This window comes from Nicotiana tomentosiformis, chromosome 2, assembly GCF_000390325.3.
Source record: "Nicotiana tomentosiformis chromosome 2, ASM39032v3, whole genome shotgun sequence".
Taxonomy (NCBI): Eukaryota; Viridiplantae; Streptophyta; class Magnoliopsida; order Solanales; family Solanaceae; genus Nicotiana; species Nicotiana tomentosiformis.
The window spans coordinates 101,687,191-101,759,279 of NC_090813.1; positions in this window are offsets into that span (position 1 = coordinate 101,687,191).

A 72,089-nucleotide genomic window follows, 5' to 3' on the forward strand; every position below is an offset into this window, starting at 1 on the left:
CGTTGTTTTGCATTTTACTTCCAAAAAACTAGAATTTCGCCCGATTCCCATATTTTCGTGTGCTATAGACCATGCCTTCCGAGTGGGTCCGGGCCCCTGACCCCGATCGCCTAAAATTATTCTGGGCCATCAAATACACCCTAAGGAACCATAGTCAAGCCCCTGCCATGGCCGTTCCTCATTGTTTTGCATTTTACGGCCAAAGAACTAGAATTCCGCCCGATTCCCATATATTCGTGTGCTATAGCCCACGCCTTCCGAGTGGGACCGGGCCCCCGGACCCCGATCGCCTAAACTTTTTTCGAGCCATCAAATACAACCTAAAGAACCATAGTCACCGCCCGACCGTGGCCGTTCCTCATTATTTTTTCATTTTACGGCCAAAAAACTAGAATTTCGCCCGATTCCCATATTTTCGTGTGCTATAGCCCACGCTTTCCGAATGGGTCCGGGCCCCTGACCCCGATCGCCTAAAATTATTTCGGACCATCCAATACGACCTAAGGAACCGTAGTCACTGCCCCGCCATGGCCGTTCCTCATTGTTTTGTATTTTACGGCCAAAAAACTAGAATTCTGCCCGATTCCCATATTTTCGTGTGATATAGCCCACGCCTTCCAAGTGGGTCTGGGCCCCCGGACCCCGATCGCCTAAAAATTTTTCAGGCCATCAACTACGACCTAAGGAACCATAGTAACCGCCCCACCATGACCGTTACTCGTTGTTTTCCTGTTTACATCCAAAAAAACTAGAATTTCCAGCGATTGCCATATTTTCGTGAGCTATAGCACATGCCTTCCGAGTGGGTCCGGGTCCCCCGGAACCGGATTGCCTTATATTTTTTCAGGCCATCAAATACCACCTAAGGAACCATAGTCACCGACCCTCCATGGCCGTTCCTCGTTGTTTTGCGTTTTACGGACAAAAAACTAGAATTCCGCCTGATTCCCATATTTTCGTGTGCTCTAGCCCACGCCTTCCGAGTGGGCCCGGGTCCCCCGAAACCGGATTGCCTAACATTTTTTCTGGCCATCAAATACAACCTAGGGAACCATAGTCACTGCCCCGCCATGACCGTTCCTCATTGTTTTGCGTTTTATGGCCAAAAAATTAGAATTCTACCCGATTCCCATATATTCGTGTGCTATATATAGCCCACGCCTTCCTAGTGTGTCCGGTCCCCCGGATCCCGATCGCCTAAAATTATTCCGGGCCATCAAATATGACCTAAGGAACCATAGTCACCTCCCCGCCGTGGCCGTTCCTCGTTGTTTTGCATTTTACGACCAAAAAACTAGAATTTTTCCCGATTCCCATATTTTCGTGTGCTATAAAGCCCATGCCTTCCGAGTGGGTTCTGGCCCCAGGACCCCGATTGTCTAAAATTATTCGGGGCCATCAAATTTGACCTAAGGAACCACAGTCACCGCCCCGCCATGGCCGTTCCTCGTTGTTTTGCATTTTACGGCCAAAAAACTAGAATTCTGCCCGATTCCCATATATTCGTGTGTTATAGCCCAAGCCTTGCGAGTGGGACCGGTCCCCCCGGACCTCGATCACCTAATCTTTTTCGAAGCCATCAAATACGACCTAAGGAACCATAGTCACCACCCTGTCATGGCCGTTCCTCGTTGTTTTCCATTTTATGGGCAAAAAACTAGAATTTCGCCCGATTCTCATATTTTCGTGTGCTCTAGCGCACGTTTCCGAGTGTGCACGGTCCCTCGGACCCCGATCGCCTAAACTTTTTCCGAGCCATCGAATACGACCTATGGAACCATAGGCACCGCCCAACCATGGTCGTTCCTCATTGTTTTGTATTTTACGGCCAAAAAACTAGAATTTCGCCTGATTCCCATATTTTCATGTGCTATAGCCAATGCCTTCCGAGTGGGTCCGGGCCCCAGGACCCCGATCGCCTAAAATTATTCGGGGCAATTAAATACGACCTAAGGAACCATAGTAACCGCCCCGCCATGACTGTTCCTCGTTGTTTTGCTTTTTACGACCAAAAAACTAGAATTTCGCACGATTGCCATATTTTCGTGAGCGATAGCCCATGCCTTCCGAGTGGGTCTGGGCCCCCCGGACCCCGATCGCCAAAATTTTATTTGGGCCATCAAATACGACCTAAGTAACCATAGCTACCGCCCCGCCATTACCGTTCCTCGTTGTTTTGCTTTTTACGACCCAAAAACTTGAATTTCGCCCGATTCGCATATTTTCGTGTGCTATAGCCCAAGCCTTCCTATCGGGTCCGGCCCCCCCGGACCCTGATCGCCTAAAAATTTTTCGGGCTATCAAATACGACCTAAGGAATCATAGCCATCGCTCTGCCATGACCGTTCATCGTTGTTTTGCTTTATACGGTCAAATTTTTGTGTGCTATAACCCACGCCTTACAAGGGGGTTCCGGCCCCCACACCCCGATCGCCTAAGATTTTTTCGAGCCATTAAATACGATCTAAGGAACCATAGTCACCGCCCCGCCGTGGCCGTTCCTCATTGTTTTACATTTTACGGCAAAAAACTAGAATTTCTCCCGATTCCAATATTTTCGTGTGCTATAGCCCATGCCTTCCGATTGGGTCCGGGCCCCCGGACCCCGATCGCCTAAAATTATTCGGGGCAATCAAATACGACCTAAGGAACCATAGTCACCGCCCTCCCATGGTCTTTCCTCGTTGTTTTGCATTTTACGGCCAAAATACTAGAATTCCGCCCGATTTTCATATATTCATGTGCTATAGCCCACGCCTTCCGAGTAGGACCGGGCCCCTAGACCTCGTTCGCCTAAACTTTTTTCGACCCATCAAATACGACCTAAGGAACCATAGTCACCCCCGACCGTGGCCGTTCCTCATTATTTTTGCAATTTACGGCGAAAAAACTAGAATTTCGCCCGATTCCCATATTTTCGTGTGCTATAGCCCATGCCTTCCGAATGGGTCCAGGCCCCCTAACCCCGATCGCCTAAAATTATTCCAGGCCATTAAATACGATATTAGGAACCATAGTCACCGCCCCGCCATGGACGTTCCTCGTTGTTTTGCGTTTTACGGCCAAAAAACTAGAATTCCGCCCGATTCCAATATTTTCATGTGACATAGCCCACACCTTCCAAGTGGGTCCGGGCCCCCGGACCCTGATTGCCTAAAAATATTTCGGGCAATCAACTACGACCTAAGGAACCGTAGTCACTGCCCCCACCATGACCGTTCCTCGTTTTTTTCCTTTTAAAGTCCAAAAAACTAGAATTTCGCGCGATTGCTATATTTTCGTGAGCTATAGCCCACGCTTTCCGAGTGTGCCCGGGTCCCCGGAAACAGAATTGCCTAACATTTTTCCAGGCCATCAAATACGACCTAAGGAACCATAGTCACCGCCCCTCCATGGCCGTTCCTCGTTGTTTTATCGTTTACGGCCAAAAAATTAGAATTTCGCCCGATTCCCATATATTCGTGTGCTATATATGGCCACGCCTTCCGAGTAGGACCGGGGACCCCGGACCCTGATCGCCTAAACTTTTTCCGAGACAGCAAATATGACCTAAGGAACCATAGTCACCGCCACGCCATGGCCGTTCCTCGTTGTTTTGCATTTTACTTCCAAAAAACTAGAATTTCGCCTGATTCCCATATTTTCGTGTGCTATAGCCTATGCCTTCCGAGTGGGTCCGGGCCCCTGACCTCGATCGCCTAAAATTATTCTGGGCCATCAAATACACCCTAAGGAACCATAGTCAAGCCCCCGCCATGGCCGTTCCTCGTTGTTTTGCATTTTACGGCCAAAGAACTAGAATTCCGCCCGATTCCCATATATTCGTGTGCTATAGCCCACGCCTTCCGAGTGGGACCGGGCCCCCGGACCCCGATCGCCTAAACTTTTTTCGAGCCATCAAATACAACCTAAGGAAACATAGTCACCGCCCGACCGTGGCCGTTCCTCGTTGTTTTTGCATTTTACGGCCAAAAAACTAGAATTTCACCCGATTCCCATATTTTCGTGTGCGATAGCCCACGCCTTCCGAATGGGTCCGGGCCCCTGACCCCGATCGCCTAAAATTATTCCGGAACATCCAATACGACCTAAGGAACCATAGTCACCGCCCCGCCATGGCTGTTCCTCGTTGTTTTGTATTTTACGGCCAAAAAACTAGAATTCTGCCCGATTCCCATATTTTCGTGTGATATAGCCCACGCCTTCCAAGTGGGTCCGGGCCCCCGGACCCCGATCGCCAAAAATATTTTCAGGCTATCAACTACGACCTAAGGAACCATAGTAACCGCCTCACCATGACCGTTACTCGTTGTTTTCCTGTTTACATCCAAAAAACTAGAATTTCCCGCGATTGCCATATTTTCGTGAGCTATAGCACATGCCTTCCGAGTGGGTCCGGGTCCCCCGGAACCGGATTGCCTTATATTTTTTCAGGCCATCAAATACCACCTAAGGAACCATAGTCACCGACCCTCCATGGCCGTTCCTCGTTGTTTTGCGTTTTACGGACAAAAAACTAGAATTCCGCCTGATTCCCATATTTTCGTGTGCTCTAGCCCACGCCTTCCGAGTGGGCTCGGGTCCCCCAAAACCGGATTGCCTAACATTTTTCCAGGCCATCAAATACAACCTAGGGAACCATAGTCACCGCCCCGCCATGGCCGTTCCTCATTGTTTTGCGTTTTACGGCCAAAAAATTAGAATTCTACCCGATTCCCATATATTCGTGTGCTATATATAGCCCACGCCTTCCTAGTGTGTCCGGTCCCCCGGATCTCGATCGCCTAAAATTATTCTGGGCCATCAAATACGACCTAAGGAACCATAGTCACCTCCCCGCCGTGGCCGTTCCTCATTTTGCATTTTACGGCCAAAAAACTAGAATTTTGCCCGATTCCCATATTTTCGTGTGCTATAAAGCCCATGCCTTCCGAGTGGGTTCGGGCCCCAGGACCCCGATCGTCTAAAATTATTCGGGGCTATCAAATTCGACCTAAGGAACCACAGTCACCGCCCCGCCATGGCCGTTCCTCGTTGTTTTGCATTTTACGGCCAAAAAACTAGAATTCTGCCCGATTCCCATATATTCGTGTGCTATAGCCCAAGCCTTCCGAGTGGGACCGGTCCCCCCGGACCTCGATCACCTAATCTTTTTCGAAGCCATCAAATACGACCTAAGGAACCATAGTCACCACCCCGTCATGGCCGTTCCTCGTTGTTTTCCATTTTATGGCCAAAAAACTAGAATTTCGCCCGATTCTCATATTTTCGTGTGCTCTAGCGCTCGTTTTCCGAGTGTGCACGGGTCCCCCAGACCAGATTGCCTAACATTTTTCCAGGCATTCAAATACGACCTAAGGAACCATAGTCACCGCCCTTCCATGACCGTTCCTCATTGTTTTGCGTTTTACGGCCAAAAAACTAGAATTCCGCCCGATTCCCATATATTCGTGTGCTATAGCCCACGCCTTCCTAGTGGGTACGGGCCCCCCAGACCCTGATCGCCTAAAATTTTTCCGGGCTATCAAATTCGGCCTAAGATACCATTGTAACCACCCCACCATGACTGTTCCTCGTTGTTTTGCTTTTTACGACCAAAAAACTAGAATTTCGCCCGATTCCCATATTTTCGTGTTCTCTAGCCCACGCCTTCTGAGTGGGCCCGGATACCCCATAACCGGATTGCCTAACATTTTTCCAGGCCATCAAATACGACCTAAGGAACCATAGTCAGTGCCCCGCCATGTCCGTTCCTCATTATTTTACGTTTTATGGCCAAAAAATTAGAATTCTGCCCGATTCCCATATATTCGTGTGCTATAGCCCAAGCCTTCCGAGTGGGACCGGTCCCCCCGGACCTCGATCACCTAATCTTTTTCGAAGCCATCAAATACGACCTAAGGAACCATAGTCACCACCCCGTCATGGACGTTCCTCGTTGTTTTGCATTTTACGACCAAAAAACTAGAATTTTGCCCGATTCCCATATTTTCGTGTGCTATAAAGCCCATGCCTTCCGAGTGGGTTCTGGCCCCAGGACCCCGATCGTCTAAAATTATTTGGGGCCATCAAATTCAACCTAAGGAACCATAGTCACCGCCCCGCCATGGCCGTTCCTTGTTGTTTTGCATTTTAATTCCAAAAAACTAGAATTTCGCCCGATTCCCATATTTTCGTGTGCTATAGCCCATGCCTTCCGAGTGCTTCCGGGCCCCTGACCCCGATCGCCTAAAATTATTCTGGGCCATCAAATACACCCTAAGGAACCATCGTCAAGCCCCCGCCATGGCCGTTCCTCATTGTTTTGCATTTTACGGCCAAAGAACTAGAATTCCGCCCGATTCCCATATATTCGTGTGCTATAGCCCACGCCTTTCGAGTGGGACCGGGCCCCCAGACCCCGATCGCCTAAACTTTTTTCGAGCCATCAAATACAACCTAAGGAACCATAGTCACCGCCCGACCGTGGCCGTTCCTCGTTGTTTTTGCATTTTACGGCCAAAAAACTAGAATTTCACCCCGATCGCCTAAAATTATTCCGGACCATCCAATACGACCTAAGGAACCATAGTCACCGCCCTGCCATGGCCGTTCCTCGTTGTTTTGTATTTTACGGCCAAAAAACTAGAATTCTGCCCGATTCCCATATTTTCGTGTGATATAGCCCACGCCTTCCAAGTGGGTCTGGGCCCCCGGACCCCGATCGCCTAAAAAATTTTTAGGCCATCAACTACGACCTAAGGAACCATAGTAACCGCCCCACCATGACCGTTACTCGTTGTTTTCCTGTTTACATCCAAAAAACTAGAATTTCCCGCGATTGCCATATTTTCGTGAGCTATAGCACATGCCTTCCGAGTGGGTCCGGGTCCCCCGGAACCGGATTGCCTTATATTTTTTCAGGCCATCAAATACCACCTAAGGAACCATAGTCACCGACCCTCCATGGCCGTTCCTCGTTGTTTTGCGTTTTACGGACAAAAAACTAGAATTCCGCCTGATTCCCATATTTTCGTGTGCTCTAGCCCACGCCTTCCGAGTGGGCTCGGGTCCCCCAAAACCGGATTGCCTAACATTTTTCCAGGCCATCAAATACAACCTAGGGAACCATAGTCACCGCCCCGCCATGGCCGTTCGTCATTGTTTTGCGTTTTACGGCCAAAAAATTAGAATTCTACCCGATTCCCATATATTCGTGTGCTATATATAGCCCACGCCTTCCTAGTGTGTCCGGTCCCCCGGATCCGGATCGCCTAAAATTATTCCGGGCCATCAAATACAACCTAAGGAACCATAGTCACCTCCCCGCCGTGGCCGTTCCTCGTTGTTTTGCATTTTACGACCAAAAAACTAGAATTTTTCCCGATTCCCATATTTTCGTGTGCTATAAAGCCCATGCCTTCCGAGTGGGTTCTGGCCCCAGGACCCCGATCGTCTAAAATTATTCGGGGCCATCAAATTCGACCTAAGGAACCATAGTCACCGCCCCGCCATGGCCGTTCCTCGTTGTTTTGCATTTTACGGCCAAAAAACTAGAATTCTGCCCGATTCCCATATATTCGTGTGCTATAGCCCAAGCCTTCCGAGTGGGATCGGTCCCCCCGGACCTCGATCACCTAATCTTTTTCGAAGCCATCAAATACGACCTAAGGAACCATAGTCACCACCCTGTCATGGCCGTTCCTCGTTGTTTTCCATTTTATGGCCAAAGAACTAGAATTTCGCCTGATTCTCATATTTTCGTGTGCTCTAGCGCACGTTTTCCGAGTGTGCACGGTCCCCCGGACCCCGATCGCCTAAACTTTTTCCGAGCCATCGAATACGACCTATGGAACCATAGGCACCGCCCAACCATGGTCGTTCCTCGTTGTTTTGTATTTTACGGACAAAAAACTAGAATTTCGCGTGATTCCCATATTTTCATGTGCTATAGCCAATGCCTTCCGAGTGGGTCCGGGCCCCTGGACCCCGATCGCCTAAAATTATTCGGGGCAATCAAATACGACCTAAGGAACCATAGTAACCGCCCCGCCATGACTGTTCCTCGTTGTTTTGCTTTTTACGACCAAAAAACTAGAATTTCGCACGATTGCCATATTTTCGTGAGCGATAGCCCATGCCTTCCGAGTGGGTCTGGGCCCCCCGGACCTCGATCGCCAAAATTTTATTTGGGCCATCAAATACGACCTAAGTAACCATAGCTACCGCCCCGCCATTACCGTTCCTCGTTGTTTTGCTTTTTACGACCCAAAAACTTGAATTTCGCCCGATTCGCATATTTTCGTGTGCTATAGCCCACGCCTTCCTACCGGGTCCGGCCCCCCCGGACCCTGATCGCCTAAAAATTTTCCGGGCTATCAAATACGACCTAAGGAATCATAGCCATCGCTCTGCCATGACCGTTCATCGTTGTTTTGCTTTATACGGTCAAATTTTCGTGTGCTATAGCCCACGCCTTACAAGGGGGTTCCGGCCCCCACACCCCGATCGCCTAAGATTTTTTCGAGCCATTAAATATGATCTAAGGAACCATAGTCACCGCCCTGCCATGGCCGTTCCTTATTGTTTTACATTTTACGGCAAAAAACTAGAATTTCTCCCGATTTCCATATTTTCGTGTGCTATAGCACATGCCTACCGATTGGGTCCGGGCCCCCGGACCCCGATCGCCTAAAATTATTCGGGGCAATCAAATACGACCTAAGGAACCATAGTCACCGCCCTCCCATGGTCTTTCCTCGTTGTTTTGCATTTTACGGCCAAAAAACTAGAATTCCGCCCGATTTTCATATATTCGTGTGCTATAGCCCACGCCTTCCGAGTAGGACCGGGCCCCTAGACCTCGTTCGCCTAAACTTTTTCCGACCCATCAAATACGACCTAAGGAACCATAGTCACCCCCGACCGTGGCCGTTCCTCGTTATTTTTGCATTTTACGGCCCATGCCTTCCGAATGGGTCCAGGCCCCCTAACCCCGATCGCCTAAAATTATTCCAGGCCATCAAATACGATATTAGGAACCATAGTCACCGCCCCGCCATGGATGTTCCTCGTTGTTTTGCGTTTTACGGCCAAAAAACTAGAATTCCGCCCGATTCCAATATTTTCATGTGATATAGCCCACACCTTCCAAGTGGGTCCGGGCCCCCGGACCCTGATTGCCTAAAAAGATTTTGGGCAATCAAATACGACCTAAGGAACCGTAGTCACTGCCCCACAATGACCGTTCCTCGTTTTTTTCCTTTTAAAGTCCAAAAAACTAGAATTTCACGCGATTGCTATATTTTCGTGATCTATAGCCCACGCTTTCCGAGTGTGCCCGGGTCCCCGGAAACTGAATTGCTTAACATTTTTCCAGGCCATCAAATACGACCTAAGGAACCATAGTCACCGCCCCTCCATGGCCGTTCCTCGTTGTTTTATCGTTTACGGCCAAAAAACTAGAATTCCGCCCGATTCTCATATATTCGTGTGCTATAGCCTACGCCTTCCTAGTGGGTCCGGGCCTCACGGACCCCGATTGCCTAAATTTTTTCCGGGCTATCAAATACGACCTAAGGAACCATAGTCACCGCCCCGCCATGGACGTTCCTCGTTTTTTTGCATTTTACGGCCAAAAAATTAGAATTTCGCCCGATTCCCATATATTCGTGTGCTATATATGGCCACGCCTTCCGAGTAGGACCGGGGACCCCGGACCCAGATCGCCTAAACTTTTTCCGAGACATCAAATATGACCTAAGGAACCATAGTCACCGCCATGCCATGGCCGTTCCTCGTTGTTTTGCATTTTACTTCCAAAAAACTAGAATTTCGCCCGATTCCCATATTTTCGTGTGCTATAGCCTATGCCTTCCGAGTGGGTCAGGGCCCCTGACCCCGATCGCCTAAAATTATTCTGGGCCATCAAATACACCCTAAGGAACCATAGTCAAGCCCCCGCCATGGCCGTTCCTCGTTGTTTTGCATTTTACGGCCAAAGAACTAGAATTCTGCCCGATTCCCATATATTCGTGTGCTATAGCCCACGCCTTCCGAGTGGGACCGGGCCCCCGGACCCCGATCGCCTAAACTTTTTTCGAGCCATCAAATACAACCTAAGAAAACATAGTCACCGCCCGAACGTGGCCGTTCCTCGTTGTTTTTGCATTTTACGGCCAAAAAACTAGAATTTCACCCGATTCCCATATTTTCGTGTGCGATAGCCCACGCCTTCCGAATGGGTCCGGGCCCCTGACCCCGATCGCCTAAAATTATTCCGGTCCATCGAATACGACCTAAGGAACCATAGTCACCGCCCCGCCATGGCCGTTCCTCGTTGTTTTGTATTTTATGGCCAAAAAACTAGAATTCTGCCCGATTCTCATATTTTCGTGTGATATAGCCCACGCCTTCCAAGTGGGTCCGGGCCCCCGGACCCCGATCACCTTAAAATTTTTCAGGCCATCAACTACGACCTAAGGAACCATAGTAACCGCCCCACCATGACCGTTACTCGTTGTTTTCCTTTTTAAATCCAAAAAACTAGAATTTCCCACGATTGCCATCTTTTCGTGAGCTATAGCACATGCCTTCCGAGTGGGTCCGGGTCCCCCGGAACCGGATTGCCTTATATTTTTCCAGGCCATCAAATACCACCTAAGGAACCATAGTCAAGCCCCCGCCATGGCCGTTCCTCGTTGTTTTGCATTTTACGGCCAAAGAACTAGAATTCCGCCCGATTCCCATATATTCGTGTGCTATAGCCCACGCCTTCCGAGTGGGACCGGGCCCCCGGACCCCGATCGCCTAAACTTTTTCCGAGCCATCAAATACAACCTAAGAAAACATAGTCACCGCCCGATCATGGCCGTTCCTCGTTGTTTTTGCATTTTACGGCCAAAAAACTAGAATTTCACCCGATTCCCATATTTTCGTGTGCGATAGCCCACGCCTTCCGAATGGGTCCGGGCCCCTGACCCCGATCGCCTAAAATTATTCCGGTCCATCGAATACGACCTAAGGAACCATAGTCACCGCCCCGCCATGGCCGTTCCTCGTTGTTTTGTATTTTATGGCCAAAAAACTAGAATTTTGCCCGATTCCCATATTTTCGTGTGATATAGCCCACGCCTTCCAAGTGGGTCCGGGCCCCCGGACCCCGATCGCCTTAAAATTTTTCAGGCCATCAACTACGACCTAAGGAACCATAGTAACCGCCCCACCATGACCGTTACTCGTTGTTTTCCTTTTTACATCCAAAAAACTAGAATTTCCCACGATTGCCATATTTTCGTGAGCTATAGCACATGCCTTCCGAGTGGGTCCGGGTCCCCCGGAACCGGATTGCCTTATATTTTTCCAGGCCATCAAATACCACCTAAGGAACCATAGTCACCGACCCTCCATGGCCGTTCCTCGTTGTTTTACGTTTTACGGACAAAAAACTAGAATTTCGCCCGATTCCCATATTTTTGTGTGCTCTAGCCCGCGCCTTCCGAGTGGACCCGGGTCCCCCGAAACCGGATTGCCTAACATTTTTCCAGGCCATCAAATACAACCTAGGGAACCATAGTCACCGCCCCGCCATGGCCGTTCCTCATTGTTTTGCGTTTTACGGCCAAAAAATTAGAATTCTACCTGATTCCCATATATTCGTGTACTATATATAGCCCACGCCTTCCTAGTGTGTCCGGTCCCCCGGATCCGGATCGCCTAAAATTATTCCGGGCCATCAAATACGACCTAAGGAACCATAGTCACCTCCCCGCCGTGGCCGTTCCTCGTTGTTTTGCATTTTACGGCCAAAAAACTAGAATTTTGCCCGATTCCCATATTTTCGTGTGCTATAAAGCCCATGCCTTCCGAGTGGGTCCGGGCCCCTGACCCCGATCGCCTAAAATTATTCTGGGCCATCAAATACACCCAAAGGAACCATAGTCAAGCCCCCGCCATGGCCGTTCCTCATTGTTTTGCATTTTACGGCCAAAGAACTAGAATTCCGCCCGATTCCCATATATTCATGTGCTATAGCCCACGCCTTCCGAGTGGGACCGGGCCCCCGGACCCCGATCGCCTAAACTTTTTTCGAGCCATCAAATACAACCTAAGGAACCATAGTCACCGCCCGACCGTGGCCGTTCCTCGTTGTTTTTGCATTTTACGGCCCAAAAACTAGAATTTCACCCGATTCCCATATTTTCGTGTGCGATAGCCCACGCCTTCCGAATGGGTCCGGGCCCCTGACCCCGATCGCCTAAAATTATTCCGGTCCATCGAATACGACCTAAGGAACCATAGTCACCGCCCCGCCATGGCCGTTCCTCGTTGTTTTGTATTTTACGGCCAAAAAACTAGAATTCTGCCCGATTCCCATATTTTCGTGTGATATAGCCCACGCGTTCCAAGTGGGTCCGGGCCCCCGGACCCCGATCGCCTTAAAATTTTTCAGGCCATCAACTACGACCTAAGGAACCATAGTAACCGCCCCACCATGACCGTTACTCGTTGTTTTCCTTTTTACATCCAAAAAACTAGAATTTCCCACGATTGCCATCTTTTCGTGAGCTATAGCACATGCCTTCCGAGTGGGTCCGGGTCCCCCGGAACCGGATTGCCTTATATTTTTCCAGGCCATCAAATACCACCTAAGGAACCATAGTCACCGACCCTCCATGGCCGTTCCTCGTTGTTTTGCGTTTTACGGACAAAAAACTAGAATTTCGCCCGATTCCCATATTTTCGTGTGCTCTAGCCCGCGCCTTCCGAGTGGACCCGGGTCCCCCGAAACCGGATTGCCTAACATTTTTCCAGGCCATCAAATACAACCTAGGGAACCATAGTCACCGCCCCGCCATGGCCGTTCCTCATTGTTTTGCATTTTACGGCCAAAAAATTAGAATTCTACCCGATTCCCATATATTCGTGTGCTATATATAGCCCACGTCTTCCTAGTGTGTCCGGTCCCCCGGATCTAGATCGCCTAAAATTATTCTGGGCCATCAAATACGACCTAAGGAACCATAGTCACCTCCCCGCCGTGGCCGTTCCTCGTTGTTTTGCATTTTACGGCCAAAAAACTAGAATTTTGCCCGATTCCCATATTTTCGTGTGCTATAAAGCCCATGCCTTCCGAGTGGGTTCGGGCCCCAGGACCCCGATCATCTAAAATTATTCGGGGCCATCAAATTCGACCTAAGGAACCACAGTCACCGCCCCGCCATGGCCGTTCCTCGTTGTTTTGCGTTTTACGGCCAAAAAACTAGAATTCTGCCCGACCCCATATATTCGTGTGCTATAGCCCAAGCCTTCCGAGTGGGACCGGTCCCCCCGGACCTCGATCACCTAATCTTTTTCGAAGCCATCAAATACGACCTAAGGAACCATAGTCACAACCCCGTCATGGCCGTTCCTCGTTATTTTCCATTTTATGGCCAAAAAACTAGAATTTCGCCCGATTCTCATATTTTCGTGTGCTCTAGCGCTCGTTTTCCGAGTGTGCACGGGTCCCCCAGACCAGATTGCCTAACATTTTTCCAGGCCATCAAATACGACCTAAGGAACCATAGTCACCGCCCTTCCATGACCGTTCCTCGTTGTTTTGCGTTTTACGGCCAAAAAACAAGAATTCCGCCCGATTCCCATATATTCGTGTGCTATAGCCCACGCCTTCCTAGTGGGTCCGGGCCCCCCGGACCCTGATCGCCTAAAATTTTTCCGGGCTATCAAATACGGCCTAAGGAACCATAGTAACCACCTCGCCATGAGTGTTCCTCGTTGTTTTGCTTTTTACGACCAAAAAACTAGAATTCCGCCCGATTCCCATATTTTCGTGTTCTCTAGCCCACGCCTTCTGAGTGGGCCCGGATACCCCATAACCGGATTGCCTAACATTTTTCCAGGCCATCAAATACGACCTAAGGAACCATAGTCCGTGCCCCGCCATGGCCGTTCCTCATTGTTTTACTTTTTATGGCCAAAAAATTAGAATTCTGCCCGATTCCCATATATTAGTGTGCTGTATATAGCCCACGCCTTCCGAGTATGTCCGGTCCCCCGGATCATGATCGCCTAAAATTATTCCAGGCCATCAAATACGACCTAAGGAACCATAGTCACCTCTCCGCCGTGGCCGTTCCTCGTTGTTTTGCATTTTACGGCAAAAAAACTAGAATTTTGCCTGATTGCCATATTTTTCGTGTGCTATACAGCCCATGCCTTCCGAGTGGGTCTAGGCCCCCGGACCCCGATTGCCTAAACTTATTTGGGGCCATCAAATTCGACCTAAGGAACCATAGTCACCGCCCCGCCATGGCCGTTCCTCGTTATTTTGCGTTTTACGGCTAAAAAACTAGAATTCTGCCCGATTCCCATATATTCGTGTGCTATAGCCCACGCTTTCCGAGTGGGACCGTGCCCCCCGGACCTTGACCGCCTAAATTTTTTTTGAGCCATCAAATAGGACCTAAGGAACCATAGTCACCGCCCAGCTGTGGCCATTCCTTGTTGTTTTGCATTTTACGGCCAAAAAACTAGAATTTCGCCTGATTCCCATATTTTCGTGTGCTCTAGCCCACGCTTTCCGAGTGTGCCCGGGTCCCCCGGACCCCGATCGCCTAAAATTTTTCCAGGCCATCAAATACGACCTAAGGAACCATAGTCACCGCCCCGCCATGGCCATTCCTGTTGTTTTGCATTTTACGGCCAAAAAACTAGAATTCCGCGTGATTGCCATATATTCGTGTACTATAGCCCACGCCTTCCTAGTAAGTCCGGGCCCCCCGGACCCCGATCGCCTAAAATTTTTCCGGGCTATCAAATACGACCTAAGGAACCATAGTCACCGCCCCGCCATGACCGTTCCTCGTTGTTGTGCTTTTTATGACAAAAAAACTAGAATTTCGCCCAATTCCTATATTTTCGTGTGCTCTAGCCCACGCCTTCCGAGTGGGCCCGGGTCCCCCGAAACCGGATTGCCTAACATTTTTACAGACCATCAAATATGACCTAAGGAACCATAATCACCCCCACGCCATGGCCATTCCTCGTTGTTTTGCGTTTTACAGCCAAAAAATTAGAATTTCGCTTGATTCCCATATATTCGTGTGCTATATATAGCCCACGCCTTCTGAGTGGGTCTGGTCCCCCCGGATCCCGATCGCCTAAAATTATTCCGGGCCATCAAATACGACCTAAGGAACCATAGTCACCGCCCTGCCGTGACCGTTCCTCGTTGTTTTGCATTTTACGGCCAAAAAACTTGAATTTCGCCCGATTCCCATATTTTCGTGTGCTATATAGCCCATGCCTTCCGAGTGGGTCCGGGCGCTTGGACCCCGATCGCCTAAAATTATTCGGGGCCATCATATTTGACCTAAGGAACCATAGTCACCGCCCTTCCATGCCCATTCCTCGTTGTTTTGCGTTTTACGGCCAAACAACTAGAATTCCTCCTGATTTCCATATATTCATGTGCTATAGCCCACGCCTTCCGAGTGGGACCGGTCCCCCCGGACCCCGATCGCCTAAACTTTTTCCGAGCCATCAAATATGACCTAAGGAACCATAGTCACCTCCCCGCTATGGCTGTTTCTCGTTGTTTGCATTTTACGGCAAAAAACTAGAATTTCGCCCGATTCCCATATTTTCGTGTGTTGTAGCCCACGCTTTCCGAGTGTGCCCGGGTCCCCCGGACCAGATTGCCTAACATTTTCCAGGCCATCAAATACGACCTAAGGAACCATAGTCACCGATCCGCCATGGCCGTTCCTCGTTGTTTTGCATTTTACGGCCAAGAAACTAGAATTCCGCCCGATTCCCATATATTCGTGTGCTATATAGCCCACGCCTTCCTACTGGGTCCAGGCTCCCCGGACTCCGATCGCCTAAAATTTTTCCAGGCAATCAAATACGACCTAAGGAACCATAATCACTGCCCCGCCATGACCGTTCCTCGTTGTTTTACTTTTTACGACCACAAAACTAGAATTCTGCCCGATTCCCATATTTTCGTGTGCTCTAGCTTACGCCTTCCGAGTGGGCCTGGGTCCCCCGAAACCGAATTGCTGAACATTTTTCCAGGCCATCAAATACGACCTAAGGAACCATATTCACCACCCCGCCATGGACGTTCCTCGTTGTTTTGCATTTTACGGCCAAAAAATTAGAATTCCAACCGATTCCCATATATTCGTGTGTTATATAGCCCATGCCTTCCGAGTGGGTCCGGGCCCCCGGACCCCGATCGCCTAAAATTATTTAGGGCCATCAAATTTGACCTAAGGAACCATAGTCACCTCCCCGCCATGGCCGTTCCTCATTGTTTTGCGTTTTACGGCTAAAAAACTAGAATTCCGCCCGATTCCCATATATTCGTGTGCTATAGCCCACGCCTTCCTAGTGTGTCCGGGCCCCCCGGACCCCGATCGCCTAAAATTTTTCCGGGCTATCAAATACGAGTTAAGGAACCATAGTCCCCCCCCCCCGCCATGATCGTTCCTCGTTGTTTTGCTTTTTATGACCAAAAAACTAGAATTCCGCTCGATTCCCATATTTTCGTGTGCTCTAGCCCACGCCTTCCGAGTGAGCTCGGGTCCCCCTAAACCGGATTGCCTAACATTTTTCCAGGCCATCAAATTCGACCTAAGGCACAATAGTCACCGCCCCTCCATGGCCGTTCCTTGTTGTTTTGCCTTTTACGACCAAAAAATTAGAATTCCGCCTGATTCCCATATATTCATGTGTTATATATAGCCCACGCCTTCCGAGTGGTTCCGGTCCCCCGGATCCCGATCGCCTAAAATTATTCCGGGCCATTAAATACGACCTAAGGAACCATAGTCACTGCCCCGCTGTGGCCGGTCCTCTTTGTCTTGCATTTTACGGCCAAAAAACTAGAATTTTGCCCGATTCCCATATTTTCGTGTGCTATATAACCCATGCCTTCCGAGTGGGTCCGGGGCCCCGAATCCCAATCGCCTAAAACTATTCAGGGCTATCATATTCGACCTAAGGAACCATAGTCACCGCCCAGCCATGGCCATTCCTCGTTGTTTTGCGTTTTACGGCCAAAAAACTAGAATTCCGCCCGATTCCCATATATTCGTGTGCTATAGCCGAAGCCTTCCGAGTGGGACCGGGCCCCCCGAACCCAGATCGCCTAAGCTTTTTCCGAGCCATCAAATATGACCTAAGGAACCATAGTCACCGCCCCGCAGTGGCCGTTCCTCGTTGTTTTGCATTTTACGGCCAAAAAACTAGAATTTTGCTTGATTCCCATATTTTCGTGTGCTCTAGTCCACGCTTTTCGAGTGTTCCCGGGTCCCCCAAAACTGGATTGCCTAACATTTTTCCACGCCATCAAATACGACCTAAGGAACCATAATCACCGCCCCGCCATGGCCATTCCTCATTGTTTTGCGTTTTACGGCCAAAAAATTAGAATTCCGCCCGATTCTCATGTATTCGTGTGCTATATATAGCCCACGCCTTCCGAGTGGGTCCGGTCCCCCCGGATCCCGATCGCCTAAAATTATTCTAGGCCATCAAATATGACCTAAGGAACCATAGTCATCACCCCGCCGTGGCCGTTCCTCGTTGTTTTGCATTTTACGGCCAAAAACTAGACTTTTGCTTGATTTCCATATTTTCGTTTGCTATATAGCCCATGCCTTCCGAGTGGGTCCAGACACCCGGACCCCGATCGCCAAAAATTATTCGGGGCCATCAAATTCGACCTAAGGAACCATAGTCACTGCCCTGCCATGGCCGTTCCTCGTTGTTTTGCATTTTACGGCAAAAAAACTAGAATTCCGCCCGATTCCCATATATTCGTGTGCTATTGCCCATGCCTTCCGAGTGAGACCGAGCCCCCCGAACTCCAATTGCCTAAAATTTTTTCGAGCCATCAAATACGACCTAAGGAACCATAATCACCACCCCGCCATGGCCGTTCCTCGCTGTTTTGCATTTTACGGCCAAAAAACTAGAATTTTGCTCGATTCCCATATTTTCGTGTACTCTAGCCCACGCTTTCCGAGTGTGCGCGGGTTCCCCGAAACGGGATTGGCTAACATTTTTCCAGGCCATCAAATATGACCTAAGGAACCATAGTCACCGCCCCGCAATGGCCGTTCCTCGTTGTTTTGTGTTTTACGGCCAAAAAACTAGAATTCTGCCAGATTCCCATATATTCGTGTGCTATGGCCCACGCCTTCCTAGTGTGTCCGGGCCCCCTGGACCCCGATCGCCTAAAATATATTTGGGCCATCAAATACGACCTAAGGAACCATAGTCACCGTCCCCCGATGACCGTTCCACGTTGTTTTGGTTTTTATGACCAAAAAACTAGAATTCCGACCGATTCCCATATTTTCGTGTGCTCTAGCCCACGCCTTCCGAGTGGGCCCGGATCCCCCAAAACAGGATTGCCTCAAAATTTTCCAGGACATCAAATACGACCTAAGGAACCATAGTTACCGCCCTGCCATGGCCGTTCCTCGTAGTTTTGCGTTTTACGGCCAAAAAACTAGAATTCGCCCGATTCTCATATTTTCGTGTGCTATAGCCCACACCTTCCAAGTGGGTTCGTTCCCCCCAGACCCTGATCGCCTAAAATTTGTTTGGGCCATCAAATATGACTGAAGGATCCATAGTCACCGCCCCGCCATGACCGTTCCTCATTTTTTTGCTTTTTACATCCAAAAAACTTGAATTTCACGCGATTGCCATATTTTCGCGAGCTATAGCTCATGCCTTTAGAGTGGGTCAGGGCCCCCCGGACCCCGATCATCTAAAATTTATTTGGGCCATCAAATACGACCTAAGGAACCATAGTCAACATCCCCCGATGACCGTTCCACATTGTTTTGCTTTTTACGACCAAAAAACTAGAATTCCGACTGATTCCCATATTTTTCGTGTGCTCTAGCCCATGCCTTCCGAGTGGGCCCGGATCCCCCGAAACAGGATTGCCTAAAATTTTTCCAGGACATCAAATACGACCTAAGGAACCATAGTCACCACCCCGCCATGGCCGTTTCTCGTAGTTTTGCGTTTAACGGCCAAAAAACTAGGATTCCACCCGATTCCCATATATTCGTGTGCTCCCACGCCTTCCGAGTGGGTCCGGGCCCCCCGGACCCCGATCGCGTAAAATATTTCCGGGCTAAGGAACCATAGTCACCGCCCCGCCATGACCGTTCATCGTTTTTTTGCTTTATACGGCCAAAAAATTAGAATTTCCCCCGATTGCCATATTTTCTTGTGCTATAGCCCACGCTTTCCAAGTGGCTCCTGGCCTCGGACCCCGATCGCCTAAAATTTTTCTGAGCCATCAAATATGACCTAAGGAACCATAGTCACCGCCTCGCCTTGGCCGTTCCTCGTTATTTTGCGTTTTACGGCCAAAAACTAGAATTCTGTCCGATTCCCATATTTTTGTGTGCTATAGCCCATGCCTTCCAAGTGGGTCCGGACCCCCATATCCCGATCGCCTAAAACATTTTCGGGCCATCAACTTCGACCCCAGGAACCATAGTCACCGCAGTGGGTCCGGGCCCCGGACCTTGATCGGCAAATTTTTTTTCGAACCATCAAATTCGACCTAAGGAACCATAGTCACCGGCCCCGCCGTGGCCGTTCCTCTTAGTTTTACCTTTTACGGCCAAAAAATTAGAATTTCTCCCGATTCCCATATTTTCGTGTGTTATATAGCCCATGCCTTCCGAGTGGGTCCGGGCCCCCGGACCCCGATCACCTAAAATTATTCGGGGCCATCAAATATAACTTAAGGAACCATAGTCACCTCCGCGCCATTGTCGTTTCTCAGTTTTTTGCGTTTTACGGCCAAAAAACTAGAATTCTGCCCGATTCCCATATATTCGTGTGCTATAGCCCACGCCTTCCGAGTGGGTCTGGGACCCTAGACCCCGATCGCCTAAAATTACTCCGGGCCATCAAATACGACCTAAGGAACCATAGTCACCGCCACGCCTAGGCCGTTCCTCTTTGTTTTGCGTTTTACGGCAAAAAAACTTGAATTCCGCCCGATTCCCATATTTTCGTGTGCTAGCCCACGCCTTCCAAGTGGGTTCGGGCCCCCGAACCCTAATCGTCTAAAATTTTTCGGGCCATCAACTTCGACCTAAGGAACCATAGTCACCGCTCCGCCATGACCGTTCCTCATTTTTTTGCTTTGTACGTCCAAAAAACTAGAATTTCACGCGATTGCCATATTTTCGTGAGCTATATATCCCACGCCTTCCATGTAGGTTTGGGCCCCAGGACCCCGATCGCCTAAAATGTATTTGGGCCATCAAATACGACATAAGAAACCATAGTCACCGCCCTTCCATGACCGTTCCTCGTTGTTTTGCTTTTTACAACCAAAAAACTAGAATTCCGCCCGATTCCCATATTTTCGTGTGCTCTAGCCCATGCATTCCGAGTGGGACCGAGCCCCCCGGACCCCAATTGCCTAAAATTTTTTCAAGCCATCAAATACGACCTAAGGAACCATAATCACCACCCCGCCATGGCCGTTCCTCGCTGTTTTGCATTTTACGGCCAAAAAACTAGAATTTTGCTCGATTCCCATTTTTTCGTGTGCTTTAGCCCACGCTTTCCGAGTGTGCGCGGGTCCCCCGAAACGGGATTGGCTAACATTTTTCCAGGCCATCAAATACGACCTAAGGAACCATAGTCACCGCCCCGCCATGGTCGTTCCTCGTTGTTTTGCCTTTTACGGCCAAAAAACTAGAATTCTGCCAGATTCCCATATATTCGTGTGCTATAGCCCACGCCTTCCTAGTGTGTCCGGGCCCCCCGGACCCCGATCGCCTAAACTTTTTCCGAGCCATTAAATACGACCTAAGGAACCATAGTCACCGCCCCGCCGTGGCCGTTCCTCTTTGTTTAGCATTTTACGGCCAAAAAACTACAATTTCGCCCGATTCCAATATTTTCGTGTGCTATATAGCCCATGCCTTCCGAGTGGTCCCGGGTCCCCCGAAACTGGATTGCTCAAAAATTTTCCAGGACTTCAAATACGACCAAAGGAACTATAGTCACCGCCCCGCCATGGCCGTTCCTCATAGTTTTGCGTTTTACGGCCAAAAAATTAGAATTTCGCCCGATTCTCATATTTTCGTGTGCTATAGCCCACCCCTTCCAAGTGGGTTCGGTCCCCCCAGGCCCTGATCACCTAAAATTTATTTGGGCCATCAAATACGACTGAAGGATCCATAGTCGCCGCCCCGCCATGACCGTTCCTCATTTTTTTACTTTTTACATCCAAAAAACTTGAATTTCACGCGATTGCCATATTTTCGCGAGCTATAGCTCATGCCTTTAAAGTGGGTCAAGCCCCCCCGGACCCCGATCGCCTAAAATTTATTTGGGCCATCAAATAAGACCTAAGGAACCATAGTCACTGTCCCCCGATGAACGTTCCACGTTGTTTTGGTTTTTACGACCAAAAAACTAGAATTCCGACCGATTCCCATATTTTCGTGTGCTCTAGCCCACGCCTTCCGAGTGGGCCCGGATCCCCCGAAACAGGATTGCCTCAAAATTTTCCAAGACATCAAAATACGACCTAAGGAACCATAGTCACCGCCCTGCCATGGCCGTTCCTCGTAGTTTTGCATTTTACGGCCAAAAAACTAGAATTTCACCCGATTCTCATATTTTCGTGTGCCATAGCCCACACCTTCCAAGTGGGTTTGGTCCCCCCGGACCCTGATCGTCTAAAATTTTTTTGGGCCATCAAATACGACTGAAGGATCCATAGTCACCGCCCCGCCATGACCGTTCCTCATTTTTTTGCTTTTTACATCCAAAAAACTTGAATTTCACGCGATTGCCATATTTTCGCGAGCTATAGCTCATGCCTTTAGAATGGGTCAGGGCCCCCCGGACCCCGATCGCCTAAAATTTATTTGGGCCATCAAATACGACCTAAGGAACCATAGTCATCATCACCCGATGACCGTTCCACATTGTTTTGCTTTTTACGACCAAAAAACTAGAATTCCGACCGATTCCCATATTTTCGTGTGCTCTAGCCCAAGCCTTCCGAGTGGGCCCGGATCCCCAGAAATAGGATTGCCTAAAATTTTTCCAGGACATTAAATACGACCTAAGGAACCATAGTCACCACCCTACCATGGCCGTTCCTCGTAGTTTTGCCTTTAACGGCCAAAAAACTAAGATTCCACCCGATTCCCATATATTCGTGTGCTCCCACGCCTTCCGAGTGGGTCCGGGCCCCCCGGACCCCGATCGCGTAAAATCTTTCCGGGCTATCAAATACGACCTAAGGAACCATAGTCACCACCCCGCCATGACCGTTCATCGTTGATTTGCTTTATACGGCCAAAAAACTAGAATTTCCCCCGATTGCCATATTTTCTTGTGCTATAGCCCACGCCTTCCAAGTGGCTCCGGGCCTCGGACCCCGATCGCCTAAAATTTTTCTGAGGCATCAAATATGACCTAAGGAACCATAGACACCGCCCCGCCTTGGCCGTTCCTCGTTATTTTGCGTTTCACGGCCAAAAACTAGAATTCCGCCCGATTTTCTATATTTTCGTGTGCAATAGCCCATGCCATCCAAGTGGGACCGGACGCCCGGATCCCGATCGCCTAAAAAATTTTCGGGCCATCAACTTCGACCCAAAGAACCATAGTCACCGCAGTGGGTCCGGGCCCCGGACCCTGATCGCCAAAATTTTTTTTGAACCATCAAATTCGACCTAAGGAACCATAGTCAACGCCCCCGCCGTGGCCGTTCCTCTTAGTTTTACCTTTTACGGCCAAAAAACTAGAATTTCTCCCGATTCCCATATTTTCGTGTGTTATATAGCCCATGCCTTCCGAGTGGGTCCGGGCCCCCGGACCCCGATCGCCTAAAATTATTCGGGGCCATCAAATATAACCTAAGGAACCATAGTCACCTCCCCGCCATGGCCGTTTCTCGTTGTTTTGCGTTTTACGGCCAAAAAACTAGAATTTTGCCCGATTCCCATATATTCGTGTGCTATAGCCCACGCCTTCCGAGTGGGTCTGGGACCCTAGACCCCGATCGCCTAAAATTATTCCGGGCCATCAAATACGACCTAAGGAACCATAGTCACCGCCACGCCTAGGCCGTTCCTCTTTTTTTTGCGTTTTACGGCAAAAAAACTTGAATTCCGCCCGATTCCCATATTTTCGTGTGCTAGCCCACGCCTTCCAAGTGGGTTCGGGCCCCCGAACCCTGATCGTCTAAAGTTTTTCGAGCCATCAACTTCGACCTAAGGAACCATAGTCACCGCGCCGCCATGACCGTTCCTCATTTTTTTGCTTTGTACGTCCAAAAAACTAGAATTTCACGCGATTGCCATATTTTCATGAGCTATATCCCACGCCTTCCAAGTGGGTCTGGGGCCCAGGACCCCGATCGCCTAAAATGTATTTGGGCCATCAAATACGATATAAGAAACCATAGTCACCGCCCTTCCATGACTGTTCCTCGTTGTTTTGCTTTTTACAACCAAAAAAACTAGAATTCCGCCCGATTCCCATATTTTCGTGTGCTCTAGCCCATGCCTTCCGAGTGGGACCGAGCCCCCCGAACCCCAATTGCCTAAAAAATTTTCGAGCCATCAAATACGACCTAAGGAGCCATAATCACCACCCCGCCGTGGCCGTTCCTCGCTGTTTTGCATTTTACGGCCAAAAAACTAGAATTTTGCTCGATTCCCATATTTTCGTGAGCTCTAGCCCACGCTTTCCGAGTGTGCGCGGGTCCCCCGAAACGGGATTGGCTAACATTTTTCCAGGCCATCAAATACGACTTAAGGAACCATAGTCACCGCCCCGCCATGGCCGTTCCTCGTTGTTTTGCGTTTTACGGCCAAAAAAATAGAATTCTGCCAGATTCCCATATATTCGTGTGCTATAGCCCACGCCTTCCTAGTGTGTCCGGGCCCCCCGGACCCCGATCGCCTAAACTTTTTTTGAGCCATCAAATACAACCTAAGGAACCATAGTCATCGCCCCGCCATGGCCGTTCCTCTTTGTTTTGCATTTTACGGCCAAAAAACTAGAATTTCGCCCGATTCCAATATTTTCGTGTGCTATATAGCCCATGCCTTCCGAGTGGGCCCGGGTCCCCCGAAACTGGATTGCTCAAAAATTTTCCAGGACATCAAATACGACCAAAGGAACTATAGTCACCGCCCCGCCATGGCCGTTCCTCGTAGTTTTGCGTTTTACGGCCAAAAAACTAGAATTTCGCCCGATTCTCATATTTTCGTGTGCTAGCCCACACCTTCCAAGTGGGTTCGGTCCCCCCGGACCCTGATCATCTAAAATTTGTTTGGGCCATCAAATACGACTGAAGGATCCATAGTCACTGCCCCGCCGTGACCGTTCCTTATTTTTTTACTTTTTACATCCAAAAAACTTGAATTTCACGCGATTGCCATATTTTCGCGAGCTATAGCTCATGCCTTTAGAGTGGGTCAGGGCCCCCCGGACCCCGATCGCCTAAAATTTATTTGGGCCATCAAATACGACCTAAGGAACCATAGTCACCGTCCCCCGATGACCGTTCCACGTTGTTTTGGTTTTTACGACCAAAAAACTAGAATTCCGACCGATTCCCATATTTTCGTGTGCTCTAGCCCACGCCTTCCGAGTGGGCCCGGATCCCCCGAAACAGGATTGCCTAAAAATTTTCCAGGGCATCAAATACGACCTAAGGAACCATAGTCACCGCCCTGCCATGGCCATTCCTCGTAGTTTTGCGTTTTACGGCCAAAAAACTAGAATTTCGCCCGTTTCTCATATTTTCGTGTGCTATAGCCCACACCTTCCAAGTGGGTTCGGTCCCCCCGGACCCTGATCGCCTAAAATTTGTTTGGGCCATCAAATACAACTGAAGGATCCATATTCACCACCCCGCCATGACCGTTCCTCATTTTTTTGCTTTTTACATCCAAAAAACTTGAATTTCACGCGATTGCCATATTTTCGCGAGCTATAGCTCATGCCTTTAGAGTGGGTCAGAGCCCCCCGGACCCCGATCGCCTAAAATTTATTTGGGCCATCAAATACGACCTAAGGAACCATAGTCACCGTCCCCCGATGACCGTTCCACATTGTTTTGCTTTTTACGACCAAAAAACTAGAATTCCGACCGATTCCCATATTTTCGTGTGCGCTAGCCCATGCTTTCCGAGTGGGCCCGGATCCCCCGAAACAGGATTGCCTAAAATTTTTCCAGGATATCAAATACGACCTAAGGAACCATAGTCACCACCCCGCCATGGCCGTTCCTCGCAGTTTTGCGTTTAACGGCCAAAAAACTAGGATTCCACCCGATTCCAATATATTCGTGTGCTCCCACGCCTTCCGAGTGGGTCCGGGCCCCCCGGACCCCGATCGCGTAAAATTTTTTCGGGCTATCAAATACGACCTAAGGAACCATAGTCATCGCCCCACCATGACCGTTCATCGTTGATTTGCTTTATACGGCCAAAATACTAGAATTTCCCCCGATTGCCATATTTTCTTGTGCTATAGCCCACGCCTTCCAAGTGGCTCCGGGCCTCGGACCCCGATCGCCTAAAATTTTTCTGAGCCATCAAATATGACCTAAGGAACCATAGTCACCGCCCCGCCTTGGCCGTTCCTCGTTATTTTGCGTTTTACGGCCAAAAACTAGAATTCCGCCCGATTCCCATATTTTCGTGTGCTATAGCCCATGCCTTCCAAGTGGGTCCGGACCCCCGGATCTCTATCGCCTAAAAAATTTTTGGGCCATCAACTTCGACCCAAGGAACTATAGTCACTGCAGTGGGTCCGGGCCCTGAACCCTGATCGCTAAAATGTTTTTCGAACCATCAAATTCGACCTAAGGAACCATAGTCACCGCCCCCGCCATGGCCGTTCCTCTTAGTTTTACCTTTTACGGCCAAAAAACTAGAATTTCTCCCGATTCCCATATTTTCGTGTGCTATATAGCCCATGCCTTTCGAGTGGGTCCGGGCCCCCGGACCCCGATCGCCTAAAATTATTCGGGGCCATAAAATATAACCTAAGGAACCATAGTCACCACCCCGCCATGGCCGTTTCTCGTTGTTTTGCGTTTTACGGCCAAAAAACTAGAATTCTGCCCGATTCCCATATATTCGTGTGCTATAGCCCACGCCTTCCGAGTGGGTCTGGGACCCCAGAACCCGATCGCCTAAAATTATTCTGGACCATCAAATACGACCTGAGGAACCATAGTCACCGCCACGCCTAGGCCGTTCCTCTTTGTTTTGCGTTTTACGGCAAAAAAACTAGAATTCCGCCCGATTCCCATATTTTCGTGTGCTAGCCCACGCCTTCCAAGTGGGTTCGGGCCCCCGAACCCCGATCGTCTAAAATTTTTCGGGCCATCAACTTCGACCTTAGGAACCATAGTCACCGCCCTGCCATGACCGTTCCTCATTTTTTTGCTTTGTACGTCCAAAAAACTAGAATTTCACGCGATTGCTATATTTTCGTGAGCTATATCTCACGCCTTCCAAGTGGGTCTGGGCCCCAGGACTCCGATTGCCTAAAATGTATTTGGGCCATCAAATACGACATAAGAAACCATAGTCACCGCCCTTCCATGACCGTTCCTCGTTGTTTTGCTTTTTACAACAAAAAAACTAGAATTCCGCCCGATTCCCATATTTTCGTGTGCTCTAGCCCACGCCTTCCGAGTGTGCCCGAGTACCCCAAAACCGGGTTGCCTAACAATTTTCCAGGCCATCAAATACAACCTAAGGAACCATAGTCATCGCCCCGCCATGACCGTTCCTCGTTGTTTTGCATTAGACGGCCAAAAAACTAGGATTTCGCTAGATTCCCATATTTTCATGTGCTATATAGACCATGCTTTACGAGTGGGTCCGAGCCCCTGGACCCCGATCGCCTAAAATTTTTCGAGGCCATCAAATTCGACCTAAGGAACCATAGTCACCGCCCCTCCATGGCCGTTCCTCGTTGTTTTGCGTTTTACGGCCAAAAAACTAGAATTCCTCCTGATTCTCATATATTCGTGTGCTATAGCCCACGCCTTCCGAGTGGGACCAGGCTCCCCGGACCCCGATCGCCTAAACTTTTTGCGAGCCATCAAATACGACTTAAGGAACAATAGTCATCGCCCCACCATGGCCGTTCCTCGTTATTTTGCATTTTACGGCCAAAAATCTAGAATTTCGCCTGATTCCCATATTTTCGTGTGCTCTAGCCTACGCCTTCCGAGTGGGCCCGGGTCCGCCGAAGCAGGATTGCCTAAAATTTTTCTAGGACATCAAATACGACCTAAGGAACCATAGTCACCGCCCCGCCATGGCCGTTCCTCGTTGTTTTGCGTTTTACGGCCAAAAACTAGAATTCCTCCCGATTCCCATATATTCGTGTGCTATAGCCCACGCCTTCCGAGTGGGTCCGGGCCCCCGGACCCCGATCGCCTAAAATTTTTCCGGGCTATCAAATACGACCTAAGGAACCATAGCCACCGCCCCGCCATGACCGTTCATCATTGTTTTGCTTTATACGGCCAAAAATTTAGAATTTCCCCCGATTGCCATATTTTCGTGTGCTATAGCCCACGCCTTCCAAGTGGGTCCTGGCCCCGGACCCCGATCGCCTAAAATTTTTCTGGGCCATCAAATACAACCTAAGCAACCATAGTCACCGCCCCGCCATGGCCGTTCCTCGTTGTTTTACATTTTACGGCCAAAAAATAGAATTTCTCCCGATTCCCATATTTTTGTGCGCTGTAGCCCATGCCTTCCGAGTGGGTCCGGGCCCCCGGAACCCGATCGCCTAAAATTATTCGGGGCCATCAAATATGACCTAAGGAACCATAGTCACCGCCCCGCCTTGGCCGTTCCTCGTTGTTTTGCATTTTACGGCCAAAACAATTTCCATATTTTCATGTGCTATAGCCCACGCCTTCCAAGTGGGTCTGGTCCCCCCACACCCTGATCGCCTAAAATTTATTTGGGCCATCAAATACGACTGAAGAATCCATAGGCACCGCCCCTCCATGACCGTTCCTCGTTTTTTTGGTTTTTATGTCCAAAAAACTTGAATTTCGCGCTTTTGCCATATTTTCGTGAGCTATAGCCCAGGCCTTTAGAGTGGGTCCTGGCACACCGGACCCCGATCACCTAAAATTTATTTGGGCCATCCAATATGACCTAAGGAACCATAGTCACCGCCCCGCCATGACCGTTCCTCATTGTTTTGCTTTTTACGACCAAAATACTAGAATTTCGCCCGATTCCCATATTTTCGTGTGCTCTAGCCCACGCCTTCCGAGTGGGCTTGGGCCCCCAAAACAGGATTGCCTAAATATTTTCCAGGACATCAAATACGACCTAAAGGACCATTGTCACCGCGCCGCCCTGGCCGTTCCTCGTTGTTTTACGTATTACGGCCAAAAAACTAAAATTTCGCCCGATTCCCATATTTTCGTGTGCTATAGCCCATGCCTTCCAAGTGTGTCCGGGCCCCCAGACCCCGATCGCCTAAAATTATTCGGGGCCATAAAATACAACCTAAGGAACCATAGACACCGCCCCGCCATGCCCGTTCCTCGTTGTTTTGCATTAGACGGCCAAAAAACTAGGATTTCGCTAGATTCCCATATTTTCATGTGCTATATAGCCCATGCTTTACGAGTGGGTCCGGGCCCCTGGACCCCGATCGCCTAAAATTATTCGAGGCCATCAAATTCGACCTAAGGAACCATAGTCACCGCCCCGCCAAGGCCGTTCCTCGTTGTTTTGCATTTTACGGCCAAAAAACTAGAATTCCTCCTGATTCTCATATATTCGTGTGCTATAGCCCACGCCTTCCGAGTGGGACCAGGCTCCCCGGACCTCGATCGCCTAAACTTTTTGCGAGCCATCAAATACGACTTAAGGAACAATAGTCATCGCCCCACCATGGCCGTTCCTCGTTGTTTTGCATTTTACGGCCAAAAATCTAGAATTTCGCCTGATTCCCATATTTTCGTGTGCTCTAGCCCACGCCTTCCGAGTGGGCCCGGGTCCCCCGAAGCAGGATTGCCTAAAATTTTTCTAGGACATCAAATACGACCTAAGGAACCATAGTCACCGCCCCGCCATGGCCGTTCCTCGTTGTTTTGCGTTTTACGGCCAAAAAACTAGAATTCCTCCCGATTCCCATATATTCGTGTGCTATAGCCCACGCTTTCCGAGTGGGTCCGGGCCCCCGGACCCCGATCGCCTAAAATTTTTCCAGGCTATCAAATACCACCTAAGGAACCATAGCCACCGCCCCGCCATGACCGTTCCGAGTGGGCCCGGGTCCTCCGAAATCGGATTGCCTAACATTTTTCCAAGCCATCAAATACGACCTAAAGAACCATAGTCACCGCCCCGCCATAGCCGTTCCTCGTTGTTTTGCATTTTACGGCCAAAAAACAAAAATTCTGCCCAATTCCCATATATTCGTGTGCTATAGCCCACGCCTTCCGAGTGGGTCCGGGCCCCCCGGACCTCGATCGCCTAAACTTATTCGGGGCCATCAAATATGACCTAAGGAACCATAGTCACCGCCCCGCCATGGCCGTTCCTCGTTGTTTTGCGTTTTATGACCAATAAACTAGAATTCCGCCTGATTCTCATATTTTCGTGTGTTATAGCTCACGCCTTCTAAGTGGGTCCGGGCCCCCGGACCATCAAATATGACCTAAGGAACCATAGTCACCGCCCCGCCATTACCTTTCCTCTTTTTTTTCCTTTTTACGTCCAAAAAACATGAATTTCGCGCGATTGCCATATTTTCGTGAGCTAGCCCATGCCTTCTGAGTGTGTCCGGGCCCCCGGACCACGATTGCCTAAAATTTATTTGGGCCATCAAATACGACCTAAGGAACCATATTCACCTCCCCGCCATGCCCGTTCGTCGTTGTTTTGCATTTTACGAACAAAAAACTAGAATTCCGCCCAATTCCAATATTTTCGTGTGCTCTAGCCCACGCCTTCCGAGTGGGCCCGGGTCCCCCGAAACCTGATTGCCTAAAATATTTCCAGGCCATCAAATAGGACCTAAGGAAATATAGTCACCGCCCCGCCATGACCGTTCCTCGTTGTTTTGCTTTTTACGACCAAGAAACTAGAATTCCGCCCGATTCCCATATTTTCGTGTGCTCTAGCCCACGCCTTCCGAGTGTGCCCGAGTCCCCCGAAATCGGATTGCCTAACATTTTTCCAGGCCATCAAATACGACCTAAGGTACCATACTCATCGCCCCGCCATGGCCGTTCCTCGTTGTTTTGCGTTTTACGGCCAAAAGTCTAGAATTCGGCCCGATTCCCATATATTTGTGTGCTATAGCCCACGCCTTCCGAGTGGGTCCGAGCCCCCCGGACCCCGATCACCTAAAATTATTCTGGGCCATGAAATACGACCTAAGGAACCATAGTCACCACGCAGTCGTTGCCGTTCCTCGTCGTTTTGCATTTTACTTCAAAAAAATGAGAATTTCGCCGGATTCCCATATTTTCGTGTGCTATAGCCTATGCCTTCCGAGTGGGTCCGGGCCCCTGGACTCCGATCGCCTAAAATTATTCGGGGCCATCAAATACGACCTAAGGAACCATAGTCACCGCCCCGCGTTGGCCAGTCCTCGTTGTTTTGTGTTTTACGGCAAAAAAACTAGAATTCCGCCCGATTCCCATATATTCGTGTGCTATAGCCCACACCTTCCGAGTGGGTCCAATCCCCCTGACCCTGCTCGCCTAAAAGCCATCAAATACGACCTAAGAAACCATAGTCAACCACCCCGCCTTGCGTTTTACGGCCAAAAAACTAGAATTCCGGCCGATTCCCATATTTTCGTGTGATATAGCCCAAGCCTTCCAAGTGGGTTCGGGCCCCCGGACCCCGATCGCCTAAAATTTATTTGGGCCACAAATACGACCTAACGAACCATAGTAACCGCCCCGCCATGACCGTTCGTCGTTTTTTCTTTTTACAGCCAAAAAACAAGAATTCCGCCCGATTCCCATATTTTCGTGTGCAGAACCAACGCCTTCCGAGTGGGCCCGGGTCCCCCAAAACCGGATTGCCTAACATTTTTCCAAGCCATCAAATACGACCTAAAGAACCATAGTCACCGCCCCGCCATGGCCGTTCCTCGTTGTTTTGCGTTTTACGGCCAAAAAACTAGAATTCTGCCCGATTCCCATATATTCGTGTGCTATAGCCCACGCCTTCCGAGTGGGTCCGGCCCCCCGGACCCCGATCGCCTAAAATTATTCGGAGCCATCAAATATGACCTAAGGAACCATAGTCACCGCCCCGTATGGCCGTTCCTCGTTGTTTTGCGTTTTACGACCAATAAACTAGAATTCCGCCTGATTCTCATACTTTCGTGTGCTTATAGCCCACGCCTTCTAAGTGGGTCCGGTCCCCCGGTCCCCGATCGCCTAAAATTTTTCCAGGCCACCAAATATGACCTAAAGAACCATAGTCACTGCCCCGCCATTACCTTTCCTCATTTTTTCCCTTTTTACGTCCAAAAAACTTGAATTTCGCGCGATTGCCATATTTTTGTGAGCTAGCCCATGCCTTCTGAGTGTGTCCGGGCCCCCGGACCACGATTGCCTAAAATTTATTTGGGCCATCAAATACGACCTAAGGAACCATATTCACCTCCTTGCCATGCCCGTTCCTCGTTGTTTTGCATTTTACGAACAAAAAACTAGAATTCCGCCCAATTCCAATTTTTTCGTGTGCTCTAGCCCACGCCTTCCGAGTGAGCCCGGGTCCCCCGAAACCTGATTGCCTAAAATATTTCCAGGCCATCAAATATGACCTAATGAACCATAGTCACCGCCCTGCCATGACCGTTCCTCGTTGTTTTGCCTTTTACAACAAAAAAACTAGAATTCCGCCCGATTTCCATATTTTCGTGTGCTCTAGCCCAGGCCTTCCGAGTGGGCCCGGGTGCCCCGAAACCGGATTGCCTAAAATTTTTCCAGGCCATCAAATATGACCTAAGGAACCATAGTCATCGCCCCGTCAATGCCGTTCCTCGTTGTTTTGCGTTTTACGGCCAAAAAACTAGAATTCTGCCTGATTCCCATATATTCGTGTGCTATAGCCCACGCCTTCCGAGTGGGTCCGGGCCCCCCGGACCCCGATCGCCTAAAATTATTCGGGGCCATCCAATATGACCTAAGGAACCATAGTCACCGCCCTGCCATGGCCGTTCCTCGTTGTTTTGCATTTTACTTCAAAAAAATGAGAATTTTGCCTGATTCCCATATTTTCGTGTGCTATAGCCTATGCCTTCCGAGTGTGTCCGGGCCCCTGGACCCCGATCGCCTAAAATTATTCGGGGCCATCAAATACGACCTAAGGAACCATAGTCACCGCCCCGCCTTGGCCGTTCCTCGTTGTTTTGTATTTTACGGCAAAAAAACTAGAATTCCGCCCGATTCCCATATATTCGTGTGCTATAGCCCACACCTTCCGAGTGGGTCCAAGCCCCCTGACCCTGATCGCCTAAAAGCCATCAAATACGACCTAAGGAACCATAGCCAACCACCCCGCCTTGCGTTTTATGGCCAAAAAACTAGAATTCCAGCCGATTCCCATATTTTCATGTGATATAGCCCAAGCCTTCCAAGTGGGTTCGGGCCCCCGGACCCCAATCCCCTAAAATTTATTTGGGCCAAAAATACGCCCTAACGAACCATAGTCACCGCCCCGCAATGACCGTTCGTCGTTTTTTTCTTTTTACAACCAAAAAACAAGAATTCTGCCCGATTCCCATATTTTCGTGTGCAGAACCAACGCCTTCCGAGTGGGCCCAGGTCCCCCGAAATCGGATTGCCTAACATTTTTCCAAGCCATCAAATACGACCTAAAGAACCATAGTCACCGCCCCGCCATGGCCGTTCCTCGTTGTTTTGCGTTTTACGGCCAAAAAACTAGAATTCTGCCCGATTCCCATATATTCGTGTGCTATAGCCCACGCCTTCCGAGTGGGTCCGGCCCCCCGGACCCCGATCGCCTAAAATTATTCGGGGCCATCAAATATGACCTAAGGAACCATAGTCACCGCCCCGCCATGGCCGTTCCTCGTTGTTTTGCGTTTTACGACCAATAAACTAGAATTCCGCCTGATTCTCATACTTTCGTGTGTTTATAGCCCACACCTTCTAAGTGGGTCAGGGCCCCCGGACCACGATCGCCTAAAATTTTTCCAGGCCATCAAATATGACCTAAGGAACCATAGTCACCGCCCCGCCATTACCTTTCCTCATTTCTTTCCTTTTTACGTCCAAAAAAACTTGAATTTCGCGCGATTGCCATATTTTCGTGAGCAAGCCCATGCCTTCTGAGTGTGTCCGGGCCCCCCGGACCACAATTGCCTAAAATTTATTTGGGCCATCAAATACGACCTAAGGAACCATATTCACCTCCCTGCCATGCCCGTTCCTTGTTGTTTTGCATTTTACGAACAAAAAAATAGAATTCGGCTCAATTCCAATTTTTTCGTGTGCTCTAGCCCACGCCTTCCGAGTGGGCCCGGGTCCCCCGAAATCTGATTGCCTAAAATATTTCCAGGCCATCAAATATGACCTAATGAACCATAGTCACCGCCCTGCCATGACCGTTCCTCGTTGTTTTGCCTTTTACAACAAAAAAACTAGAATTCCGCCCGATTCCCATATTTTCGTGTGCTCTAGCCCAGGCCTTCCGAGTGGGCCCGGGTGCCCCGAAACCGGATTGCCTAAAATTTTTCCAGGCCATCAAATATGACCTAAGGAACCATAGTCATCGCCCTTCCATGGCCGTTCCTCGTTGTTTTGCATTTTACGGCCAAAAAACTAGAATTCTGCCCGATACCCATATATTCGGGTGCTATAGCCCACGCCTTCCGAGTGGGTCCGGGCCCCCCGGACCCCGATCGCCTAAAATTATTCGGGGCCATCAAATATTACCTAAGGAACCATAGTCACCGCCCCGCCATGGCCGTTCCTCGTTGTTTTGCGTTTTACGACCAATAAACTAGAATTCCGCCTGATTCTCATACTTTCGTGTGTTTATAGCCCACGCCTTCTAAGTGGGTCCGGGCCCCCGGACCACGATCGCCTAAAATTTTTCCAGGCCATCAAATATGACCTAAGGAACCATAGTCACCGCCCCGCCATTACCTTTCCTCATTTTTTTCCTTTTTACGTCCAAAAAAACTTGAATTTCGCGCGAATGCCATATTTTCGTGAGCTAGCCCATGCCTTCTGAGTGTGTCCGGGCCCCCCGGAGCACGATTGCCTAAAATTTAGTTGGGCCATCAAATACGACCTAAGGAACCATATTTACCTCCCCGCCATGCCCGTTCGTCGTTATTTTGCATTTTACGAACAAAAAACTAGAATTTCGCCCAATTCCAATTTTTTCGTGTGCTCTAGCCCACGCCTTCCGAGTGGGCCCGGGTCCCCCGAAACCTGATTGCCTAAAATATTTCCAGGCCATCAAATAGGACCTAAGGAAATATAGTCACCGCCCCGCCATGACCGTTCCTCGTTGTTTTGCGTTTTACGACCAATAAACTAGAATTCCGCCTGATTCTCATATTTTCGTGTGCTATAGCTCACGCCTTCTAAGTGGGTCCGGGCCCCCGGACCCCGATCGCCTAAAATTTTTCCAGGCCATTAAATATGACCTAAGGAACCATAGTCACCGCCCCGCCATTACCTTTCCTCATTTTTTTCCTTTTTACGTCCAAAAAACTTCAATTTCGCGCGATTGCCGTATTTTCGTGAGCTAGCCCATGCCTTCTGAGTGTGTTCGGGCCCCCCGGACCACGATTGCCTAAAATTTATTTGGGCCATCAAATACGACCTAAGGAACCATATTCACCTCCCCGCTATGCCCGTTCGTCGTTGTTTTGCATTTTACGAACAAAAAACTAGAATTCCGTCCAATTCCAATATTTTCGTGTGCTCTAGCCCACGCCTTCCGAGTGGGCCCGGGTCCCCCGAAACCTGATTGCCTAAAATATTTCCAGGCCATCAAATAGGACCTAAGGAACCATAGTCACCTCCCCGCCATGACCGTTCCTCGTTGTTTTGCTTTTTACGACCAAAAAACTAGAATTCCGCCCGATTCCCATATTTTCGTGTGCTGTAGCCCACGCCTTCCGAGTGTGCCCGAGTCCCCCGAAATCGGATTGCCTAACAATTTTCCAGGCAATAAAATACGACATAAGGAACCATAGTCATCACCCCGCCATGGCCGTTCCTCGTTGTTTTGCGTTTTACGGCCAAAAAAGTAGAATTCGGGCCGATTCCCATATATTTGTGTGCTATAGCCCACGCCTTCCGAGTGGGTCCGAGCCCCCTGGACCCCGATCACCTAAAATTATTCTGGGCCATGAAATACGACCTAAGGAACCATAGTCACCACGCAGTCGTGGCCGTTCCTCGTCGTTTTGCATTTTACTTCAAAAAAATGAGAATTTCGCCGGATTCCCATATTTTCGTGCACTATAGCCTATGCCTTCCGAGTGGGTCCGGGCCCCTGGACCCCGATCGCCTAAAATTATTCGGGGCCATCAAATAAGACCTAAGAAACCATAGTCACCGCCCCGCCTTGGCCGTTCCTCGTTGTTTTGTGTTTTACGGCAAAAAAACTAGAATTTCGCCTGATTCCCATATATTCGTGTGCTATAGCCCACACCTTCCGAGTGGGTCCAATCCCCCTGACCCTGATCGCCTAAAAGCCATCAAATACGACCTAAGAAACCATAGTCAACCACCCCGCCTTGCGTTTTACGGCCAAAAAACTAGAATTCCAGCCGATTCCCATATTTTCGTGTGATATAGCCCAAGCCTTCCAAGTGGGTTCGGGCCCCCGGACCCCAATCCCCTAAATTTATTTGGGCCAAAAATATTCCCTAACGAACCATAGTCACCGCCCCGCAATGACCGTTCGTCATTTTTTTCTTTTTACAACCAAAAAACAAGAATTCTGCCCGATTCCCATATTTTCGTGTGCAGAACCAACGCCTTCCGAGTGGGCCCGGGTCCCCCGAAACCGGATTGCCTAACATTTTTCCAAGCAATCAAATACGACCTAAAGAACCATATTCACCGCCCTGCCATGGCCGTTCCTCGTTATTTTGCGTTTTACGGCCAAAAAACTAGAATTCTGCCCGATTCCCATATATTCGTGTGCTATAGCCCACGCCTTCCGAGTGGGTCCGGCCCCCCCGGACCCCGATCGCCTAAAATTATTCGGGGCCATCAAATATGACCTAAGGAACCATAGTCACCGCCCCGCCATGGCCGTTCCTCGTTGTTTTGTATTTTACGACCAATAAACTAGAATTCCGCCTGATTCTCATACTTTCGTGTGTTTATAGCCCACGCCTTCTAAGTGGGTCCGGGCCCCCGGACCCCGATCGCCTAAAATTTTTCCAGGCCATCAAATATGACCTAAGGAACCATAGTCACCGCCGCGCCATTACCTTTCCTCATTTTTTTCCTTTTTACGTCCAAAAAACTTGAATTTCGCGCGATTGCCATATTTTCGTGAGCTAGCCCATGCCTTCTGAGTGTGTCCGGGCCCCCCGGACCACGATTGCCTAAAATTTATTTGGGCCATCAAATACGACCTAAGGAACCATATTCACCTCCCCGCCATGCCCGTTCGTCGTTGTTTTGCATTTTACGAACAAAAAACTAGAATTCCGCCCAATTCCAATATTTTCGTGTGCTCTAGCCCACGCCTTCCGAGTGGGCCCGGGTCCACCGAAACCTGATTGACTAAAATATTTCCAGGCCATCAAATAGGACCTAAGGAACCATAGTCACCGCCCCGCCATGACCGTTCCTCGTTGTTTTGCATTTTACGACCAAAAAACTAGAATTCCGCCCGATTCCCATATTTTCGTGGGCTCTAGCCCACGCCTTCCGAGTGTGCCCGAGTCCCCCGAAATCGGATTGCCTAACAATTTTCCAGGCCATCAAATACGACATAAGGAACCATATTCATCGCTCCGCCATGGCCGTTCCTCGTTGTTTTGCGTTTTACGGCCAAAAAACTAGAATTCGGGCCGATTCCCATATGTTTGTGTGCTATAGCCCACGCCTTCCGAGTGGGTCCGAGCCCCCCGGACCCCGATCATCTAAATATATTCTGGGCCATGAAATACGACCTAAGGAACCATAGTCACCACGCAGTCGTGGCCGTTCCTCGTCGTTTTGCATTTTACTTCAAAAAAAGGAGAATTTCGCCGGATTCCCATATTTTCGTGTGCTATAGCCTATGCCTTCCGAGTGGGTCCGGGCCCCTGGACCCCGATCGCCTAAAATTATTCGGGGCCATCAAATAAGACCTAAGGAACCATAGTCACCGCCCCGCCTTGGCCGTTCCTCGTTGTTTTGTGTTTTACGGCAAAAAAACTAGAATTCCGCCCGATTCCCATATATTCGTATGCTATAGCCCACACCTTCCGAGTGGGTCCAATCCCCCTGACCCTGATCGCCTAAAAGCCATCAAATACGACCTAAGAAACCATAGTCAACCACCCCGCCTTGCGTTTTACGGCCAAAAAACTAGAATTCCGGCCGATTCCCATATTTTCGTGTGATATAGCCCAAGCCTTCCAAGTGGGTTCGGGACCCCGGACCCCAATCCCCTAAAATTTATTTGGGCCAAAAATACGCCCTAACGAACCATAGTCACCGCCCCGCAATGACCGTTCGTCATTTTTTTCTTTTTACAACCAAAAAACAAGAATTCTGCCCGATTCCCATATTTTCGTGTGCAGAACCAACGCCTTCCGAGTGGGCCCGGGTCCCCCGAAACCGGATTGCCTAACATTTTTCCAAGCCATCAAATACGACCTAAAGAACCATAGTCGCCGCCCCGCCATGGCCGTTCCTCGTTGTTTTGCGTTTTACGGCCAAAAAACTAGAATTCTGTCCGATTCCCATATATTCGTGTGCTATAGCCCACGCCTTCTGAGTGGGTCCGGCCCCCCCGGACCCCGATCGTCTAAAATTATTCGGGGCCATCAAATATGACCTAAGGAACCATAGTCACCGCCCCGCTATGGCCGTTCCTCGTTGTTTTGCGTTTTAGGACCAATAAACTAGAATTCCGCCTGATTCTCATACTTTCGTGTGTTTATAGCCCACGCCTTCTAAGTGGGTCCGGGCCCCCGGACCCCGATCGCCTAAAATTTTTCCAGGCCATCAAATATGACCTAAGGAACCATAGTCACCGCCCCGCCATTACCTTTCCTCATTTTTTTCCTTTTTACGTCCAAAAAACTTGAATTTCGCGCGATTGCCATATTTTCGTGAGCTAGCCCATGCCTTCTGAGTGTGTCCGGGCCCCCTGGACCACGATTGCCTAAAATTTATTTGGGCCATCAAATACGACCCAAGGAACCATATTCACCTCCCCGCCATGCCCGTTCGTCGTTGTTTTGCATTTTACGAACAAAAAACTAGAATTCCGCCCAATTCCAATATTTTCGTGTGCTCTAGCTCACGCCTTCCGAGTGGGCCCGGGTCCCCCGAAACCTGATTGCCTAAAATATTTCCAGGCCATCAAATAGGACCTAAGGAAATATAGTCACCGCCGCGCCATGACCGTTCCTCGTTGTTTTGCATTTTACGTACAAAAAACTAGAATTCCGCCCAATTCCAATTTTTTCGTGTGCTCTAGCCCACACCTTCCGAGTGGGCCCGGGTCCCCCAAAACCTGATTGCCTAAAATATTTCCAGGCCATCAAATATGACCTAATGAACCATAGTCACCGCCCTGCCATGACCGTTCCTCGTTGTTTTGCCTTTTACCACAAAAAAACTAGAATTCCGCCCGATTCCCATATTTTCGTGTGCTCTAGCCCAGGCCTTCCGAGTGGGCCCGGGTGCCCTGAAACCGGATTGCCTAAAATTTTTCCAGGCCATCAAATATGACCTAAGGAACCATAGTCATCGCCCTGCCATGGCCGTTCCTCGTTGTTTTGCGTTTTACGGCCAAAAAACTAGAATTCTACCCGATTCCCATATATTCGTGTGCTATAGCCCACGCCTTCCGAGTGGGTCCGGCCCCCCCGGACCCCGATCGCCTAAAATTATTCGAGGCCATCAAATATGACCTAATGAACCATAGTCACCGACCCGCCATGGCCGTTCCTCTTTGTTTTGCGTTTTACGACCAATAAACTAGAATTCCACCTGATTCTCATATTTTCGTGTGCTATAGCTCACGCCTTCTAAGTGGGTCCAGGCCCCCGGACCCCGATCGCCTAAAATTTTTCCAGGCTATCAAATATGACCTAAGGAACCATAGTCACTGCCCCGCCATTACCTTTCCTCATTTTTTTCCTTTTTACGTCCAAAAAACTTGAATTTCGCCGGATTCCCATATTTTCGTGTACTATAGCCTATGCCTTCCGAGTGGGTCCGGGCCCCTGGACCCCGATCGCCTAAAATTATTCGGGGCCATCAAATACGACCTAAGGAACCATAGTCACCGCCCCGCGTTGGCCGTTCCTCGTTGTTTTGTGTTTTACGGCAAAAAAACTAGAATTCCGCCCGATTCCCATATATTCGTGTGCTATAGCCCACACCTTCCGAGTGGGTCCAATCCCCCTGACCCTGCTCGCCTAAAAGCCATCAAATACGACCTAAGAAACCATAGTCAACCACCCCGCCTTGCGTTTTACGGCCAAAAAACTAGAATTCCGGCCGATTCCCATATTTTCGTGTGATATAGCCCAAGCCTTCCAAGTGGGTTCGGGCCCCCGGACCCCGATCGCCTAAAATTTATTTGGGCCACAAATACGACCTAACGAACCATAGTAACCGCCCCGCCATGACCGTTCGTCGTTTTTTCTTTTTACAGCCAAAAAACAAGAATTCCGCCCGATTCCCATATTTTCGTGTGCAGAACCAACGCCTTCCGAGTGGGCCCGGGTCCCCCAAAACCGGATTGCCTAACATTTTTCCAAGCCATCAAATACGACCTAAAGAACCATAGTCACCGCCCCGCCATGGCCGTTCCTCGTTGTTTTGCGTTTTACGGCCAAAAAACTAGAATTCTGCCCGATTCCCATATATTCGTGTGCTATAGCCCACGCCTTCCGAGTGGGTCCGGCCCCCCGGACCCCGATCGCCTAAAATTATTCGGAGCCATCAAATATGACCTAAGGAACCATAGTCACCGCCCCGTATGGCCGTTCCTCGTTGTTTTGCGTTTTACGACCAATAAACTAGAATTCCGCCTGATTCTCATACTTTCGTGTGCTTATAGCCCACGCCTTCTAAGTGGGTCCGGGCCCCCGGACCCCGATCGCCTAAAATTTTTCCATGCCATCAAATATGACCTAAGGAACCATAGTCACCGCCCCGCCATTACCTTTCCTCAATTTTTTCCTTTTTACGTCCAAAAAACTTTAATTTCGCGCGATTGCCATATTTTCGTGAGCTAGCCCATGCCTTCTGAGTGTGTCCGGGCCCCCCGGACCACGATTGCCTAAAATTTATTTGGGCCATCAAATACGACCTAAGGAACCATATTCACCTCCATGCCATGCCCGTTCCTCGTTATTTTGCATTTTACGAACAAAAAACTAGAATTCCGCCCAATTCCAATTTTTTCGTGTGCTCTAGCCCACGCCTTCCGAGTGGGCCCGGGTCCCCCGAAACCTGATTGCCTAAAATATTTCCAGGCCATCAAATATGACCTAATGAACCATAGTCACCGCCCTGCCATGACCGTTCCTCATTGTTTTGCCTTTTACAACAAAAAAATTAGAATTCCGCCCGATTCCCATATTTTCGTGTGCTCTAGCCCAGGCCTTCCGAGTGGGCCCGGGTGCCCCGAAACCGGATTGCCTAAAATTTTTCCAGGCCATCAAATATGACCTAAGGAACCATAGTCATCGCCCTGCCATGGCCGTTCCTCGTTGTTTTGCATTTTACGGCCAAAAAACTAGAATTCTGCCCGATTCCCATATATTCGTGTGCTATAGCCCACGCCTTCCGAGTGGGTCCGGTCCCCCCGGACCCCGATCGCCTAAAATTATTCGGGGCCATCAAATATGACCTAAGGAACCATAGTCACCGCCCCGCCATGGCCGTTCCTCGTTGTTTTGCGTTTTACGACCAATAAACTAGAATTCCACCTGATTCTCATATTTTCATGTGCTATAGCTCACGCCTTCTAAGTGGGTCCAGGCCCCCGGACCCCGATCACCTAAAAAATTTTCAGGCTATCAAATATGACCTAAGGAACCATAGTCACCGCCCCGCCATTACCTTTCCTCATTATTTTCCTTTTTACGTCCAAAAAACTTGAATTTCGCCGGATTCCCATATTTTCGTGTGCTATAGCCTATGCCTTCCGAGTGGGTCCGGGCCCCTGGACCCCGATTGCCTAAAATTATTCGGGGCCATCAAATACGACCTAAGGAACCATAGTCACTGCCCCGCCTTGGCCGTTCCTCGTTGTTTTGTGTTTTACGGCAAAAAAACTAGAATTCCGCCCGATTCCCATATATTCGTGTGCTATAGCCCACACCTTCCGAGTGGGTCCAATCCCCCTGACCCTGATCGCCTAAAAGCCATCAAATACGACCTAAGAAACCATAGTCAACCACCCCGCCTTGCGTTTTACGGCCAAAAAACTAGAATTCCGGCCGATTCCCATATTTTCGTGTGATATAGCCCAAGCCTTCCAAGTGGGTTCGGGCCCCCGGACCCCGATCGCCTAAAATTTATTTGGGCCACAAATACGACCTAACGAACCATAGTCACCGCCCCGCCATGACCGTTCGTTGTTTTTTTCTTTTTACAGCCAAAAAACAAGAATTTCGCTCGATTCCCATATTTTCGTGTGCAGAACCAACGCCTTCCGAGTGGGCCCGGGTCCCCCGAAACCGAATTGCCTAACATATTTCCAAGCCATCAAATACGACCTAAAGAAACATAGTCACCGCCCCGCCATGGCCGTTCCTCGTTGTTTTGCGTTTTACGGCCAAAAAACTAGAATTCTGCCCAATTCCCATATATTCGTGTGCTATAGCCCACGCCTTCCGAGTGGGTCCGGCCCCCCGGACCCCGATCGCCTAAAATTATTCGGGGCCATCAAATATGACCTAAGGAACCATAGTCACCGCCCCTCCATGGCCGTTCCTCGTTGTTTTGCGTTTTACGACCAATAAACTAGAATTCCGCCTGATTCTCATACTTTCGTGTGCTTATAGCCCACGCCTTCTAAGTGGGTCCGGGCCCCCGGACCCCGATCGCCTAAAATTTTTTCAGGCCATCAAATATGACCTAAGGAACCATAGTCACCGCCCCGCCATTACCTTTCCTCATTTTTTTCCTTTTTACGTCCAAAAATCTTGAATTTCGCGCGATTGCCATATTTTCGTGAGCTAGCCCATGCCTTCTGAGTGTGTCCGGGCCCCCGGACCACGATTGCCTAAAATTTATTTGGGCCATCAAATACGACCTAAGGAACCATATTCACCTCCCCGCCATGCCCGTTCCTTGTTGTTTTGCATTTTACGAACAAAAAACTAGAATTCCGCCGAATTCCAATATTTTCGTGTGCTCTAGACCACACCTTCCGAGTGGGCCCGGGTCCCCCAAAACCTGATTGCCTAAAATATTTCCAGGCCATCAAATAGGACCTAAGGAACCATAGTCACCGCCCCGCCATGACCGTTCCTCGTTGTTTTGCGTTTTACGGCCAAAAAACTAGAATTCGGGCCGATTCCCATATATTTGTGTGCTATAGCCCACGCCTTCCGAGTGGGTCCGAGCCCCCCGGACCCCGATCACCTAAAATTATTCTGGGCCATGAAATACGACCTAAGGAACCATAGTCACCACGCAGTCGTGGCCGTTCCTCGTCTTTTTGCATTTTACTTCAAAAAAATGAGAATTTCGCCGGATTCCCATATTTTCGTGTGCTATAGCCTATGCCTTCCTAGTGGGTCCGGGCCCCTGGACCCCGATCGCCTAAAATTATTCGGGGCCATCAAATAAGACCTAAGGAACCATAGTCACCACCCCGCCTTGGCCGTTCCTCGTTGTTTTGTGTTTTACGGCAAAAAAACTAGAATTCCGCCCGATTCCCATATATTCGTGTGCTATAGCCCACACCTTCCGAGTGGGTCCAATCCCCCTGACCCTGATCGCCTAAAAGCCATCAAATACGACCTAAGAAACCATAGTCAACCACCCCGCCTTGCGTTTTACGGCCAAAAAACTAGAATTCCGGCCGATTCCCATATTTTCGTGTGATATAGCCCAAGCCTTCCAAGTGGGTTCGGGCCCCCAGACCCCGATCACCTGAAATTTATTTGGGCCACAAATACGACCTAACGAACCATAGTCACCGCCCCGCCATGACCGTTCGTCGTTTTTCTCTTTTTACAGCCAAAAAACAAGAATTCCGCCCGATTCCCATATTTTCGTGTGCAGAACCAACGCCTTCCGAGTGGGCCCGGGTCCCCCGAAACCGGATTGCCTAACATATTTCCAAGCCATCAAATACGACCTAAAGAACCATAGTCACCGCCCCGCCATGGCCGTTCCTCGTTGTTTTGCGTTTTACGGCCAAAAAACTAGAATTCTGCCCGATTCCCATATATTCGTGTGCTATAGCCCACGCCTTCCGAGTGGGTCCGGCCCCCCGGACCCCGATCGCCTAAAATTATTCGGGGCCATCAAATATGACCTAAGGAACCATAGTCACCGCCCCGCCATGGCCGCTCCTTGTTGTTTTGCGTTTTACGACCAATAAACTAGAATTCCGCCTGATTCTCATACTTTCGTGTGCTTATAGCCCACGCCTTCTAAGTGGGTCCGGGCCCCCGGACCCCGATCGCCTAAAATTTTTCCATGCCATCAAATATGACCTAAGAAACCATAGTCACCGCCCCGCCATTACCTTTCCTCATTTTTTTTCCTTTTTACGTCCAAAAATCTTGAATTTCGCGCGATTGCCATATTTTCGTGAGCTAGCCCATGCCTTCTGAGTGTGTCCGGGCCCCCCGGACCACGATTGCCTAAAATTTATTTGGGCCATTAAATACGACCTAAGGAACCATATTCACCTCCCTGCCATGCCCGTTCCTCGTTGTTTTGCATTTTACGAACAAAAAACTAGAATTCCGCCCAATTCCAATTTTTTCGTGTGCTCTAGCCCACGCCTTCCGAGTGGGCCCGGGTCCCCCGAAACCTGATTGCCTAAAATATTTTCAGGCCATCAAATATGACCTAATGAACCATAGTCACCGCCCTGCCATGACCGTTCCTCGTTGTTTTTCCTTTTACAACAAAAAAACTAGAATTCCGGCCGATTCCCATATTTTCGTGTGCTCTAGCCCAGGCCTTACGAGTGGGCCCGGGTGCCCCGAAACCGGATAGCCTAAAACTTTTCCAGGCCATCAAATATGACCTAAGGAACCATAGTTACTGCGATGCCATTGCCGTTCCTCGTTGTTTTGCATTTTATGGCCAAAAAACTAGAATTTAGCCTGATTCCCATATATTTGTGTGCTATGCCCCCGCCTTACTAGTGGGTCCGGGGGCCCGGACCTCGATTGCTTAAAATTTTTCCGGCATATCAAATACGACCTAAGGAATCATATTCACTGCCCCTCCATGACCGTTCGTCGTTGTTTTGCTTTTTACGACCAAAAAACTAGAATTCCGCCCGATTTCCATATTTTCGTGTATGCAGAGCCCACGCCTTCCGAGTGGGCCCGGATCCCCCAAAATCGGATTACCTAACATTTTTATAGGCCATCAAATACGATCTAAGGAACCATAGTCACCGCCCTACCATGGCCGTTCCTCTTTGTTTTGCATTTTACGGCCAAAAAACTTGAATTCTGCATGATTCCCATTTATTCGTGTGCTATAGCCCACGCCTTCCAAGTGGGTCCGGGCCCCCCGGACCCCTATCGCCTAAAATTATTCCGAGCTATGAAATACGACCTAAGGAACCATAGTAACCGCCCCGCCGTGGCTATTCACCGTTGTTTTGTATTTTACGGCCAAAAAACTAGAATTTCCCCCGATTCCCATATTTTCGTGTGCTATGGCCCATGTCTTCCGAATGGGTCCTGGACCACGGACCCCAATCGCCTAAAATTATTCGGGGCCATCAAATACGACCTAAGGAACCATAGTCACCGCCCTGCCATGGCCGTTCCTCGATGTTTTGCGTTTTACGGCCAAAAAACTAGAATTCCCCCCGATTCCCATATATTCGTGTGCATAGCCCATGCCTTCCGAGTGGGTCCGGGCCACCAGACCCCGATCAGCTAAAATTATTCTGGGCTATCAAATACAAACTAATGAAAAATAGTCACCGCCCTGCCATGGCCGTTACTCATTGTTTTGTGTTTTACGGCCAATAAACTAGAATTCCGGCCGATTCCTTTATTTTCGTGTGCTATAGCCCACGCCTTCTAAGTGGGTCCGGGCCCCCAGATCCCGATCGCCTAAATTTTTTCCAGGCCATCAAAAATGACCTAAAGAACCATTGTCACCGCCCCGCCATGGCCGTTCCTCATTGTTTTCCATTTTACGAATAAAAAACAAGAATTCCGCCCGATTCCCATATTTTCATGTGCTATAGCCCATTCGTTCCGAGTGGGTCCGGGCACCCGGACCTCGATCGCCTAAAATTATTCGGGGCCATCCAATACGACCTAAGGAACCATAGTCACCGCCCCGCCATGGCCATTCCTCGATGTTTTGCGTTTTATGGCCAATAAACTAAAATTCCGCCCGATTCCCATATATTCGTGTGCTAGCCCACGCCTTCCTAGTGTTTCCGGGCCCCCCGGACCCCGATCGCCTAAAATATTTTCGGGCTATCAAATGCGACCTAAGGAACCATAGTCACTGCCCTGCCATGACCGTTCCTCGTTGTTTTGCCTTTTACGACCAAAAAACTAGAATTCCGCCCGATTCCCATATTTTCATATGCTCTAGCCCACGTCTTCCGAGTGGGCCCGGGTGCCCCAAAACCGGATTGCCTAACTTTTTTCCAGGCCATCAAATACAACCTAAGGAACCATAGTCACCGCCCCTCCATGACCGTTCCTCAGTTTTTCCCTTTTTACGTCCAAAAAACTAGAATTTCGCGCGATTGCCATATTTTCGTGAGCTATAGCCCATGCCTTCCGAGTGGATCCGGGCCCCCCGACCCTTATCGCCCAAAGTTTATTTGGGCCATCAAATACGACCTAAGGAACCATAGTCACCGCCCCGCCATGATCGTTCCTCATTGTTTTGATTTTTATGACCAAATAACTAGAATTCCACCCGATCCCCATATTTTTGTGTAGTGTAGCCCACGCCTTCTGTGTGGGCCCGAGTTCCCTGAAACCAGATTGCCTAAAAATTTTCCAGGCCATCAAATACGACCTAAGGAACCATAGTCACCGCCCTGCCATGCCTGTTCCTCGTTGTTTTGCTTTTTACGAACAAAAAACAAGAATTCCGCCCGATTCCCATATTTTCGTGTGCTCTAGCCCACGCCTTCCGAGTGGGCCCAGGTCCCCCGAAACCGGATTGCCTAACATTTTTCCAGGCAATCAAATATGACCTAAGGAACCATAATCACCACCCTGCCATGATCGTTCCTCGTTGTTTTGCTTTTTACGACCAAACAACTAGAATTCCACCCGATTTCCATACTTTCGTGTGCTCTATCCCACGCCTTCCGAGTGAGCCCGGGTCCCCCGAAACCGGATTGCCTAGCATTTTTCCAGGCCATCAAATACGACCTAAGGAACCATAGTAACCACCCCGCAATGGTCGTTCCTCGTTGTTTTGCGTTTTACGGTCAAAAAACTTGAATTCCCCCCGATTCACATATATTCGTGTGCTATAGCCCACGCCTTCCGAGTAGGTCCGGGCCCCCCGGACCCCGATCGGCTAAAATTATTCCGGGCCATCAAATACGACCTAAGGAACTATAGTCACCGCCCCGCCGTGGCCGTTCCTCGTTGTTTTGCATTTTACGGACAAAAAACTAGAAATCCTTACTTTTCTTCAGTCGTTTTCCTAAAAGGGTGCTATAGCCCATGCCTTCCGAGTGGGTCCGTGTCCCCGGACCCCGATCGCTTAAAATTATTCTGGGCCATCAAGTACGACCTAAGGAACCATAGCCCCCCTGGTCTTTTTTCGTTGCTTTGCGTTTTACGGCCATAAAACTAGAATTCCTCCTGATTCCCATATTTTCATGTGCTATAGCCCACGCCTTCTGAGTGGGTCCGGGCCTCCGGACCCCGATCCCCTAAAATTATTCGGGCCATCAACTACTACCTACGGAATCATAGTCACCGCCCCGCCATGACCGTTCCTCATTTTTTTCCTTTTTACGTCCAATAAACTAGAATTTCGCGCGTTTGCTATATTTTTGTGAGTTATAAAGCCCATGCCTTCCGAGTGGGTCCGGGCCCCCCGGACCACGATTGCCTAAAATTTATTTGGTCTATGAAATACGACCTAAGGAACCATAATCACCGCCTCGCAATGACTGCTCCTCGTTGTTTTGCTTTTTACGACCAAAAAACTAGAATTCCGCACCATTCCCATATTTTCTGTGCAGAGCCCACGCCTTCCGAGTGGGCCTGGGTCCCCCGAAACCGGATTGCCTAACATTTTTCCAGGCCATCAAATACGACCTAAGGAACCATAGTTACCGCCCTGCCATGGCCATTCCTCGTTGTTTTGCGTTTTATGGCCAAAAAACTAGAATTCAGCCTGATCCCCATATATTCGTGTGCTATGCCCACACCTTCCTAGTGGGTCCGGGCCCCCGGACTCCGATCGCCTATGAATTTTCCGGGATATCAAATACGACCTAAGGAATCATAGTCACCACCCCGCCATGACCGTTCCTCGTTGTTTTGCTTTTTACGACCAAAAATTTAGAATTTCGCTTGATTCTCATATTTTCGTGTGCTCTATCCCACGCCTTTTGAAAGGGCCTGGGTCCCCCGAAACCGGATTGCCTAACATTTTTTCAGGCCATCAAATATGTCCTAAGGAACCATAGTCACCGCCCTGCCATGGCCGTTCCTCGTTGTTTTGCATTTTACGGCCAAAAAACAAGAATTCTGCCCGATTCCCATATATTCGTGTGCTATAGCCCCACGCCTTCCGAGTGGATCCGAGCCCCCCGGACACCGATCGCCTAAAATTATTCCGGGCCATCAAATACGACCAAAGGAACTATAGTCACCACCCCGCCGTGGCCGTTCCTCATTGTTTTGCATTTTACGGACAAAAAACTAGAATTTCGCCCGATTCCCATATTTTCGTGTGCTATAGCCCATGCCTTCCGAGTGGGTCTGTGTCCCCGGACCCCGATCGCTTAAAATTATTTGGGCCATCAACTACTACCTAAGGAATCATAGTCACCACCCTGCCATGACTGTTCCTCATTTTTTTCCTTTTTAAGTCCAATAAACTAGAATTTCGCGCGCTTGCCATATTTTCGTGAGTTATAAAGCCCATGCCTTCCGAGTGGGTCCGGGCCCCCCGGACCCCGATCGCCTAAAATTTATTTGGTCTATGAAATACGACCTAAGGAACCATAATCACCGCCTCGCAATGACTGCTCTTCATTGTTTTGCTTTTTACGACCAAAAAACTAGAATTCCGCTCCATTCCCATATTTTCGTGTGCAGAGCCCACGCCTTCCGAGTGGGCCTGGGTCCCCCGAAACCGGATTGCCTAACATTTTTCCAGGCCATCAAATACGACCTAAGGAACCATAGTTACCGCCCTGCCATGGCCATTCCTCATTGTTTTGTGTTTTACGGCCAAAAAACTAGAATTCAGCCTGATCCCCATATATTCGTGTGCTATGCCCATGCCTTCCTAGTGGGTCCGGCCCCCCCGGACCCCGATCGCCTATAAATTTTTCGGGATATCAAATACGACCTAAGGAATCATAGTCACCACCCCGCCATGACCGTTCCTCGTTGTTTTGCTTTTTACGACCAAAAATTTAGAATTTTGCCTTATTCTCATATTTTCATGTGCTCTATCCCACACCTTCCGAAAGGGCCTGGGTCCCCCGAAACCGGATTGCCTAACATTTTTTCAGGCCATCAAATATGTCCTAAGGAACCATAGTCACCGCCCCGCCATGGCCGTTCCTCGTTGTTTTGCATTTTACGGCCAAAAAATAAGAATTCTGCCCGATTCCCATATATTCGTGTGCTATAGCCCCACGCCTTCCGAGTGGATCCGAGCCCCCCGGACCCCGATCGCCTAAAATTATTCCGGGCCATCAAATACGACCAAAGGAACTATAGTCACCGCCTCGCCGTGGGCGTTCCTCGTTGTTTTGCATTTTAAGGCCAAAAAACTAGAATTTCGCCCGATTCCCATATTTTCGTGTGCTATAGCCCATGTCTTCCGAGTGGGTTCGGGCCCCGATCGCCTAAAAATTTTCTGGGCTATCAATTACGACCTAAGGAACCATACTAACTACCCTGCCATGATCGTTCCTCGTTGTTTTACTTTTTACGACTAGAAAACTAGAATTTCGCCCGATTCACATATTTTCGTGTGCTCTATCCCACGCCTTCCGAGTGAGCCCGGGTCCCCCGAAACCGGATTGCCTAACATTTTTACAAGCCATAAAATACAACCTAAGGAACCATAGTCTCCGCACTGCCATGGTCGTTCCTCGTTGTTTTGCGTTTTACGGCCAAAAAACTTGAATTCCCCCCGATTCCCATATATTCGTGTGCTATAGCCCACGCCTTCCGAGTGGGTCCGGGCCCCCGGACCCCGATCGACTAAAATTATTCCAGGTCATCAAATACGACCTAAGGAACCATAGTCACCGCCCCACCGTGGCCGTTCCTCGTTGGTTTTCATTTCACGGACAAAAAACTTGAATTTTGCCCGATTCCTATATTTTCGTGTGCTATAGCTCATGCCTTCCGAGTGGGTCCGAGCCCCCGAACCCCGATCGCCTAAAATTATTCGGGGACATCAAATACGACCTAAGGAACCATAGTCACCGCCCCGCCATGGCCGTTCCTCGTTGTTTTGCGTTTTACGGCCAAAAAATAGAATTCTGCCCGATTCCCATATATTCGTGTGTTATAGCCCACGCCTTCCGAGTGGGTCCGGGGGCCCGGACCTCGATCGCTTAAAATTATTATGGCCCATCAAATACGACCTAAGGAACCATAGTCACCGCCCTGCCATGGCCGTTCCTCGATGTTTTGTGTTTTACCGCCAAAAAACTAGAATTCCCACCAATTCCCATATATTCGTGTGCATAGCCCACACCTTTCAAGTGGGTCCGGGCCCCCTGACCTCGATCGTCTAAAATTATTCTGGGCCATCAAATACGACCTAAGGAACCATAGTCACTGCCCTGCCATGTCCATTCCTCGTTGTTTTGTGTTTTACGGCCAATAAACTAGAATTTCGCCCAGTTCCCATATTTTCGTGTGCTATAGCCCACGCCTTCTAAGTGGGTCCGGGTCCCCGAACCCCGTTCACCTAATATTTTTCCAGGCCATCAAATATGACCTAAGGAACCATAGAAAAACACCGCCATGACCGTTCCTCATTTTTTTCCTTTTTACGTCGAAAAAACTAGAATTTTGCGCGATTGCCATATTTTCGTGAGCTAGCCCATGCCTTCCGAGTGGGTCCGGGCCTCCCAGACCATGATAGCCTAAAATTTATTTGGGCCATCAAATACGACCTAAGGAACCATAGTCAATTCCCCGCCATGCCCGTTCCTCATTGTTTTGCTTTTTACGAACAAAAAACTAGAATTCCGCCTGATTCCCATATTTTCGTGTGCTCTAGCCAACGCCTTCCGAGTGGGCCCGGGTCCCCTGAAACCGAATTGCCTAAAATTTTTCCAGGCTATCAAATACGACCTAAGGAACCATAGTCACCGCCCCTCCATGGCCATTCCTCCTTTTTTTTGCGTTTTAAGGCCAAAAAACTAGAATTCCGCCTGATTCCCATATATTCGTGTGTTATAGCCCACGCCTTCCTATTGGGTCCGGGCCCCCCGGACCCTGATCGCCTAAAATATTTTTGGGCTATCAAATACGACCTAAGGAACCGTAGTAACCGCCATTCCATGACCGTTCTTCGTTGTTTTGGCTTTTACGACTAAAAAACTAGAATTCCGCCCAATTCCCATATTTTCATGTGCTCTACCCCACGCCTTCCGAGTGGGCCCCGGTTCCCTGAAATCGGATTGCCTAAAAATTTTCCAAACCATCAAATACGACCTAAGGAACCATAATTACCGCCCCGCCATGGCCATTCCTCATTTTTTTGCGTTTTACGGCCAAAAAACTAGAATTCCGCCCGATTCCCATATATTTGTGTGCTATAGCCCACGCCTTCCTAATGGGTCCGAGCCCCCCCGTCCCCGATCGCCTAAAATTTTTCCGGGCTATCAAATACGACCTAAGGAACCATAATCACCGCCCTGCCATGATCGTTCCTCGTTGTTTTGCTTTTTACGACCAAAAAACTAGAATTCTGCCCGATTTCCATATTTTCGTATGCTCTATCCCACGCCTTCCGAGTGGGCCCGGGTGCCCCGAAACCGGATTGCCTAACATTTTTCTAGGCCATCAAATGCGACCTAAGGAACCATAGTCACTGCCCCACCATAACCGTTCCTCATTTTTTTTCCTTTTTACGTCCAAAAAACTAGAATTTCGCGTGATTGCCATATTTTCGTGAGCTATAGCCCATGCCTTCCGAGTAGGTCCGGGCCCCCCTGACCCCGATCGCCTAATGTTAATTTGGGCCATCAAATACGACCTAAGGAACCATAGTCACCGCCCCGCCATAACTGTTCCTCAGTTTTTTGCTTTTTACGACCAGTAAACTAGAATTCCACATGATTCCCATATTTTTTCGTAGTCTAGCCTACGCCTTCCGTGTGGGCCCGGGTCCCCTAAAACCGGATTGCCTAACATTTTTCCAGGTCATCAAATATGACCAAAAGAACCATAGTCATCACCCCGCCATGACCGCTCCTTGTTGTTTTGCTTTTTACCACCAAAAACTAGAATTCTGCCCCATTCCTATATTTTCGTGTGCAGAGCCCACGCCTTCCGAGTGGGCCTGGGTCCCCCGAAACCGGATTGCCTAACATTTTTCCAGTCCATCAAATACGACCTAAGGAACAGTAGTTACCGCGATGCCATTGCCGTTCCTCGTTGTTTTGCGTTTTACGGCCAAAAAACTAGAATTCAGCCTGATTCCCATATATTCGTGTGCTATGCCCACGCCTTCCTAGTGGGTCCGGGGGCCCGGACCCCGATTGCTTAAAATTTTTCCAGGATATCAAATACGACCTAAGGAATCATAGTCACCACCCCTCCATGACCGTTCCTCGTTGTTTTGCTTTTTACGACCAAAAAACTAGAATTTCGCCCGATTCCCATATTTTCGTGTGTGCAGAGCCCACGCCTTCCGAGTGGGCCCGGGTCCCCCGAAACCAGATTACCTAACATTTTTCTAGGCCATCAAATACGATCTAAGGAACCATAGTCACCACCCTGCCATGGCCGTTCCTCTTTGTTTTGCATTTTACGGCCAAAAAACTAGAATTCTACCTAATTCCCATATATTTGTATGCTATAGCCCACTCCTTCCGAGTGGGTCCGGGCCCCCCGGACCCTGATCGCCTAAAATTATTCTGAGCTATGAAATACGACCTAAGGAACCATAGTCACCGCCCCACCATGGCCGTTCCCCGTTGTTTTGCATTTTACGGCCAAAAAACTAGAATTTCCCCCGATTCCCATATTTTCGTGTGCTATGGCCCATGTCTTCCGAATGGGTCTGGGACGCCGGACCCCAATCGCCTAAAATTATTTGGGGCCATCAAATACGACCTAAGGAACCATAGTCACCGCCCTGCCATGGCCGTTCCTCGATGTTTTGCGTTTTACGGCCAAAAAACTAGAATTTTTCCCGATTCCCATATATTCGTGTGCATAGCCCACGCCTTCCGAGTGGGTCCGGGCCACCAGAACCTGATCGCCTAAAATTATTCTGGGCTATCAAATACAACCTAAGGAACCATATTCACCGCCCTGCCATGTCCGTTACTCGTTGTTTTGCGTTTTACGGCCAATAAACTAGAATTCCTGCCGATTCCCTTATTTTCGTGTGCTATAGCCCACGCCTTCTAAGTGGGTCCGGGCCCCCGGACCCCGATCGCCTAAACTTTTTCCAGGCCATCAAAAATGACCTAAAGAACCATAGTCACCGCCCCGCCATGGTCGTTCCTCATTGTTTTGCATTTTATGAATAAAAAACTAGAATTTCGCCCAATTCCCATATTTTCGTGTGCTATAGCCCATGCCTTCCGAGTGGGTCCGGGCACCCAGACCTCGATTGCCTAAAATTATTCGGGGTAATCAAATACGACCTAAGGAACCATAGTCACCGCCCCACCATGGTCGTTCCTCGATGTTTTGCATTTTATGGCCAATAAACTAAAATTCCGCCCGATTCCCATATATTCGTGTGCTATAGCCCACGCCTTCCTAGTGTTTACGTGCCCCCCGGACCCCAATAGCCTAAAATATTTCTGGGCTATCAAATACGATCTAAGGAACCATAGTCACCACCCTGCCATGACCGTTCCTCGTTGTTTTGCCATTTATGACCAAAAAACTAGAATTCCGCCCGATTCCCATATTTTCATATGCTCTAGCCCACGCCTTCCGAGTGGCCCCGGATGCCCCAAAACCGGATTGCCTAAAATTTTTTCAGGCCATCAAATACAACCTAAGGAACAATAGTCACCGCCCCTCCATGACTGTTCCTCGTTTTTTTCCTTTTTACGTCCAAAAAACTAGAATTTCGCGCGATTGCCATATTTTCGTGAGCTATATCCCATGCCTTCCGAGTGGGTCTGGGCCCCCCGACCCTGATCGCCCAAAGTTTATTTGGGCCATCACATACGACCTAAGGAACATAGTCATCGCCCCGCCATGATCGTTCCTCGTTGTTTTGCTTTTTACGACAAAAAAACTAGAAGTCCACCCGATTCCCATATTTTTGTGTAGTCTAGCCCACGCCTTCTGTGTGGGCCCGAGTTCCCTGAAACCAGATTGCCTAAAAATTTTCCAGGCCATCAAATACGACCTAAGGAACCATAGTCACCGCCCCGCCATGCCCGTTCCTCGTTGTTTTGCTTTTTACGAACAAAAAACTAGAATTCCGCCCGATTCCCATATTTTTGTGTGCTCTAGCCCACGCCTTCCGAGTGGGCCCAGGTCCCCCGAAACCGGATTGCCTAACATTTTTCGAGGCCATCAAATATGACCTAAGGAACCATAATCACCGCCCTGCCATGATCGTTCCTCGTTGTTTTGCTTTTTAAGACCAAAAAACTAGAATTTCGCCCGATTCCCATATTTTCATTTGCTCTATCCCACGCCTTCCGAGTCGGCCCGGGTCCCCCGAAACCGGATTGCCTAACATTTTTTCAGGCCATCAAATACGACCTAAGGAATCATAGTCACCACCCCGCCATGGTCGTTCCTCGTTGTTTTGCGTTTTAGGGCCAAAAAACTTGAATTCCCCCCGATTCCCATATATTCGTGTGCTATAGCCCACGCTTTCCGAGTGGGTCCGGGCCTCCCGGACCCCGATCGGCTAAAATTATTCCGGGCCATCAAATACGACCTAAGGAACTATAGTCACCGCCCCACCGTGGCCGTTCCTCGTTGATTTGCATTTTACGGACAAAAAACTAGAATTTCGCCCGATTCCCATATTTTCATGTGCTATAGCTCATGCCTTCCGAGTAGGTCCGTGTCCCCGGACCCTGATCGCTTAAAATTATTCTGGGCCATCAAATACGACCTAAGGATAGCCCCCCCGCCTTGGTCGTGTGTCGTTGCTTTGCGTTTTACGGCCACAAAACTAGAATTCCTCCTGATTTCCATATTTTCATGTGCTATAGCCCACGCCTTCTGAGTGGGTCCGGGACCCCGGACCCCGATCGCCTAAAATTATTCGGGCCATCAACTACTACCTAAGGAATCATAGTCACCGCCCCGCCATGACCGTTCCTCGTTTTTTTTTCCTTTTTACGTCCAATAAACAAGAATTTCGCGCGTTTGCCATATTTTCGTGAGTTATATAGCCCATGCCTTCCGAGTTGGTCCGGGCCTCCCGGACCCCGATCGCCTAAAATTTATTTGGGCTATGAAATACGACCTAAGGAACCATAATCACCGCCTCGCCATGACTGCTCCTCGTTGTTTTGCTTTTTATGACCAAAAAACTAGAATTCCGCTCCATTCCCATATTTTCGTGTGCAGAGCCCACGCCTTCCGAGTGGGCCTGGGTCCCCCGAAACCGGATTGCCTAACATTTTTCCAGGCCATCAAACACGACCTAAGGAACCATAGTTACCGCCCTGCCATGGCCATTCCTCGTTGTTTTGCATTTTACGGCCAAAAAACTAGAATTCAACCAGATCCCCATATATTCGTGTGCTATGCCCACGCCTTCCTAGTGGGTCCGGGCCCCCCGGACCCCGATCTCCTATAAATTTTCCGGGATATCAAATATGAACTAAGGAATCATAGTCACCACCCCGCCATGACCGTTCCTCATTTTTTTGCTTTTTACGACCAAAAATTTAGAATTCCGCCCGATTCTCATATTTTCGTGTGCTCTATCCCACGCCTTCCGAAAGGGCCTGGGTCCCCCGAAACCGGATAGCCTAACATTTTTCCAGGCCATCAAATACGACCTAAGGAACCATAGTCACCGCCCTGCCATGGCTATTCCACGTTGTTTTGCATTTTACGGCCAAAAAACTAGAATTCTGCCCGATTCCCATATATTCGTGTGCTATAGCCCACACCTTTCGAGTGGATTCGGGGCCCCCGGCCCTTATCGCCCAAAGTTTATTTGGTCCATCAAATACGACCTAAGGAACCATAGTCACCGCCCCGCCATGCCCGTTCCTCGTTGTTTTGCTTTTTACGAACAAAAAACTAGAATTCCGCCCGATTCCCTTATTTTCATGTGCTCTAGCCCACGCCTTCCGAGTGGGCATAGGTCCCCTGAAACCGGATTGCCTAACATTTTTCCAGGCCATCAAATATGACCTAAGGTACCATAATCACCGCCCTGCCATGATCGTTCCTCGTTGTTTTGCTTTTTACGACCAAAAAACTAGAATTCCGCCCGATTCCCATATTTTCGTGTGCTCTATCCCACGCCTTCCGAGTCGGCCCGGGTCCCCCAAAACCGGATTGCCTAACATTTTTCCAGGCCATCAAATATGACCTAAGGAACCATAGTCACCACCCTGCCATTGTCGATCCTCGTTATGTTGCGTTTTACGGCCATAAAACTTGAATTCCCCCCGATTCCCATATATTCGTGTGCTATAGCCGATGCCTTCCGAGTGGGTCCGGGCCCCCCGGACCCCGATCTCCTATAAATTTTCCGGGATATCAAATACGACCAAAGGAATCATAGTCACCACCCCGCCATGACCATTCCTCGTTGCTTTGCTTTTTACGACCAAAAATTTAGAATTCCGCCTGATTCTCATATTTTCGTGTGCTCAATCCCACGCCTTCCGAAAGGGCCTGGGTCCCCCTAAATCGAATTGCCTAACATTTTTCCAGGCCATCAAATACGACCTAAGGAACCATAGTCACCGCCCTGCCATGGCCGTTCCTCATTGTTTTGCGTTTTACGGCCAAAAAATTAGAATTATGCCCGATTCCCATATATTCGTGTGCTATAGCCCACGCCTTCCGAGTGGATCCGGGCCCCCCGGACCCTGATCGCCTAAAATTATTCCGGGCCATCAAATACGACCTAAGGAACCATAGTCACCGCCCCGTCGTTGACGTTCCTCATTGTTTTGCATTTTACGACCAAAAAACTAGAATTTTGCCCGATTCCCATATTTTCGTGTGCTCGCCCATGCCTTCCGAGTGGGTCCGGGCCCCTGGACCTTTATCGCCTAAAATTATTCAGGGCCATCAAATATGACTTAAGGAACCATACTCACCACCCCGCCATGGCCGTTCCTCGTTGTTTTGCATTTTACGGCAAAAAAACTAGAATTCTGCCCGATTCCTATATATTCGTGTGCTATAAGTCCACGCCTTCCTAGTGTGTCCGGGCCCTGATCGCCTAAAAATTTTCCGGGATATCAAATATGACCTAAGGAACCATATTCACCGCCCCGCCATGACCGTTCCTCGTTGTTTTTGTTTTTACGACCAAAAATTTAGAATTCCGCCCGATTCCTATATTTTCGTGTGCTCTAGACAAAGCCTTCCGAAAGGGCCCGGGTCCCCCGAACCCAGATTGCCTAACATTTTTCCAGGCCATCAAATACGACCTAAGGAACCATAGTCACCGCCCCGCCATGACCGTTCCTCGTTGTTTTGCTTTTTACGACCAAAAAACTAGAATTCCACCCGATTCCTATATATTCGTGTTCATAGCCCACGCCTTCCGAGTGGATCCGGCCCCCCCGGACGCCGATCGCCTAAAATTATTACGGGCATTCAAATACGACCTAAGGAACAATAGTCACCGCCTCGCCATGGTCGTTCCCCGTTGTTTTGTATTTTACGGCCAAAAAACTAGAATTTCGCCTGATTCCCATATTTTTGTGTGCTATAGCCCTTGCCTTCCGAGTGGGTGCGGGCCCCTGGACCCCGATCGCCTAAAATTATTCAGGGCCATCCAATACGACCTAAGGAACCATAGTCACTGCCCCGCCATGGCCGTTCCTCGTTGTTTTGCATTTTACGGCGAAAAAACTAGAATTCCGCCCGATTCCCATATATTCGTGTGCTATAGCCCACGCCTTCCGAGTGGGACCGGGCCCCCCGAAACCGGATTGCCTAACATTTTTCTAGGCCATCAAACACGACCTAAGGAACCATAGTCACCGCCCCGCCAGGGCCGTTCCTCGTTGTTTTGCCTTTTACGGCCAAAAAACTAGAATTCTGCCCGATTCCCATATATTCGTGTGCTATAGCCCACGCCTTCCGAGTGGGTCCGGGGGACCCGGACCCCGATCGCCTAAAATTGTTCCGGGCCATCAAATACGACCTAAGGAACCATAGTCACCACCCCTCCGTGGACGTTCCTCGTTGTTTTGCATTTTACGACAAAAAAACTAGACTTTTGCCCGATTCCCATATTTTTGTGTGCTTGCTCATGCCTCCGAGTGGGTCCGGGCCCCTAGACCTTGATCGCCTATAATTATTCGGGGCCAACAAATACGACTTAAGGAACCATAGTCACCGCCCCGCCTTGGACGTTCCTCGTTGTTTTGCTTTTTACAGCCAAAAAACTAGAATTCCGCCCGATTCCCATTTATTCGTGTGCTATAGCCCACGCCTTCCGAGTGGATCCGGGCCCCCCGGAACCTGATCGCCTAAAATTATTACGGGCCATCAAATACGACCTAAGGAACCATAGTCACCGCCTCGCCGTCGCCGTTCCTCATTGTTTTTTATTTTACGGCCAAAAAACTAGAATTTCGCCCGATTCCCATATTTTCGTGTGCTATAGCCCATGCCTTCCGAGTGGGTCCGAGCCCCTGGACCCCGATCGCCTAAAATTATTTGGGGCCATCAAATACAACCTAAGGAACCATAGTCACCGCCCCTCCATTGCCGTTCCTCGTTGTTTTGCATTTTACGGCCAAAAAACTAGAATTTCGCCCAATTCCCATATATTCGTGTGCTATAGCCCACGCCTTCCGAGTGGGACCGGGCCCCCCGAAACCGGATTGCCTAACATTTTTCCAGGCCATCAAATATGACCTAAGGAACCATAGTCACCGCCCTGCCATGGCCGTTCCTCATTTTTTTGCGTTTTACGGCCAAAAAACTAGAATTCTGCCCGATTCCCATATATTCGTGTGCTATAGCCCACGCCTTCCGAGTGGGTCCAGCCCCCTCGGACCCCGATCGTCTAAAATTATTCCGGGCCATCAAATACGACCTAAGGAACCATAGTCACCGCCCCGTCGTGGACGTTCCTCGTTGTTTTGCATTTTACGACCAAAAAACTAGAATTTTGCCCGATTCCCATATTTTCGTGTGCTCGCCCATGCCTTCCGAGTGGGTCCGGGCCCCTGGACCTTTATCGCCTAAAATTATTCGGGGCCATCAAATACGACTTAAGAAACCATACTCACCCCCCCGCCATGGCCGTTCCTCGTTGTTTTGCGTTTTACGGCCAAAAAACTAAAATTCCGCCCGATTCCCATATATTCGTGTGCTATAGTCCACGCCTACTGAGTGGGACCTGGCCCTCCGAAACCGGATTCCCTAACATTTTTCCAGGCCATCAAATACGACCTAAGGAACCATAGTCACCGCCCCGCCATGACCGTTCCTCGTTGTTTTGCTTTTTACGACCAAAAAACTAGAATTCCACCCGATTCCTATATATTCGTGTTCATAGCCCACGCCTTCCGAGTGGATCCGGCCCCCCCGGACGCCGATCGCCTAAAATTATTACGGGCATTCAAATACGACCTAAGGAACAATAGTCACCGCCTCGCCATGGCCGTTCCCCGTTGTTTTGTATTTTACGGCCAAAAAACTAGAATTTCGCCTGATTCCCATATTTTTGTGTGCTATAGCCCTTGCCTTCCGAGTGGGTGCGGGCCCCTGGACCCCGATCGCCTAAAATTATTTAGGGCCATCCAATACGACCTAAGGAACCATAGTCACTGCCCCGCCATGGCCGTTCCTCGTTGTTTTGCATTTTACGGCGAAAAAACTAGAATTCCGCCCGATTCCCATATATTCGTGTGCTATAGCCCACGCCTTCCGAGTGGGACCGGGCCCCGCGAAACCGGATTGCCTAACATTTTTCTAGGCCATCAAACACGACCTAAGGAACCATAGTCACCGCCCCGCCAGGGCCGTTCCTCGTTGTTTTTCCTTTTACGGCCAAAAAACTAGAATTCTGCCCGATTCCCATATATTCGTGTGCTATAGCCCACGCCTTCCGAGTGGGTCCGGGGGACCCGGACCCCGATCGCCTAAAATTGTTCCGGGCCATCAAATACGACCTAAGAAACCATAGTCACCACCCCTCCGTGGACGTTCCTCGTTGTTTTGCATTTTACGACAAAAAAACTAGACTTTTGCCCGATTCCCATATTTTTGTGTGCTTGCTCATGCCTCCGAGTGGGTCCGGGCCCCTAGACCTTGATCGCCTATAATTATTCGGGGCCAACAAATACGACTTAAGGAACCATAGTCACCGCCCCGCCTTGGACGTTCCTCGTTGTTTTGCTTTTTACAGCCAAAAAACTAGAATTCCGCCCGATTCCCATTTATTCGTGTGCTATAGCCCACGCCTTCCGAGTGGATCCGGGCCCCCCGGAACCTGATCGCCTAAAATTATTACGGGCCATCAAATACGACCTAAGGAACCATAGTCACCGCCTCGCCGTCGCCGTTCCTCATTGTTTTTTATTTTACGGCCAAAAAACTAGAATTTCGCCCGATTCCCATATTTTCGTGTGCTATAGCCCATGCCTTCCGAGTGGGTCCGAGCCCCTGGACCCCGATCGCCTAAAATTATTTGGGGCCATCAAATACAACCTAAGGAACCATAATCACCGCCCCTCCATGGCCGTTCCTCGTTGTTTTGCATTTTACGGCCAAAAAACTAGAATTTCGCCCAATTCCCATATATTCGTGTGCTATAGCCCACGCCTTCCGAGTGGGACCGGGCCCCCCGAAACCGGATTGCCTAACATTTTTCCAGGCCATCAAATATGACCTAAGGAACCATAGTCATCGCCCTGCCATGGCCGTTCCTCGTTTTTTTGCGTTTTACGGCCAAAAAATTAGAATTCTGCCCGATTCCCATATATTCGTGTGCTATAGCCCACGCCTTCCGAGTGGGTCCAGCCCCCTCGGACCCCGATCGTCTAAAATTATTCCGGGCCATCAAATACGACCTAAGGAACCATAGTCACCGCCCCGTCGTGGACGTTCCTCGTTGTTTTGCATTTTACGACCAAAAAACTAGAATTTTGCCCGATTCCCATATTTTCGTGTGCTCGCCCATGCCTTCCGAGTGGGTCCGGGCCCCTGGACCTTTATCGCCTAAAATTATTCGGGGCCATCAAATACGACTTAAGAAACCATACTCACCCCCCCGCCATGGCCGTTCCTCGTTGTTTTGCGTTTTACGGCCAAAAAACTAAAATTCCGCCCGATTCCCATATATTCGTGTGCTATAGTCCACGCCTACTGAGTGGGACCTGGCCCTCCGAAACCGGATTCCCTAACATTTTTCCAGGCCATCAAATATGACCTAAGGAACCATAGTCACCGCCCTGCCATGGCCGTTCCTCCTTCTTTTGCGTTTTACGGTTAAAAAACTAGAATTCTACCTGATTCCCATATATTCGTCTGCTATAGCCAACGCCTTCCGAGTGGGTCCGGGCCCTCTGGACCCCGATCGCCTAAAATTATTCTGGGCCATCGAATACGACCTAAGGAACCATAGTCACCGCCCCTCCGTGGACGTTCCTCGTTGTTTTGAATTTTACGAACAAAAAATTAGAATTTTGCCCGATTCCCATATTTTCGTGTGCTTGCCCATGCCTTCCGAGTGGGTCTGGGCCCCTGGATCTTGATCGCCTAAAATTATTTGGGGCCATCAAATACGACTTAAGTAACCATAGTCACCGCCCAGCCATGGCCGTTCCTCGTTGTTTTGCGTTTTACAGCCAAAAAATTAGAATTCCTCCCGATTCCCATATATTCGTGTGCTATAGCCCACGCCTTCCGAGTGGGTCCGCGTCCCCCGGACCCCGATCACCTAAAATTATTCCGGGCCATCAAATATGACCTAAGGAACCATAGTCACCTCCCCTCCGTGGACGTTCCTAGTTGTTTTGCATTTTACGAACAAAAAACTAGAATTTTGCCCGATTCCCATATTTTCGTGTGCGTGCCCATGCCTTCCGAGTGGGTCCGGGCCCCTGGACCTTGATCGTCTAAAATTATTCGGGGCCATAAAATACAACCTAAGGAACCATAGTCACCGCCCCGCCATGGCCGTTCCTCAATGTTTTGCATTTTATGGCCAAAAAACTAGAATTCCGCCCGATTCCCATATATTCGTGTGCTATAGCCCATGCCTTCCGAGTGGGACCGGGCCCCCCGAAACCGGATTGCCTAACATTTTTCCACGCCATCAAATACGACCTAAGGAACCATAGTCACCACCCCGCCATGGCCGTTCCTCGTTGTTTTGTGTTTTACAGCGATAAAACTAGAATTCCCCCCGATTTCCATATATTCGTGTGCTATAGCCCACGCCTTCTGAGTGGGTCCGGGCCCCCCGGACCCCGATCGCCTAAAATTATTCCAGGCCATCAAATACAACCTAAGGAACCATAGTCACCGCCTCGCCATCGCCGTTCCTCATTGTTTTGTATTTTAGAGCCAAAAAACTAGAATTTCGCCCGATTCCCATATTTTCGTGTGCTATAGCCCATGCCTTCCGAGTGGGTCCGGGCCCCTGGACCCCGATCTCCTAAAATTATTTGGGGCCATCAAATACAACCTAAGGAACCATAGTCACCGCCCCGCCATGGCCGTTCCTCGTTGTTTTGCATTTTACGGCCAAAAAACTAGAATTCCGCCCGATTCCCATATATTCGTGTGCTATAGCTCACGCCTTCCGAGTGGGACCGGGCCCCCCGAAACCGGATTGCCTAACATTTTTCCAGGCCATCAAATACGACCTAAGGAACCATAGTCATCGCCCCGCCATGGTCGTTCCTCGTTCTTTTGTGTTTTACGGCCAAAAAACTAGAATTCTGCCCCATTTCCCATATATTCGTGTGCTATAGCTCACGCCTTGCGAGTGGGTCCGGACCCCGATCGCCTAAGATTATTCCGGGCCATCAAATACGACCTAAGGAACCATAGTCACCGCCCCGTTCGTGGACGTTCCTCATATTTACCAAAAAATTAGAATATTGCCCGATTCCCATATTTTTGTGTGCTCGCCCATGCCTTCCGAGTGGGTCCGGGCCCCTGGACCTTTATCGCCTAAAATTATTTGGGGCCATCAAATATGACTTAAGGAACCATACTCACCACCCTGCCATGGCTGTTCCTCATTTTTTTGCATTTTACGGCCAAAAAACTAAAATTCCGCCCAATTCCCATATATTCGTGTGCTATAGTCCACGCCTTCCGAGTGGGACCTGGCCCTCCGAAACCGAATTCCCTAACATTTTTCCATGCCATCAAATACGACCTAAGGAATCATAGTCACCACCCCGCCATGACCGTTCCTCGTTGTTTTGCTTTTTACGACCAAAAATTTAGAATTCCGCCTGATTCTCATATTTCCGTGTGCTCTATCCCACGCCTTCCGAAAGGGCCTGGGTCCCCCTAAATCGAATTGCCTAACATTTTTCCAGGCCATCAAATACGACCTAAGGAACCATAGTCACCGCCCTGCCATGGCCGTTCCTCGTTGTTTTGCGTTTTACGGCCAAAAGATTAGAATTATGCCCGATTCCCATATATTCGTGTGCTATAGCCCACGCCTTCCGAGTGGATCCGGGCCCCCCGGATCCTGATCGCCTAAAACTATTCCGGGCCATCAAATACGACCTAAGGAACCATAGTCACCGCCCCGTCGTGGACGTTCCTCATTGTTTTGCATTTTACGACCAAAAAATTAGAATTTTGCCCGATTCCCATATTTTCGTGTGCTCGCCCATGCCTTCCGAGTGGGTCCGGGCCCCTGGACCTTTATCGCCTAAAATTATTCGGGGCCATCAAATATGACTTAAGGAACCATACTCACCACCCCGCCATGGCCGTTCCTCGTTGTTTTGCATTTTACGGCCAAAAAACTAGAATTCTGCCCGATTCCCATATATTCGTGTGCTATAAGTCCACGCCTTCCTAGTGTGTCCGGGCCCTGATCGCCTAAAAATTTTCCGAATATCAAATATGACCTAAGGAACCATAGTCACCGCCCCGCCATGACCGTTCCTCGTTGTTTTTGTTTTTACGACCAAAAATTTAGAATTCCGCCCGATTCCTATATTTTCGTGTGCTCTAGACAAAGCCTTCCGAAAGGGCCCGGGTCCCCCGAACCCAGATTGCCTAACATTTTTCCAGGCCATCAATTACGACCTAAGGAACCATAGTCACCGCCCCGCCATGACCGTTCCTCGTTGTTTTGCTTTTTACGACCAAAAAACTAGAATTCCACCCGATTCCTATATATTCGTGTTCATAGCCCATGCCTTCCGAGTGGATCCGGCCCCCCCGGACGCCGATCGCCTAAAATTATTACGGGCATTCAAATACGACCTAAGGAACCATAGTCACCGCCTCGCCGTGGCCGTTCCCCGTTGTTTTGTATTTTACGGCCAAAAAACTAGAATTTCGCCTGATTCCTATATTTTTGTGTGCTATAGCCCTTGCCTTCCGAGTGGGTGTGGGCCCCTGGACCCTGATCGCCTAAAATTATTCAGGGCTATCCAATACAACCTAAGGAACCATAGTCACTACCCCGCCATGGCCGTTCCTCGTTGTTTTGCATTTTACGGCGAAAAAACTAGAATTCCGCCCGATTCCCATATATTCGTGTGCTATAGCCCACGCCTTCCGAGTGGGACCGGGCCCCCCGAAACCGGATTGCCTAACATTTTTCTAGGCCATCAAACACGACCTAAGGAACCATAGTCACCGCCCCGCCAGGGCCGTTCCTCGTTGTTTTGCCTTTTACGGCCAAAAAACTAGAATTCTGCCCGATTCGCATATATTCGTGTGCTATAGCCCACGCCTTTCGAGTGGGTCCGGGGGACCCGGACCCCGATCGCCTAAAATTGTTCCGGGCCATCAAATACGACCTAAGGAACCATAGTCACCACCCCTCCGTGGACGTTCCTCGTTGTTTTGCATTTTACGACCAAAAAACTAGAATTTTGCCCGATTCCCATATTTTTGTGTGCTTGCCCATGCCTCCGAGTGGGTCCGGGCCCCTGGACCTTGATCGCCTATAATTATTCGGGGCCAACAAATACGACTTAAGGAACCATAGTCACCGCCCCGCCATGGACGTTCCTCATTGTTTTGCTTTTTACAGCCAAAAAACTAGAATTCCGCCCGATTCCCATTTATTCGTGTGCTATAGCCCACGCCTTCCGAGTGGATCCGGGCCCCCCGGAACCTGATCGCCTAAAATTATTACGGGCCATCAAATACGACCTAAGGAACCATAGTCACCGCCTCGCCGTCGCCGTTCCTCATTGTTTTTTATTTTACGGCCAAAAAACTAGAATTTCGCCCGATTTCCATATTTTCGTGTGCTATAGCCCATGCCTTCCGAGTGGGTCCGAGCCCCTGGACCCCGATCGCCTAAAATTATTTGGGGCCATCAAATACAACCTAAGGAACCATAGTCACCGCCCCTCCATGGCCGTTCCTCGTTGTTTTGCATTTTACGGCCAAAAAACTAGAATTTCGCCCAATTCCCATATATTCGTGTGCTATAGCCCACGCCTTCCGAGTGGGACCGGGCCCCCCGAAACCGGATTGCCTAACATTTTTCCAGGCCATCAAATATGACCTAAGGAACCATAGTCACCGCCCTGCCATGGCCGTTCCTCGTTCTTTTGCGTTTTACGGCCAAAAAACTAGAATTCTGCCCGATTCCCATATATTCGTGTGCTATAGCCCACGCCTTCCGAGTGGGTCCAGCCCCCCCGGACCCCGATCGTCTAAAATTATTCCGGGCCATCAAATACGACCTAAGGAACCATAGTCACCGCCCCGTCGTGGACGTTCCTCGTTGTTTTGCATTTTACGACCAAAAAACTAGAATTTTGCCCGATTCCCATATTTTCGTGTGCTCGCCCATGCCTTCCGAGTGGGTCCGGGCCCCTGGACCTTTATCGCCTAAAATTATTCGGGGCCATCAAATACGACTTAAGGAACCATACTCACCCCCCCGCCATGGCCGTTCCTCGTTGTTTTGCGTTTTACGGCCAAAAAACTAAAATTCCGCCCGATTCCCATATATTCGTGTGCTATAGTCCACGCCTACCGAGTGGGACCTGGCCCTCCGAAACCGGATTCCCTAACATTTTTCCAGGCCATCAAATATGACCTAAGGAACCATAGTCACCGCCCTGCCATGGCCGTTCCTCCTTCTTTTGCGTTTTACGGTAAAAAAACTAGAATTCTACCCGATTCCCATATATTCGTCTGCTATAGCCAACGCCTTCCGAGTGGGTCCGGGCCCTCCGGACCCCGATCGCCTAAAATTATTCTGGGCCATCGAATACGACCTAAGGAACCATAGTCACCCACCCTCCGTGGACGTTCCTCGTTGTTTTGAATTTTACGAACAAAAAATTAGAATTTTGCCCGATTCCCATATTTTCGTGTGCTTGCCCATGCCTTCCGAGTGGGTCCGGGCCCCTCGATCTTGATCGCCTAAAATTATTTAGGGCCATCAAATATGACTTAAGGAACCATAGTCACCGCCCAGCCATGGCCGTTCCTCGTTGTTTTGCGTTTTACAGCCAAAAAATTAGAATTCCTCCCGATTCCCATATATTCGTGTGCTATAGCCCACGCCTTTCGAGTGGGTCCGCGTCCCCCGGACCCCGATCACCTAAAATTATTCCGGGCCATCAAATATGACCTAAGGAACCATAGTCACCTCCCCTCCGTGGACGTTCCTAGTTGTTTTGCATTTTACTAACAAAAAACTAGAATTTTGCCCGATTCCCATATTTTCGTGTGCTTGCCCATGCCTTCCGAATGGGTCCGGGCCCCTGGACCTTGATCGTCTAAAATTATTCGGGGCCATAAAATACAACCTAAGGAACCATAGTCACCGCCCCGCCATGGCCGTTCCTCAATGTTTTGCATTTTATGGCCTAAAAACTAGAATTCCGCCCGATTCCCATATATTCGTGTGTTATAGCCCATGCCTTCCGAGTGGGACCGGGCCCCCCGAAACCGGATTGCCTAACATTTTTCCACGCCATCAAATACGACCTAAGGAACCATAGTCACCACCCCGCCATGGCCGTTCCTCGTTGTTTTGTGTTTTACAGCGATAAAACTAGAATTCCCCCCGATTCCCATATATTCGTGTGCTATAGCCCACGCCTTCCGAGTGGGTCCGGGCCCCCCGTACCCCGATCGCCTAAAATTATTCCAGGCCATCAAATACAACCTAAGGAACCATAGTCACCGCCTCGCCATCGCCGTTCCTCATTGTTTTGAATTTTAGAGCCAAAAAACTAGAATTTCGCCCGATTCCCATATTTTCGTGTGCTATAGCCCATGCCTTCCGAGTGGGTCCGGGCCCCTGGACCCCGATCGCCTAAAATTATTTGGGGCCATCAAATACAACCTAAGGAACCATAGTCACCGCCCCGCCATGGCCGTTCCTCGTTGTTTTGCATTTTACGGCCAAAAAACTAGAATTCCGCCCGATTCCCATATATTCGTGTGCTATAGCTCACGCCTTCCGAGTGGGACCGGGCCCCCCGAAACCGGATTGCCTAACATTTTTCCAGGCCATCAAATACGACCTAAGGAACCATAGTCACCGCCCCGCCATGGTCGTTCCTCGTTCTTTTGCGTTTTACGGCTAAAAAACTAGAATTCTGGCCCATTTCCCATATATTCGTGTGCTATAGCCCACGCCTTGCGAGTGGGTCCGGACCCCGATCGCCTAAAATTATTCCGGGCCATCAAATACGACCTAAGGAACCATAGTCACCGCCCCGTTCGTGGACGTTCCTCATTGTTTTGCATTTTACGACCAAAAAATTAGAATATTGCCCGATTCCCATATTTTCGTGTGCTCGCCCATGCCTTCCGAGTGGGTCCGGGCCCCTGGACCTTTATCGCCTAAAATTATTTGGGGCCATCAAATATGACTTAAGGAACCATACACACCACCCCGCCATGGCTGTTCCTCGTTTTTTTGCGTTTTACGGCCAAAAAACTAAAATTCCGCCCGATTCCCATATATTCGTGTGCTATAGTCCACGCCTTCCGAGTGGGACCTGGCCCTCCGAAATCGGATTCCCTAACATTTTTCCATGCCATCAAATACGACCTAAGGAACCATAGTCACCGCCCTGCCATGGCCGTTCCTCGTTCTTTTGCGTTTTACGACAAAAAAACTAGAATTCTGCCCGATTCCCATATATTCGTGTGCTATAGCCCACGCCTTCCGAGTGGGTTCGGGCCCCCCGGACCCCGATCGCCTAAAATTATTCCGGGCCATCGAATACGACCTAAGGAACCATAGTCACCGCCCCGCCGTGGACGTTCCTCGTTGTTTTGCATTTTACGAACAAAAAATTAGAATTTTGCCCGATTCCCATATTTGCATGTGCTTGCCCATGCCTTCCGAGTGGGTCCGGGCCCCTGGACCTTGATCGCCTAAAATTATTCGGGGCCATCAAATACGACCTAAGGAACCATAGTCACCACCCCGCCATGGCCGTTCCTTAATGTTTTGCAATTTATGGCCAAAAAACTAGAATTCCGCGCGATTCCCATATATTCGTGTGCTATAGCTCACGCCTTCCGAGTGGGACCGGGCCCCCCGAAACCGGATTGCCTAACATTTTTCCAGGCCATCAAATACGACCTAAGGAACCATAGTCACCGCCCCGCCATGGTCGTTCCTCGTTCTTTTGCGTTTTACGGCTAAAAAACTAGAATTCTGGCCCATTTCCCATATATTCGTGTGCTATAGCCCACGCCTTGCGAGTGGGTCCGGACCCCTCGGACCCCGATAGCCCAAAATATTTTTGGGCTATCAAATACGACCTAAGAAACCATAGTCACCGCCCTCCCATGACCGTTCCTCGTTGTTTTTCTTTTTACGACAAAGAAACTAGAATTCCGCCTGATTCCCATATTTTCGTGTGCTCTAGCCCACGCCTTCCTAGTGGGCCCGGGTCCCCCGAAACCGGATAGCCTAACATTTTTCTAGGCAATCAAATACGACCTAAGGAACCATAGTCACCGCCCCGCCATGGCCGTTCCTCGTTGTTTTGCGTTTTACGGCCAAAAAACTAGAATTCCACCCGATTTCCATATATTCGTGTGCTATAGCCCACGCCTTCCGAGTGGGTCCGGGCCCCCCAGACCCTAATCACCTAAAATTATTCCGGGACATCAAATTTGACCTAAGGAACCATAGTCACCGCCCTGCCATGGCCTTTCCTCATTGTTTTGCGTTTTACGGCCAAAAAACTAGAATTCCGCCCGATTCCCATATTTTCGTGTGCTCTAGCCCAGGCCTTCCGAGTGGGCCCGGGTGCCCCGAAACCGGATTGCCTAAACTATGGTCGGGTGGTGACTATGGTTCCTTAGGTCGTATTTAATGGCCTGGAAAATTTTTAGGCGATAAGAGTCCGGGGGTCCCGGGACCACTTGGAAGGCGTGGGCGCACACGAAAATATGGGAATCGGGCGGAATTCTAGTTTTTTGGCCGAAAAATGTAAAAAATGAGGAACGATCAGGACAGGGCGGTGACTATGGTTCCTTAGGTCGTATTTGATGGCCCGAAAAATTTTTAGGCGATCCGGCTCTGGGGGGCCCTTCCCACTAGGAAGGAGTGGGATATAGCACACGAAAATATTGGAATCAGGCGAAATTCTAGTTTTTTGGCCGAAAAATGCAAAAAATGAGGAACGCTCATGGCGGGGTAGTGACTATGGTTCTTTAGGTCGTATTTTATGTCTCGGAAAAATTTAGGCGATTGGGGTCCGGGGGTCCCAAGACCACTTGGAAGGCGTGGGCTATAGCACACGAAAATATGGGAATCGGGCGAAGTTCCAGTGTTTTGGCCGAAAAATGCAAAAAATGAGGAACGATCATGGCAGGGCGGTGACTATGGTTCCTTCGGTTGTATTTGATGGCCCGAAAAACTTTTAGGCGATCTGAGTCTAGGGGGCCCGGCCCACTCGGAAGGCGTGGGCTATAGCACACGAAAATATGGGAATCGGGCGGAATTCTAGTTTTATGGCCAAAAAATGGAACAAATGATGAATGATCATGACGGGGCAGTGACTATGGTTCCTTAGGTCGTATTTGATGGCCCGGAAAAATTTTAGGCGATCCGGCTCCGGGGGGCCCTACCCACTGGGAAGGCGTGGGCTATAGCACACGAAAATATAGGAATCAGGCGAAATTCTAGTTTTTTGGCCGAAATACGCAAACAATTAAGAACGATCATGGCGGGGTGGTGACTATGGTTCCTTAGGTCATATTGAATGGACCGAAAAAAATTTAGGCGATCGGGGTCCGGGGGGCCGGGACCACTCGGAAGGCGTGGGCTATAGCACACGAAAATATGGGAATCGCGCGGAATTCATGTTTTTGGCCAAAAAACGCAAAAAATGAGGAACGATCATGGCGGGGCGGTGACAATGGTTCCTTAGGTCGTATTTGATGTCCCAAAAAATTTTAGGAGATCGGGGTTCGGGGGTTCCGGGACCACTTGGAAGGCGTGGGCTATAGCACACGAAAGTATGGGAATCGGGCAGAATTCAAGGTTATTGGTCGTAAAATGCAAAAAATGAGGAAAGGTCATGCCGGGGCAGTGCCTATTGTTCCCTAGGTCGTATCTGATGGCCCGAAAATTTTTTAGGCGATCAGAATCAGGGGGCCCAGCCCACTCGGAAGGCGTGGGATATTGCACACGAAAATATGGGAATCGGGCGGAATTCTTGTTTTTTGGCCGAAAAATGCAGAAAAAGGAGGAATGATCATGGTAGGGCGGTGACTATGGTTCCTTAGGTCGTATTTGATGGCCTGAAAATTTTTTAGGCTATCCCAGTCCGGGGGGCCCGGCCCACTCGGAAAGCATGGGCGCACACGAAAATATGGGAATCGGGCACAATTCTAGTTTCTTGGCCGAAAAATGCAAAAATGAGGAACGATCATGGAGGGGCGATGTCTTTGGTTCCTTCGGTTGTATTTGATGGACCGGAAAAATGTTAGGCGATCGGGGTCCGGGGGACCCGTGATCACTCGGAAGGCATGTGCTATAGCACACAAATATATGGGAATCGCGCGGAATTCAAGTTTTTTGGCCGAACAACACAAAAAATAAGGAACGATCATGGCGGGAAGGTGAATATGGTTCCTTTGGTCGTATTTGATGGCCCAAAATTTTTTTTAGGAGATCGGGGTTCGGGGGTCCCGAGACCACTTGGAAGGCATGGGCTATAGCACACGAAAATATGGGAATCGGGCGGAATTCTAGCTTTTTGGCCGATAAATGCACAAAATGAGGAACGATCATGGCAGGGAGGTGACTATGGTTCCTTATGTCGTATTTGATGGCCCGTAAAAATTTTAGGCGATCGGGGTCCGGGTGGCTATTGACCACTCGAAAGGCGTGGTCTTAAGCACACGAAAATATGTGAATCAGGCGGAATTCTAGTGTTTTGGCCGTAATACGCAGAAAAAGTGAGGAATGGTAATGGAGGGGCGGTGACTATGGTTCCTTAGGTCATATTTGATGGACCGAACAAATTTTAGGCGATCCCAGTCTGGGGGGCCCGGCGGGCACACACGAAAATATGGGAATCGGACGTAATTCTAGGATTTTGACTGCAAAACGCAAAAAAAAAGAGAAACGATCATAGCGGGGCGATGACTATGGTTCCTTAGGTCGTATTGGATGGACCGAAAAAGTTTTAGGCGATCGGGGTCCAGTGGGCCCTGGACCACTCGGAATGCGTGGGCTATAGCACACGTAAATATGGGAATCGGGCACAATTCGAGTTTTTTGGCCGAAAAACATAAAAAAAGAGTAACAATCATGGCAGGGCGGTGACTATGGTTCCTTAGGTGGTATTTGACGGCCCGAAAAAATTTGAGGCGACCACAGTCCGAGGGGCCCGGCCCACTCGAAAGGCGTGGGCGCACACAAAAATATGGGAATCGGGCGG